Source organism: Sorex araneus, chromosome 2 (assembly GCF_027595985.1).
Source record: "Sorex araneus isolate mSorAra2 chromosome 2, mSorAra2.pri, whole genome shotgun sequence".
Taxonomy (NCBI): Eukaryota; Metazoa; Chordata; class Mammalia; order Eulipotyphla; family Soricidae; genus Sorex; species Sorex araneus.
The window spans coordinates 31,028,034-31,092,046 of NC_073303.1; the positions used below are offsets into that span (position 1 = coordinate 31,028,034).

General features: G+C 58.0%; 2 protein-coding genes across 2 annotated transcripts; one reads left to right on the top strand and one right to left on the bottom strand.

Moving 5' to 3' along the window:
* Positions 1 to 3,801: 3,801 nt before the first annotated feature.
* Positions 3,802 to 56,029, top strand: TNXB (tenascin XB). Its single transcript, XM_055129087.1, has 41 exons — positions 3,802 to 4,207; positions 4,527 to 6,359; positions 8,172 to 8,287; positions 14,098 to 14,254; positions 14,450 to 14,713; positions 17,592 to 17,960; positions 18,848 to 19,141; positions 21,335 to 21,625; positions 21,973 to 22,272; positions 23,755 to 24,078; positions 28,398 to 28,691; positions 29,726 to 30,025; positions 31,862 to 32,161; positions 33,281 to 33,586; positions 33,700 to 34,023; positions 34,311 to 34,640; positions 35,477 to 35,782; positions 35,896 to 36,219; positions 36,502 to 36,837; positions 39,344 to 39,631; positions 40,733 to 41,050; positions 41,343 to 41,678; positions 44,855 to 45,175; positions 46,386 to 46,703; positions 47,001 to 47,336; positions 48,499 to 48,786; positions 49,522 to 49,800; positions 51,145 to 51,429; positions 52,236 to 52,538; positions 52,688 to 53,023; positions 53,227 to 53,349; positions 53,443 to 53,586; positions 53,706 to 53,840; positions 53,923 to 54,066; positions 54,141 to 54,271; positions 54,391 to 54,523; positions 54,613 to 54,764; positions 54,875 to 54,971; positions 55,069 to 55,230; positions 55,329 to 55,492; positions 55,793 to 56,029. The coding sequence occupies exons 1-41, from the start codon at positions 3,802 to 3,804 to the stop codon at positions 55,892 to 55,894; spliced, it is 12,069 nt and encodes a 4,022-aa protein (XP_054985062.1). The 3' UTR covers positions 55,895 to 56,029.
* A 26-nt stretch (positions 56,030 to 56,055) lies between these two features.
* Positions 56,056 to 58,508, bottom strand: LOC101550385 (steroid 21-hydroxylase). Its single transcript, XM_004621326.2, has 10 exons — positions 58,307 to 58,508; positions 58,126 to 58,215; positions 57,860 to 58,014; positions 57,663 to 57,758; positions 57,482 to 57,583; positions 57,266 to 57,352; positions 56,962 to 57,159; positions 56,619 to 56,797; positions 56,439 to 56,542; positions 56,056 to 56,334 (listed from the first exon to the last, which is right to left on the bottom strand). The coding sequence occupies exons 1-10, from the start codon at positions 58,506 to 58,508 to the stop codon at positions 56,060 to 56,062; spliced, it is 1,488 nt and encodes a 495-aa protein (XP_004621383.2). The 3' UTR covers positions 56,056 to 56,059.
* Positions 58,509 to 64,013: the final 5,505 nt, after the last annotated feature.

Sequence of the window (64,013 nt, forward strand, 5' to 3'; positions counted from 1 at the left end):
GTCAGGAGTAACCTCTGAGCACTGCCTGGTATGGCCCAAAAACACAAACAAAAAATATATATCATTTCTGTATGTAGATATAGTTATAGTAGACATTTTCCCCCATGCACCTTCAATTGACAGCACCATTTAGCCAAGAGAATATACATTTGTCTTCTTTTTCTGTTTGTCTTTGTTTTGGGGCCATACCTGCTCAGTGCAGTGCTCAGAAGTTACTCCTAGCTCTACGATCAGGAATTACTCCTGGTAGTGCTCAGAGGACCAAAGGGATGCTGGGGAGTGAACCTGGGTGGACCATGTGCAAGGCAAGCACCTTACTTGCTATACTATGGTCCTGGCTCCCATCCATTTGTCTCTTAATTGCAGTAGCACCTTTGTCATTAATCAGGTGACCACATGTGTATGGGGCTGTTTTTCTCTGGATCCTCTTCAGTTCTAACTCTACCTGAACATTTATTTATTTATTTATTTATTTAATTTACTCCACGGGAGAACCTTGCAAGCTCCCTGTGGCGTATTCGATATGCCATAAACAGTAACAATAACAGCTCTCATTCCCCTGACCCTGAAAGAGCCTCCAATCGTTGGGAAATATGAGTAAGGAGAAGCTGCTAAAATCTCAGGGCTGGGGCTGGAGCGATAGCACAGCAGATAAGGCGTTTGCCTTGCACGCGGCAGACCCGGGTTCAATCCCCAGCATCCTATATGGTTCCCCGAGCACTGCCAGGAGTAATTCCTGAGAGCATGAGCCAGAAGTAACCCCTGTGCATCGCCGGTGTGACCCAAAAAGCAAAAAAAAAAAAATCTCCGGCTTGGACGAATGGAGACGTTACTGGCACCCACTCAAATAAATCAATGAACAACAGGATGACAGTGATACAATGATTTTATTTACTCAGGGGTTACTCCTGGTTTTATTCTCAGAATTACTCCTGGTAGTGCTTGGGGGACCATATGGGATGCTTGGGATCAAACCCAGGTGGGCCGCATGCAAGGCAAATATCCTAGTTGCTGTATTATCACTCTGGTCCCTGAACATTTACAACAAAATTTGATATTTGGTATAAATACTGAGAAAAAAGGAATTATTCTTTATCTAATAGGAGATAAGTGAGCTTTATGGAATGGGTTTACTTGATAGTGAACAGATAAGTAAGGAAGAGAGAGGGGGTGGGGTGGGGGAATATATACTTTAAAGTTTCTGAGAAGAGGGGCCAGGGCCCAGAGAGATAGATCAATAGACTGAGCACATGCTTTGTATGTAGGAGGCCTATGTTTAATCCCCAGCATCTCATGGTCCCCTGAGCACCATCAGGAATGATTCCTGAGCCCAGAGCTGGGAGTAGCCCCAAGCATCACTGGGTATAGCCCAGAAACTGAAAATAAAAGGGGAACAGAATTTCTGAGAAGATGTGTGCTAGAATCCAGGTGTGCAGGGGAAGGATCAGCCTTAGGTACTTCACTCTAGTCCACGCCACAGAAATGCGCTGGGGAGCCCCTGAGTGCCAGGTGCAGCCGTTAGAGCAGTGCCAGGGCAGACAGGGTCCCTGTTCTCGTGGGACTCCCATTCTAGCTGTGGGAGAAGGGAATGAACAGATGGTGCATCTGTTTGGGAACAAACAGGGATGATCCAGGCAGCAGTAAATACTGCGACGACACGAGCAGGGGGCTTTGTAGTGGAAGGGTGCTCTGACTGTGCATCAAGGAGGATGTCTAGGTGTCAATGACAAAGACATTTAGGTTTGAACAGGACTGATCCAGCCTAAAGAGTCCTGTGAAGGGCAGCCCCGGCAGGGGGCCAGGGCTCAAGTGACCTCGCCAAGTCTGATGGGTGGGTCGGGCAGTAAATGTAACTGCAGACATCAGGAAGTGGGGGTGGACACCAAATCTGCCCCAGGGTTGTGCTTAATGTGAATTTTTCATTTGTTTGTTTTAGGCTACATCCTGCAGTGCACACAAGCTATGCGCATTTCAGGGCTCAGGGACCATGTGGTGGTGGGAGTTGATCCCAGGCTTCCTGCCTGCAAAGCACGTGGTCCTGCCCTGTTACTATCTCTCTGCTCCCCTGAATGTTAGTTAACTTTCTTAAGTGAAGCAAGATAATCTTTATTTTTTATTTTTATTTATTGTCATTATAATTATTATTGCTTTTTGGGTCACACCTGGCGATGCACAGGGGTTACTCCTGGCTCTGCACTCAGGAATTACTCCTGGTGGTGCTCAGGGGACCTTATGGGATGCTGGGAATTAAACCCGGGTTGGCCGTGTGCAAGGCAAATGCCCTACCCGCTGTGCTATTGCTCAAGCCCCGCAAGATAGTTTTTATTGAAACTTACTTAGAATTAACTTAATTTGTCACGTTCGGAGGAGCCTCACGCATGAAGGGACTGCAAAGGAACCCAGGTGTGCAGGACCCGGGGCTGAGATCTCCAAGCCTGCTTGGATTGGGACTGGGTCTTCTCCACCCAGACCCCCCATTTTCCAGTAGCTTGGCAGCCACAACCACAAACTGTCCCTGGTGCCCTGTAATCCCACCAATGGCCAACATCCAGAGACTATAAGACCAAGCTCCCGGACATCTAATAGCCTTCTCCCTCTGGGAGAACCTGACAAGCTACCAAGAGTCTATTACCAACATGGGATAGCCTTGCAAGCTCCCCATTGTATATTCATATCCCAAATACAGTAAAAGATATATACATACCTCTCAGAGAGCCTGGCAAGCTACCGAGAGTATCCTGCCCGCATGGCAGAGCCTGGCAAGCTACCTGTGGCGTATTCGATATGCCAAAAACAGTAACGATAGGTCTCATTCCCCTGACTCTGAAAGAGCCTCCAATCACTGGGAAATATGAGTAAGGAGAGGCTGCTAAAATCTCAGGGCTGAGTGTAATAGAGACATTACTGGTGCCCACTTGAGTAAATCAACGGACAATGGGATGACAATGATACTTAGACATAAGGAGAGAGAAAGAGAGGAAGTACGTGTAGAACACGGGTTTCTCCAGAATGGAAAAAGCAAGAAGACAGAGAGAAGAGAGTGAGATATATGTCCAAGGGAAGCTTGGGCTTGGCGAGTGAGCTGAACTGGATTTTCCTTTTCCTTTCTCTTTCTTGCTACACCTGGCAGTGCTCAGGTGATCACTCCTAGCAGGATTTGGGGACCATATGGGAATCCAACCCTGGTCAGCTGTGTGCAAGGCGAGTGCCCTACCGCTGTACTATCTCTCTGGCCCTAAATGTTGATTTTTATTTTATAGTATTTTATTTTTTGGCTTTTTGGGTTACTGCGACGATGCACAGGGGTTACTCCTGGCGCATGCACTCAGGAATTACTCCTTGTGATGCTTGGGGGACCATATGGGATGCTGGGAATCGAACCCAGGTTGACTGCATGCAAGGCAAATGCCCTACCCAGCCCCAGAATGTTAATTTTTAAAGTGTATTTTTTTTTATCTTGGCTTGTTTGTTTTGGGTTTTGGATCACACCCAGAGGTACTCAGGAGTTACTCCTGGCTCTGCACTCATGAATTACTCCTGGCGGTGCTGGAAGGACCATATGGGATGCTGGGAATTGAACCCGGGTCAACTGTGTGCAAGACAAATGCCCTACCCCCTGTACCACCTCTCTGGCCCAGCACAGGTGTATTGGGCAGATGAAGTGTAGTTAGTGGACCTGTGAGTGTGTTGGGGAAGTGGTGGTGGGGGGGGGGGGTTCTCTGTGTGTGTGTGGGGTGCCTCTGTCTTATCTCCTCTGGGAAGGCGCTCACCTCATGCTCTCTCCCTGCAGCTTCCTGAGCCATGGCAGCCCGGTGTTCCCCCATCTCCAGCCTGGCCCTCCTGGTTCTGCTGAGCACAGTCAGGGCAGGCCCCTTTGCTCCTCGGACCAGGACCAACGGGACACGGTCGGCCCTCCGGCCCCCTCCTCAGCCAGGGGGCCTCGTGGTGGAGCCGGGAGGACGGAGCCCCTCTTCCCAGCTTTATGAGCATACCGTGGAAGGAGGGGAGAAGCAAGTGGTGTTCACCCACCGCATCAACCTGCCGCCTTCAGCGGGCTGCGGCTGTCCCCCTGGCACCGAGCCCCCCGCGCCTGCCTCAGACGTGCAGGCCCTGAAGGTCCGACTGGAGATGCTGGAGGAGCTGGTGCGGGGTCTCAAGGAGCAGTGCTCTGGGGGATGCTGTCCTGCTACTGCCCAGGCGGGCACAGGTGAGCAGCTGACCCTTGGAGTGAGGGTACAGAAAAAGAGAATTGGCAGAAGAGTGGGTGGACACTGTCGGTCCATAGAAAAAGGCTCCCCTTCCTGGCCCTCCGCGGGGATGAGGGCAGCCCAGGGCACATGCAGATGGGAGCCAGCTGCTGGCCTGCCCCCATGCAGCTGCTAAGCCCAAGGAGGTCCCTAGAGTGACAGGCCCAGCTGGAGGCTAGGGTGATCTTGCAGGAAAGATGCTCAGCAGCTGGGCAGCTCTGAGAGTGCCTGTCTCTCCTGGAGAGTCTGAGTCCCCCTTCCCTCTCCCTCACCCCCCAGGTCAAACCGACATCCGCAGCCTCTGCAGCCTCCATGGCGTCTTCGACCTTAGCCGCTGCGCCTGCTCATGCGAGCCAGGCTGGGGCGGCGCCACCTGCTCGGACCCCACGGATGCCGAGGTGTCGCCCTCATCCCCACCCTCAGACTCCTGCCCAGATGACTGCAACGATCAGGGGCGCTGCGTGGACGGCCGCTGCGTGTGTTTCCCCGGCTACGCGGGCCCCAGCTGCGGCTGGCCCTCCTGCCCCGGGGACTGCCAGGGCCGCGGGCGCTGCGTGCAGGGCGTGTGCGTGTGCCGGCCCGGATTCTCCGGCGACGACTGCAGCCAGCGCGCCTGCCCCCGGGGCTGCAGCCAGAGGGGGCGCTGCGAGGACGGGCGCTGCGTGTGCGACCCGGGCTACAGTGGCGAGGACTGTCGAGTGCGGAGCTGTCCCCGCGGTTGCAGCCAGAGGGGACGCTGCGAGAACGGGCGCTGCGTGTGCAATCCGGGCTACAGCGGCGAGGACTGCAGCGTGAGGAGCTGCCCCCGGGGCTGCAGCCAGAAGGGACGGTGCGAGGACGGACGCTGCGTCTGTGACCCGGGCTACACGGGCGAGGACTGCGGCACGCGCACCTGCCCGTGGGACTGCGGCGAGGGGGGGCGCTGCGTGGACGGCCGCTGCGTGTGCTGGCCGGGCTACGCGGGCGACGACTGCAGCGCGCGCACCTGCCCACAGGACTGCCACGGCCGCGGGCGCTGCGAGGACGGAGAATGCATCTGTGACGCGGGCTACAGCGGAGACGACTGCAGCGTGCGCAGCTGCCCCGGCGACTGCAACCAGCGCGGCCACTGCGAGGACGGCCGCTGCGTGTGCTGGCCGGGGTACACCGGGCCCGACTGCAGCGCGCGCGCCTGCCCGCGGGACTGTCGCGGTCGCGGGCGGTGCGAGAACGGCGTGTGCGTGTGCAACGCGGGCTACAGCGGCGAGGACTGCGGCGTGCGCAGCTGCCCCGGCGACTGTCGCGGCCGCGGGCGGTGCGAGAACGGCCGCTGCGTGTGCTGGCCCGGGTACACGGGCCGGGACTGCGGCACGCGCGCCTGCCCCGGGGACTGTCGCGGGCGCGGCCGCTGCGTGGACGGCCGCTGCGTGTGCAATCCCGGCTTCGCCGGCGACGACTGCGGGAGCCGTCGGTGTCCCGGGGACTGTCGCGGGCGCGGCCGCTGCGACGATGGCGTGTGCGTGTGCGACGCCGGCTACGAGGGCGAGGACTGCGGCATGCGCAGCTGCCCCGCGGGCTGCCGAGGCCGCGGCCAATGCCTGGACGGCCGCTGCGTGTGCGACGACGGCTACGAGGGCGAGGACTGCGGCGTGCAGCGGTGCCCCCGGGACTGCCACCAGCGCGGCGTGTGCCAGGACGGCGTGTGCGCCTGCTGGGAGGGCTACGCGGGCGAGGACTGCGGTGTCCGGACCTGCCCCTCCAACTGCCACGGGCGCGGCCGCTGTGTAGACGGGCGCTGCGTGTGTGATCCAGGCTACACCGGTCCCGCCTGCGCCACCCGCACCTGCCCGTCCGACTGCCGGGGCCGCGGGCGCTGCGTGCAGGGAGTGTGCGTGTGCCATGCGGGATACAGCGGCGAGGACTGCGGCCAGGACGCGCCTCCGTCCAGCGCCTGCCCCGGGGGCTGCGGGCCCCGGGAGCTGTGCCGCAACGGCCAGTGTGTGTGCGTGGAGGGCTTCCGAGGCCCAGACTGCGCCATCCAGACGTGCCCGGGAGACTGCCTGGGCCGCGGGGAGTGTCGCGAGGGCAGCTGCGTCTGCCGGGACGGCTACGCCGGGGAGGACTGCGGGGAAGGTGAGAGGCGGGGCTCTGCCACCCGGCGCGGGGACGGGGAGGAGGAGGAGGCGGGCTCGGAGCTCCCGGAACCGCTGGAGGGCGAGGGAGGTCACACCGGGAGGGAGCTGGCAGCCCCAGTTTTCCCCGATCTCTGGCTGAGCAGGCCCCTTCAGCGGCCTTTAGGAGATGGGAGAGGTGAAGGACAGGCCAATGCATCTCCACAGCAGGAGAGGCAATTGGTTTTGTTTATTTTAAAGTTGTTTCTTTTAATTCTTTTTAAAATCGATTTTATTTTATTTAATTTTGGCTTTTTGGGTCGTACCTGGTGATGCTCAGTAGTTACTCCTGGCTCTGCACTCAGAAATTACTCCTGTGCTCTGGGGACCATATGGGACTCCAGGGATCCACTCCCTGGGTCCAAGGGAGTGTACTGCAAACACCCTACCTGCTGTACTTTTTTCTTTCCTTTTATTTTTATTGGAGGGGCCAGCAAGATAGCAAGATAGTACAGGGTTTAAGGTGCTTGCCTTGTACCCCACTGACCCTTTTCCAACCCCCTCCCTCCAAATATTATGCCCTGAGCCCCATGACCCCTGAACACAGGACCAGGAGTAAGTCCTGGACACTGCTGGGTGTGGTTCCCAAACAGAACAAACCCATTCAATGGGGTCCGGAATGGAACCCAGGGGCACGTAAATCCAGCACTCTACTGCTGAATCCCAGGCCCAAGGGTTGTACAAATTCTATAGATTCCTATTTTATTTCCTTTTTTAATTTTCTTTTTGGATATCACACCCAGAGATGCTCAGGGGTTACTCCTGGCTCTGCACTCAGGAATCACTCCTGGTGATGCTTGGGGAACCATGTGGGATGCTGGGGATCAAACCTGGGTCAGGCTGCATACGAGGCAAATGCCCTACCCACTGTACTATCCCTCCAACCCCTCCTATTTTATTTCTTAAAAAATTGAGGGGCGGTGGAGCGATAGTACAGTGGGTGTGACCCAAATCTCTCCAAATCAAAAACTTTAATTCTTCACTGACTAATTTCAAGTTGGAGAGATAGTGCAGCAGCTAGGGCACTTGCCTTGCACATGGCCATCCAGGGTTCAATCCCCGACATCCCATGTGGAAGTCCTGAGCCTCACCAGGTGTGGCCCCAAAACTGAAAAGGGGGGAGGAGCCTAGTTATTTATTTATTGAGGTATTACAGCTTAAAATACTATTGAACTAATTTTTCAGTGCACAGCTGCTTCACCAATCCCTCCACCAGTGTTTCAGTATCCTTCCACCATTATCCCATGGGTCTTTCCCCCACCCCCTCTTCCTAATTATGGGTTTTTTTTTGCTTTTTTGGGTCACACCTGGCAATGTACAGGGGTCACTCTGGGCTCTGCACTCAGGAATTACACCTGGTGGTGCTCAGGGGACCATATGGGATGCTGGGAATCAAACCTGGGTCGGCCGCATGCAAGGCAAATGCCCTACCCGATGTGCTATCACTCCAGCCCCTCTTCCTAATTATGGATCTCTCTTTTGGGGGGATGGCACACCCAGTGATGCTTAGAGTTACTCCTGGCTCTGCTCAGGAATCATTCCTGGTGGTGCTCAGGGGGACCTCATGAGGTGCCAGGGATCCAGTCCAGGTTGGTTGCATGAAAAGCCAAACTTACCCACTTTTACTAACTCTCTGGCTCCATCTCTATGGGTCTCTTAATGCAGTCCTGGAGAGGAGTGCAGGGGGAAGCAGCGATGGTAGGAGGCGGGGGGTGGGGGTGGGGGAAGACTGCCTTGGTCTAACAAATTTCCCATACCCCATTCTCCTGGGCAGAGATACCAGCCATTGACAGCATGCGATTGCAGCTGGTAGAAGAGACCACGGTTCGGACAGAGTGGACCCGGGGACCTGGCACCGTGGATGCCTATGAGATTCAGTTCATCCCCACGGTGAGAGTCAAGCTGAAACTGGAGTGTATGTGTGTGTGTGTGTGTGTGTGTGTGTGTGTGTGTGTGTGTGTGTGTGTAGGACTACGGGTGGGAGTGTACTCACCTCACACAGGAAGTTCCAGATAATGTGTTCAAGTCCAGAAGGTCAAGTCCCAAAGCTGCTTTCAAAGCCTCTCCTGCTGCCCCCCACGGGCACAGAAGGCCTGGCAGCATCTCGGCAGGAGTGACCCGCTGCTGCTGGAATGCTTTGGTGACCGCAGCGCAGCTCTTCCCGCCGTTGCCCTATGCGTGGGTCATCACCATTAGTTCTTTTTGTTGTTGCTGAGCGTCCAGCAGCAGTGAGAATGGGGTTTGTTTGCTTTACTTTCCCTGCATCTGGCACCACACGCTTCAGTCATCAAACCACCCTTCATTCTTTGGCTTTTTTTTTTTTTTTTTTTTTTGCTTTTTGGGTCACACCCAGCGATGCTCAGGGGTTACTCCTGGCTTTGCACTCAGGAACTACTCCTGGCGGTGCTTGGGGGACCATATGGGATGCCGGGGATCGAACCCAGGTCGGCCGCGTGCAAGGCAAACGCCCTACCCGCTGTGCTATCGCTCCGGCCCCACATTCTTTGGCTTTTTTTCCCTTCTTGTGGGACACACCCAGTGGTGCTCAGCTGAGTTCCGGGAGCACTCCCAGGGATGCTCAGGGGGATTGAACCCAGGGCTTCTGCATATGAAGCACATGGTCCTGTCCCCTGCGCCGGTTTCCCAACCCCTCACCTTTCATTATACTCACTTTTCAAGAACCCCAGGGCTTCTTCAATCCTTTTTAAGACTTCATCATTGAATCCTCCCTTTCTGGGCTCCCTATTATGCCTGTGCCGTCTGCATGTAGCTTCCAAATGCGAGGTGGAGAGAATGCAGCCGTTCCTGAGCATACACTGGCACTTTGCCCAGAGTTGACAGGCATTACTTGTGGCCATACTATTTGGTGGCTTGACCCTATTTGTGTTTTTAAACACCTTTTTGCAACAAAAGTCATGAGCTCACTATAGGCACTTTAGGTAAGATAGACCAAGAGGAAGAGAATGGAATAAGGGAGAAAAGGAAGGAAAGAAAAAAGATGCCATTTTACCATGTACACTTTCTAACCTAAATATAGGCCTTTGTATTTGGCTCTGTTCAGTGTTATCTTTGTTGGTTTGGGCCAAACTGTCTAGGCTGTTGCAATAATTTTGAGTCTATGAACTGCTTCTCTCGCCTCTTTGTCATCAGTGCAAAGCGTTATTTTTCTCCTTCCAACTTGCTTTTAAAATATTTGGGGGCACCGTAAGGACAGAGCCTGGGGCCTCGCTTTTGAGACCTTTCTTGATTCAGAGTGAGTTTTTATGATGTGTTTGGTCTCCCGACTGCATATCATCAACCTTTATGCTATAATGACATAGCTCACAATATCACTGAGGTGGGCCATGTCTCCCTTGTCTCTGCCCCAGCTAGGTAGGACTCTGGAAAAATACATGATTTCCTGAGGCCTAGGAAGGTCAGAGGTGTTGAATGTCATCTCTATCTCCATCCAATTCACTTTTTTTTTTTGCTTTTGGATCACACCTGGCGATGCTCAGGGGTTACTCCTGGCTCTCTACTCATGAATTACTCCTGGAGGTGCTTGGGGGACCATATGGGATGCTGGGAATCGAACCTGGGTCAGCTGCATGCAAGGCTAATGTTTGCCCTACCCTCTGTGCTATCACTCCAGCTCCGCAATTCACTTTTAAAATATTTTTAGGGCACCATCAGGATGCTTAAAGTAACCCTAAGGACATCTCACTTGGCCTGGTCATTTTAAGACTTATACCCCAAGGGCCAGACCCCTCCCATGTCTGTCTGTCTGGCAGAAGCAGAGACAGAAATCCCCACTTTGCTGCGCAATCAAGATCACCAGAACCTTTTCTTCTGTTTTAAAGAGGGCTGTTTTTTTTTTTTTTGCTATAAAAATAATTTAATCACAAGACAAGAATTTGGCAACCAGAGAAAAGAAAAACAAATAATTCTTGGCTGCTTCACACTGAAACCAGCACTGTTAATATTTCAAAGTGTTTCTCCCACTCTTCTCTTCTCTGTGTATATTATTTACATAATTGTAATCTTGAGACATGGGATTTTAAAAAGAAACTTTTCTAAGAACTTCAAGGCTCCCGCCTCTGAAGAAACTTCAGGGAAAGAAGAACAAAAATAAACACAAGATGGGAAGAGCTTACAGGGCACCATTTTCTCCATTTTGGGGTAAATACAAGCTCATCCTTCGGTGCCCCCAGGAGCTGCAGCTTCCTTGGAATCCTCAGCTCCCTCCGACCGGGGGCATGCCCCGAGCTGGCCTGTCCTGGTCCAGCTGTGGCCTCCCTGTGCATCTGCTCTGGGTCTGGGCTGATCTCACATTCTGGATTCTCCCTGAGCCGGGCATGGAAACTTCTCTAAGACTGATCCCCAGACACTCCTCCTGGACTCTGCTGCTGGCCCTCAGACCACGCTTTCCCACGCTCGGTGGCTGGCCCCTGGATAGGGGCTCTGGCCTCTGTCCCCCATTGCTGGCGCCATGTCAGTTCAGTAGCTGCTGTCCTCCTGATGGGTCGGCCATCTTCCTAGAAGCTTATCTGCTCCACCTGTCTTCTCCCCTTTTCCAGAATTGCTCTCTTCCACCAAGTCCAAACTCTTCCATTCCTGGCCAAAGGACATACCTAGTTCTTGGAAGGAATGTCCCGAGAGGGGCGTGGCTCCTCTGCCTGCAGATGTGGGTTTCGGTTTCCTGGCAGCCTTGGAGCCACCTGGGAGCTCCTTAGGCCCCACCCCAGAGCCACTGAATCAGAACCTCTGGGGGTGAGGCCCAATAGTAGGTCTCCCCGGTGAGTGTGATGCACCCCAAGTCTGATGAACACTAACTGAAGGAATGTAGCTATTTTACAAAATGTTGGCTCCGCTCTAAATATGACAGAAAAGGTGAGGAAACTGAGGAAGATGCATGCCTGAACGCTGAGTTCCTCCTTGTCTGGGAGCCCAGGGCTGCCTTGTTTTCAGTGGGATCCAAGACCTCACAGTCACAGGGATATTTGTATTTGGACCTGGGCTAAGGATGAGGGGAACTCCAGGGAGCGGCCAAGGTGGAACCATCACCCAAGAGGTTGGTATCAGGAAAAGACAGGGACTCACCACCACCCCCCACAGCAAGAAACTGTAAATAAGGGGTAGATAAGTGCCTGTGTCTGGCTAAAGAACCTGCCTCAGGCCAGTCAGATCACATTAAGGGGCCTAGGTTCAACCCCCAATGTGACTTTTGGGGGAATGTTTCCCGATGGACATCAGGAGGGTCTAGGAGGGAAATGAAGGGCCAGAGTGGTAGTGCAGAGGGTTGGATGCTGTCTTGCATTCAGCTGAACTGGCTTCTATATCCAATACTACATATGGTCTCCCACTCAGGGATCCTGAGTGATCCCTGAGCACAGAACCAGGAGTAAGCCCTGAGCACCACCGGATGCGATCCAAAACCAAAAAAATAAATAAGAACAAAAACATAGAAGGTAATAAAAAGTGATCTTAGGGGCTGGAGTGATAGCACAGCGGGTAGGGCATTTTCCTTGCATGCGGCTGACCCAGGTTCGATTCCCAGCATCCCATATGATCCCCCAAGCACCACCAGAAGTAATCCTTGAGTGCAGAGCCAGGAGTAACCCCTGTGCATCGCCAGGTATGACCCACAAAAGCAAAAAAAAAAAAAGTGATTTTAATAGAGAAGGAGAACCCTGCAGATCTAGGGAGAAGCTTGTCATAGTGAAAGGTCCAGGTGTCACCAGGGAGCACCCACAAAGCGGGGTGTGAGTGCGAGGTGGAATAAGAGGACGGGGAGAGAGGAGAGCGAGTGTTCTGGGAGAATGAGGCTTCACATAAAGCTTTACTTGAAGCCAACCCCGACTTCCCAGGCTGGGGTATCCTAGGACAGGGTGAGTAAGAGGGAGATGAGTCCAGTGTGCCTAGGAAACCTCCTTAGCCAAGACAATTCTGGCAAAGCTTTCATTCTTCCTCAACCCAGAAATCTCTACGTGGCCTCTCATCTGGTTTTATACTTCTGTCTTTACTATGTTGGTCCCCGCACAACTCTCCTAGTTTGGGAGAGTACCTCCCGAAATTTCCAGTCCCGCTTGGCTGACTGGAGGTGTCACCATCAAAGCCAAAAGCGCTCAGCGGAACAGAGTGTCCTTGTTAGCTCTCCACGCTAGACAGCCCGGGAAGTGGGGGCCGCGAGACTGCTCACAGAGTTCTCGGGGTCCCTCCGTGTGCCCCCCATGGCTGATGTTGCAGGGTGCCTGTCTGGAGCAGGGGCTGGCAGAGTTCCTGGGGGTCACCCCAGGATAGTGCCTTTCCTATGCTCTCAGAGGAGGCTGTTTTCTGGCAGCGTGGACCTGCCCAGGGGATCCAGGTGGGGGTCTCAGCAGCCTGGCCAGACATTAGCTACTAGCTCAGGCGCTCCCAGATGGCAGGGATCAAGGCTTTCGTGTTTGTGCCTCCTCTGCTGCGTGTGACGCCAGACACAAAATCAGGGAGGATGTTGGTGGAAGTTTGAACACGTGTGCCTTGTTTCTGAGAGGCTTACGACCCTGCTGAGGGGACAGGAAAGTGCCTAGACAGAAGGCGGTATCATGGGTCACATCCAGCCAGAATGTCTGCAGGGAAGCTCGGGCCTCGGCAGATGCTTTTAGAAGGAAGTGAGCTCCGAGGGGCAGCCGGCACGGCTTCACCCACTACGACAGAAAAGGGCTTCGGAGAAGCTTCCCATAGGGTGCGGGGATGCTGGGAGGCCAGATGGAGGCCCTGCCCTTGTGTGCGGTGCAATTCTGTCAGTCGGATGATGAGCAGGAGAAAAAGGTAGCACACACGAGAGGGGACTGTGAGGGTCCCAGAGCCAGGGTGTCAATCCATGTCAGTTTCTTAGTATTGATGATTCAGGGCACTCAGCCTTTTTTTCTTTTTTTTTCCCCCTTTATTTTTTATTGTTTGTTTTTTGGGCCACACCCGGTCATGCTCAGAGCTTACTTTTTTTTTTTTTGCTTTTTGGGTCACACCCAGTGATGCTCAGGGGTTACTCCTGGCTTTGCACTCAGGAATTACTCCTGGCAGTGCTTGGGGGACCATATGAGATGCCGGGGATCGAACTCGGGTTGGCCGTGTGCAAGGCAAACGCCCCTACCCGCTGTGCTATCGCTCCGGCCCCCAGAGCTTACTTTTGGCTCTGCACTCAGGAATTACTCTTGGCAGGGCACAGGGCCACATGGGGTGCTGGGGATCAAACCCGGCTTGCCCACGAGCAAGGCAAGTGCCTACCTGCTGTACTATCACTCCAGGTTACAGCACTAATCCGTTTTTACTTCAATTTCCGCAGCTGTTCAGTGGAGATAACTTATCTCAGAACCGTTTCGTTTGTTTGTTTGTTTGGGTTTGGGGCCACACCTGGTGATGGTTAGGGCTCACTCCTGACTCTGTGCCCCGTGCTCAGTCTGTGTCAGTCACACTCACTCCTGGCAGAGCTTTGGGGATCAAATGGGGTGCCAGGGATTATCCTCAGGTTGGCAAGGCAAGTGCCCTATCCACTGTGCTGTTATCAGGGCCCAGAAAGTTTTTATTAAGATTAAATGAGACCATGTGTGTGAATTGTCTGGAACATAATACTTGCCCAGCAAGAGTGCTTGGGGTGTTTGCTGGACTCCCTTTCCCTGGCGTGGGATTGGAACAGCAGCGTGAGAATGCCTGCCCTCACTCCCGGGGACTCTCTCCTGCAGACGGAGGGCGTGAGTCCGCCCTTCACGGCACGGGTACCCAGCTCTGCCTCCGCCTATGACCAGAGAGGACTGGCCCCGGGTCAGGAGTACCAGGTCATCGTTCGTGCCCTTCGAGGGACCAGTTGGGGCCCTCCTGTCTCTAAGACCATCACCACCAGTAAGAGCGGGGCCTTGTGTGTGTGTGTGTGTGTGTGTGTGTGTGTGTGCTGGCGGGGGGGAGTTTGGAGATCCTGATTGGAGGGGGGGGGGCGGCTGGGAACTGCACCCCCGGGGGCAGAAGGCAGGTCTCTGGGAGGGGCACAGGTGACCAGAGTGACGCTGCCATGGTCCCTCCTCTCTCCTACCTGGCTAGTGATCGATGGTCCCCAGGACCTCCGTGTGGTGGCTGTCACCCCAACCACTCTGGACCTTAGCTGGCTGCGCCCCCAGGCTGAGGTGGACAGGTTTGTGGTATCCTACGTCAGTGCCGGGAACCAGAGGGTGCGTCTGGAAGTACCTTCTGAGGCCGATGGGACGCAGCTGACAGGCCTGATGCCCGGCGTGGAGTATGTGGTGACTGTCACCGCGGAACGGGGCCCAGCCGTAAGCTACCCGTCTTCCGTCCGGGCCAACACAGGTATGAGGGCCGCAGGGGATCCGAGGCTCTGCCTCTGGATGCTGGAGCCACCTCTGGGTGCCCTGGGCAGAGTGTGGCGGAGCCAAAGCACCTGTGGGGGCTGGGTCCCTCTGTCCCAGGGGCTTTGGGAAGCTTCTGTTTGAAGGGGTGAGGGAGTAAATAGAATATGCCTCCCCCCTCTCCCCCACCCCCACTTAGGATGGTTCTGATCCAAGGGGAGGCCTTGGGGCCCCCATCAGAGCATCCTGGAGCTGGGGAATAAGGCCCACCAGCGACCACATTTCAGGACCTGGGGATCAGGCTTTGGGGTGGGCGTGGGCGTGGGGGCTCACAGCAGCGCTCAATTTCAAAGTCTCTTCACAGATGCTGGATGCTCGGATGCTGCTTTCTCCCTGCACCGAGGGAGGACCCCGCCCCCACCCCGGGGTTGCTCCCGGTCTCTCCTCCCCCACCCCTTTCTCTCCGCCAGACACAGCACCCCGAGCTGGCCCCTGGCTTCCCGGGGCCACCAGCTGCTGGCGTGGGCCCAGGGGACACTGACCCCTTCTCTTTCCCTTCTCTTTCCAGATGGGGCTGGGCGCTGGCTGCCGGGGCGGGCGGGACGCGGGGCCGGAGGGCGGGGGGGCTGCCCCTGACCGGCTCTCTCCTCCCCCCTTTCGTCCCCGGCAGCACCAGACCACTACACTTACCCGGAGGCGCGGCCCCCCGCCCTGGGCCCGGCGCCCAGGCCCTCGAGGCCCGCGCGGCCGCCGGCGGAGGGGGAGGCGCCGGCGCCGCGGCCCCGGCCCGACGTGCTGCGGGAGCTGGGGCGCTTCCGCGGCACCGTGCGGGACCTGGAGCGGCACCTGCGGGCGCAGCGCTACCCGCTGCCCGCCAACCAGACCTACGCGTCCCTGGCGCGCCACATCCACGAGTACCTGCAGCGCCGGCTGCCGGCCGCCCCGCCCGCCGGCTCCCCGGCGCCCCCGGCCCGGCGCCCCCCGCCCACCCGCAGCCCCGGCTCCAACCTGGGCATCTTCGGCCTGTCGCCCGAAGGCATCGACAGGGTGACCGCGACCCGCCACCCCAAGCCCGAGGTGCTGGGCAGTTTGGCCGACGGCGCCCTCCTCGTGTCCCTCGACGGGCTCCGGGGCCACTACGATGAGGTGGTGCTGCGCTGGCGGCCGCAGCCGCCCGCCGAGGGCCCCGAAGGGGAGCTGACCGTGCCGGGCACCACGCGCACCGTCAGCCTGCCCGACCTCAGGCCCGGCACCACCTACCACGTGGAGGTCCACGGGGTGCGGGCAGGGCAGACCTCCAAGTCCTACGCCTTCATCACCACCACAGGTAGTGTGGCCCGGGGCCGCGGGACCGCCCAGCCTGCCCAGCCTCCGCCCTGGCTCCTTCACTGCCTCACCGCTCCAGCTGCCACCCCAGCTGCCACCTGCGGGCAGGCACCGGGGAGCCTGCGACCAGCAGGCGCCCAGGCCCCGCCCTGGACACAACCTCCACCCAGGCTTCTGGTGGATGCCCAAGAACCAGGCGGCCTGGCCTGGGGGTGGGTTCACTGGTCTTCCGTGGGGTCCCAGTGCTCCTGCCTGGCCGCCGTTCCTGGCGAGAGCGGGGCTCTCTGCAGACACGCGCATGTGGGTGCGGTGGGTGTGAAACCAGCGGCTGCTCGCTGACTCACTGTGGTGACGGTGGCCCAACACTGTGGTCAGCGGTTACTGTTTTCCACTATTTGGCCTTGACCTCAAAGGGACACATGGGATCTGCCTTGAAGCCATCGGCAGCGTGGGTGGGTGAGCGTGAAACAACTGCTGCTCCTTTTTTGCATTAAGGGGACCGAACCCAGCTCCTCACGCATGTCAGGCAGGTGACCTGCTGCTGAGCGCCCCCCCTCACCCCCCAGACCACTGCCGCTTGGTGGCCCTCCAGCCCCGGCTGCTTTACACTCGTCTCTCCCACAGGAACTGTGTCCAGCCTCAGGAAGGGGCACTGGCTGCCAGGGGAGGGCTGTGGGTCTCCTCTTCACCCTTAGGGCCAGACGCCACTTGAGCTGGACGTGTCCCCTCCCTGCCCTCCCCCCCCCACTCTCCTCTCACAGCCTCCTCCCCTGAGAGCACGTTTCCTTCCTTCCAGGCTTACACTGCAGCACTAATGGAAAGCCGGACCCCCACTCAGTGGGGAGGGGACACTTATGGGGAGGTCATGGAAGTCTGGGGCTGGAGGGAGGGAGGCAGTGTGGGCAGAGGTGGTGTGGGAGGAGGTGATGGAGGTGGTGCGGGCAGGGCGGTGCAGGAGGAGGTGATGGAGGTGGCATAGGAGGAGGTGATGGAAGTGTATGTGGACAGAGGTGGTGCAGGAGGAGGTGGTGGAGGTGGTATAGGCAGGGTGCTACACGAGGAGGTCATGGAGGTGGTGCAGGAGGAAGCGTTGGAGGTGGTGCGGGCAGAGGCGGTGCAGAAGGAGGTAATGGAGGTGGTGTGGGCAGAGGCAGTTCAGGAGGAGGTGCTGGAGGTGGTGCAGAAGGAGGCGATAGAGGTGGTATAGGAGGAGGCGATGGAGGTGGTACTGGAGGAGGTGATGGGGAGGTGACGGAGGTGGTGCAGGAGGAGATGTGTGAGAGGCTTCATTTCTTTCATTCCTTGTAGGCTGCTCTGTGAGAATTCTCTCTCTCTCTCTCTCTCTCTCTCTCTCTGTGTGTGTGTGTGTGTGTGTGTGTGTGTAGGGGGATGTTTGGAGGGTGTGGCTGACGTTGGGGAGGATGAGATGGCCCAGCTAGTGGAGTCGGGAACCCAGAGAGGGAGGGAGGGCCTATAGGTTTGGAGACTGGAGGCCAGACCTGGATGCTGGTTTCCTTTCCGATGCTTATATGATACTTACCTGTCTTCCCTAGGTTCCTCCCCCCTGGATGTTTTGGAGACCACCGATGAACCTCCTCCCTCGGGCCCCCCAACAACTCAAGGGGTCCGGGCCCCAGACTTGCAGCAGCGCCCCCAGGAACTGGGAGAGTTGAAGGTGTTGGGCAAAGACAAGACAGGCCACCTCCATGTGGTGTGGACGGCTCAGTCTGACATCTTCACCCACTTCCAGCTGAACTTGAGGGTGCCGGGGAGTCCAGATGTGTATGAAGAGCTGCTCCCGGGGGATGTCCGCCAGGCTCTGATACCCTCCCCTCGTCCTGGAGACGCCTATGAGCTGACACTACGTGGGGTTCTCCCCAGTGGGGAACCCTCAGCCCCCCTCACCTACTACGGCAATATGGGTACATCCTGGGTTTTGCTCAGTATCCCGGGGTTGCTGGGGAGGGCCGAGTAAGACTGGGAAGTGGGGAGACTGAAGGGCGGGTCTGGGGAGTCGGACAGAAGGAGAGTAAAGGAGCCGAGGGTAGCGAAGAAAGGCGGGAGGGGACCTTGAAGTGGTGACAGAGGAGGGCCTGGGAGGGGAAGACGCCAAGACAAGGTAGGAGAGAAAAGTGAGAGGTGGGGCAGGGCTTCAAGGACCGCGACAGGGCGGCCTGTAGCCCCTGGCTCTGCCCTGCAGTTTCTCTGCCCCGTGCCCTGCCCTTGCTTCCTGTCACTCTTCCCCTAATCCAGTGGGTGTGGGAAGACCCTGCCCTAAGAACCAGCCCTTGGCACTGCCACCCCTTCACTGGCCAGGCTGGCGTGTCCCTTCATTGTCCCCCACCCTCTGAGCCTGGCTCACTGTGGAGAGTTCCTGCGGAGATCAGGCCCCTGGATACAGGGACAGCCCAGACATGGGATTTTAGAGGCTGGCGGGACCATCGAAAGACAGGACCTGCGGTGTCTGGTGCCCGCAAATGGTGCCAGGGTCACTGTCCTCCCTGCACTGGGGGAGGGCGGCCAGGGGAGAGATGCCCATGGCCACTGGCTCATTTTCAGCTAACGCAGCCCCAGAAGGCTCAGACTCTGGGGGGAACCCCAAGGGTCTTGGGGTGGAGAGGGACTGGGACATTCATCAAAGGGAGGGCCAGAGCTTTCACTCCAGGCTGGCCAGGGAGGGGGTGCTCCTTCCCGGGAAGGCTGTCGGAGACTCCCAGCTGTCCAGGACGGCGGGAGCCTGGGTGAGAGGAGGGGAGGGAGGCGGAGATGAGGCCTTGAGTCTTAGCTTTTGCATCCCCCCTCGCCCCAGATCCTAGTGAGGAGAAACCTGGGAGGCCCCAGGCCCCGCCACGCCTCGGCGAGCTGACAGTGAGCGATGTGACGTCCGACTCCCTGCTCCTGCACTGGACGGTCCCCGAAGGCGAGTTCGACTCCTTCCTGATCCAGTACAAAGACAGGAGCGGGCCCCAGCTGGTGCCCATGAAGGGGTCTCAGCGCGAGACTCGCATCACGAACCTAGACCTGGGCCGCAAGTACAAGTTCACCTTGTATGGACTCGTGGGCAAGAAGAAGCAGGACTCCCTGGTAGCTGAAGTCAAGATCGGTGAGTGAGAGCCGTAGCGCCCCCTGGGCCCTGTCCTCTGGAGACCTCCAGGAGGGCTCCCCCGGGCTGTGGGAATTTCAGGGAGGCTTCCTGGAGGCAGTGGTGCCTGAAAATGAACCCTTAGAGATAAAGAGTGGTATAGAGAGGTTGAGGCAGGCAGACAGAGAGAGCCCTGGGGAGTGAGGCAGGAGGAGAGGCGCCGAGAGAGTGCACAGACTCCGTTTTCTCTACCTGGAGACCACCCAGGGAGCCCCGGGAACTGGTCCCCTGTGACTGAGAAGCGTGGACCTCATTTGTAGGCCGTCAGGGGCCGCGGAAGGGTTTTAAGTGGAGGAGTGATATCATTAGAGTTCTCTTAAGTAACGCTGAGGCCGGGCTAGGAGCTAGCTCGACTGTTAGTCCTTGTGTTTTGCATGCAGGAGGCCCTGGTTTGAGCCCTTGTACTGCAACTGGGCTCCACCAGGAACAACGCCCAACCACTGAGGCAGGAGGTGCTCCTGAGCACTGCCAGGTGTGGCCCCCAAACTAACAAGGGTGATGATGATAATAATCATAGCACTGTAGCACTGTCGTCCCGTTGTTCATCGATTTGTTCAAGCAGGCACCAGTCTCCATTGTGAGACTTGTTGTTACTGTTTTTGGTATATCGGATATGCCACGGGGAGCTTGCCAGGCTCTGCTGTGCGGGCGGGATACTTTCGGTAGCTTGCCGGGCTCTCCAAGAAGGGCAGAGGAATTGAACCCAGTTCGGCCACATGCAAGGCAAATGCCCTACCTGCTGCGCTATCACTCCAAGCTAATAATAATAATAATAATAACAACAACAACAACAACAATGAGATTGATGCAAGGACGGCTGGAGAAGCATTAAGATCTGAAAAGACCTCACGGAGGCGGGTGGAGTGATAATGCAGCAGGTAGGGCATTTACCTTGCACGCGGCTGACCCGTGTTCAATTCCTAGCCCCACATCTGGTCCCTGAGCCCTGCCAGGATTATTCCTGAGCACTGCACGGTGTGGCCCCAAAATAAAATAAAATGAAAAGGCCCGATGGAGGCCTGCTGGTGGCAGTGAGGTCGGTGAGGGAAGGGAAGGGAGCAAAGAAGCCCAGGGACCTCCACGTTTCTGGATCAAAGTCCCATCTGCCAAGACCAGGAGCGACACGGCGTCAGACATTTAGATGAATATTTTGGGGGGCAGGTGCTGGGCACACCCAGTGATGCTTGGAGTTCATGTGGCTCCATGCAGCAAGGCCAGGGCTCTCGCGTGGAAGTGCTCACACACCCCAGCCCTGGAGCAACCTCCCTGGCCCTGGGATGAATATCTTTGGAGCACTCTTAATTTTTTTTGGGGGGTGGGGAGAATACTTCTAGTGATGCTCAGGGCTTATTCTTTGACTCTACATGCAGGGATTACTTCTGGCAGGGCTTGGGGCCCCTATGGGATGCTGGGGATCGAACCCAGGCCGGCCATATGCAAGGCAAGCACCTGCCCTGTGCCGTCACTTTGGTGGCCTCCTTTTGAGTACTTGTTAAGTGTCATTGTTGAAGGGTTTGGGGTGTATCATGGCACATCTGGGGAGAGCGGCAGAGCCAGGGCGAGCAGCACACAAGGGCGTGGTCGGACATGTCAGACTCCGGGTGAGCGTGATTCAGGCTTACAGAGTGTCCCCAGGACACTGGCCGGTCACTGGAGGGTGCGGCAGGGCTGGATGGCTGGAGGTGAAGCTTGGGCCCACAGCCAGTGGAACAGAGCCAAGGAGGGCGGGAGGTGACAGTGAGCGGCCTCTCCCCCCCGCAAGGGCTCTGGCATGGGTGCAGGGGGGCCGGAGACCCTGAATCTGGGAGGGTCTCCCCACACGAACACCTCCCGGGACAGAGCAGCCGGCAGGCAGAGCCGGAAGCAGAGGAGGTTGACCAGGAGGACACCCCTGGGCACGGAGATGTGGAAAGTCTGGCGGGTCCTCATGCAGAAGCCCCCCACTCCGACTATGGAGGTGGTCCAGGCCACACCACTTAGCAGAGAGCATTCCTTCCTCTCAGTGGGCAGACCTGGAGTCGGGGGGCGCAGCTCGAACGGCAGAGACCTGGCTGGTCAGCGCCTGCACATCCTCACACAGCATCCCTGAGGGGGACCGCAGTGCACACCATGACCGGTGTCCCCCTCCCCCACCCCGTCTGCTTCTCTTTCTAGTGCCGCAGACTGATTCCAGCCCAGCGACGCCCCCGCGCCTGGGTCAGCTGTGGGTGACAGACCCCAGCCCAGACTCCCTCCGCCTATCCTGGACGGTTCCCGAGGGCCAGTTCGACTCCTTCCTGGTCCAGTACAAGGACAGGGCCGGGCGGCCTCAGGTGGTACCCGTGGAAGGGCCCGAGCGCTCGGTGATCATCTCCCCACTGGACCCGGACCACAAGTACAGATTTAGTCTCTTCGGGATCGCCAACAAGAAACGGCACGGCCCCCTCATGGCTGATGGCACCACGGGTGAGTTGCCACCTCCTCGGCGTCCACGGGACCCTTCTGGCCCTGTGCGCTCGCCAGGAAGCAGCGGGACCTCCCAGTGTGACGGCCGATGCCGAATCCTGGCCTCGCTCCCGGGCTGAGGGGCCGCCAGCCTCCCCCGCACTGCTGGGCCCCTTCCAGCCCATCAGCTGCGCCCCGAGGCCCAGGCGGTGTGTCATGTCCTGGCTGTGCCGTGAGCGTGGCGCTCATGCTGGTGGCGCAGCGACCACCCCCTCACCCGTCCCCCGTCCCACATGTGATAGCCCGTCCGAGCTCCTGGCCCCGGTCTCAGGCAGGTGCTGGCCCTGGCTAGATCCTCTTCTTTACAGCCCCAGAGACGGCGCCCCAACGCCCAGGGACCCTGGAGCGGCCCGTGCTGGGACAGCTGACCGTGGTAGAGACCACCCCGGACTCCGCGCGCCTGTACTGGACAGTGGCCAAAGGCCCCTTCGACTCCTTCCTGGTCCAGTATAAGGACGCGCAGGGGCGGCTCCGGGAAGTACCTGTCAGGGGTGATGAGAACGAGGTCACTATCCCTGACCTGGAGGCCGGCCGGAAGTATAAGATGGACCTGTACGGGCTTCGTGGTGGACAGCGAATGGGGCCCGTGTCTGTGGTTGCCGCCATAGGTGAGCGGGAGGCAGCCCCGTCCCTCTGAGCGGGGCTACCGGGGGCTCTTCCCCCTGCCTGCTTGCTCGGCTCTGCCAGCCCTTCCCCCAGCTGCTGCCAGGACTCTCCCGGCCCTGCGCCTGACTCCGTCCTCTGCCCTGCATCTCCATCACCAAGATAGGCCTCCTTTTCCCCGTTTCTCTTACCCGGGATTCTCCATCCCCCCTGCACTGTCCTCACAGATGCCTTCAACCCCTGGTCCTGAGCGGCCGTGGTCTGCATCCTCTCCTCCCAGCATCGCTGCTCTGTCTGGGGACAGCTCCAGGGACTAGAACATTCCCAGTGTCCATCAGCATGAGGCAGCCTGCCAGCCCCCGACCCCTCACCCCCTGACTCCAGACCCCGGGGGCAAGGCTGAGAGTTCACGTTAACTTTGTCTCCATCCCACTGTCCCCCCAGCCTCCCTACCCCCCCATACCCCACTCGCATACCCGGTCCAGCACTAGTTCTGTGGCTCAGGTGGGCACTTGGGCTCCGGAAGCCACAGCTGGACCTGCTCCCTACAAGCCCCTATGAGCTACCTCGGTTTTGCCATTGTCACAGAACTGCTAGGAGGCAGGACACACGGCACTCGGGACAGCGGGCACAGGGGAGTCCCCCCCTCAAACGCCCCTTCCCTGTCCCGGCCTGATCCCTCCTTCCTGTGCCTGGGGAGTGGGTCCTGGAAGTGTGGTGCCTCAGTTTCCCCACTCTGTGGTATTCTGGCAAAGACCAGCTGCAAGAGAGGGAGGGTAGGTGCCCTTGGGGCTAAGCCCTGGTTGGGGGGGGGGGAGAGCAGAAGCCGAGCTGTCGTGACCCCCCACCCTTCATTCCTTAGGCTTAACAGGAAGGGAGGGAGGGAGGGAGGGAGGGGCAGGGCAGCCTGGGATGCCTGAGCCAAGCTCGTGCATCTGCAGCCCCCATAAGCAACCCCCCACGGGGGAGCTAGGAGCTGGCAGGAAGAGCAGGGGTGGAGGCCTGTGGTCAGTGACCAGTCTGGCGTCCCCCCAACTTTCCTCTCTTCCCATCTCTGCTCCTTTCTCAGACGCAAAGGGAGGCCCCCTGCTGCCCCCAGGGCCTCGCCAGGAACCCCAGGGCAATCCTGCCTGCAAACGGGGGGGGGGGGGGGGGGGCAGGGCAGCTCAGCTTTTTCCATCTTTCATTTCCTTTGTCTTTGGGCCACACCCAGTGGTGCTCAGGGCTTAGTCCTGGCTCTGTGCTCAGGGATCAAGACTGGGGAGGGGGCATACGGGGTGCTGGGGGCTGAGGCCGGGTGGGCTGTGTGCGCTGCCCTGTCACTTGCACCCTTGTCTCTTCCTCGGTCGAGTTACTGAATGGCTGAGGCCAAGGTTCCAGCCTCCTGAGGCTGCGCTTGATGGATAGATTTGCCGGGTCCTCTCTATTGATTAAAGTCACAAGCAAAGCAGGTGACCCTTTAACCTGTCTCCCGTCTCTTCTCTCAGCCCCCCCGGAGACTGGGGTCAAGACTCCCAGCACCACAGAAGCCAGCATGGAGCCCCCTGAGGAGCCCGTCCTGGGGGCGCTGACAGTGTCAGGATCGTCCCCAGACTCGCTGAGCCTCTCCTGGACCGTCCCCCAGGGCCGCTTCGACACCTTCACCGTCCAGTACAAGGACAGGGACGGGCGGCCCCAGCTGGTGCGTGTCGGGGGCGAGGAGCGTGAGGTGACCGTGCAGGGCCTGGAGCCGGGCCGCAAGTACAAGATGAACCTGTACGGGGTGCACGAGGGCCGGCGAGTGGGCCCCGTGTCCACCGTGGGCGTGACCGGTGAGTGAGGGGCAGTTTCTCCTACTGGTGGCCCAGTCTCCCGCTGTCCAGAGCTCTTCCTTGCCAGGGTGGAGGCTTCTTGCTGGGAAAGACCTAGAAAGAACAGTTCACAGCGGGTGGGCCACAGCCAGCTGCAAGGCCCCGAGACCGTTTTGTTTTGTTTTGTTTTGTTTTGTTTTGTTTTGGGGCTACACCCAGCAATGCTCAGGGGTTACTCTTGGCTTTGCAGTCAGGAATCATTCCTGGTGGTACTCAGGAGACCATATGGGATGCCAGGGATTAAAGCATTGCAAGGCAAACGTTCTAACCACTGGACTATCTCTCTCCTGCCCCTACTGAGACCATTTTAGACTCCCTGCATTCTCCTCATCTGTGGAACTGAGGTACCCTGATCTCTTGGGAGCAGGGATGAACTACGAAGCATTAAGCAGGGGGTGGGGCGGAGAAGGGAGATAGTGCAGGGGCTAAAGCTCTTGCCTTGCATGCAGCTGACCCCAGTTTGATTCCCTGTACCATATGTGGCCTCCAGAGTGACCTCTGTGCCCTGAGTAATCCCATCACCATGCTGGCTTTGCCATCCTCCTCAGAAAAAAAAAAAAAAACACCAAAGCACTAAACGGCTGGAAAGAGCTCAATGGTCTGAGCACATGGTGTGTGTGTGCTGGAAAACTTGGGTTCAATCCCTGGCACCTCCTGTTCCCCTGAGCACCGCCAGGAGTAGCCTCCCAGCCCCACTAGGCGTGGCCTCAAAACCAAAGGGGAAAAAATCCGAAAGAAATTACAGCACGAAAGATGGGGCTGGCAAGGAGCAAAGTAGCTGTCAGTGTTTACTGCCCGATTAGTATAATGGTCCTTCCTGTGGGGGCTGGCCTGTCCCCTTTGGCAGGTGTGACTTCTTTAAAGGTCAGAAATCAGTGAGACCAGCTTCATCCGAGCTTGGCAATGCTGGATTCCACACTCTGGCTGGGAGGGTGACCCTTGCGGCCCCTCCTGACTTCCTGGGCACCAGCCGGGTACTTCCTCTCCAGGGCCTCCTAGCGAGGCCCCCGGCGGGGCTGCTGCCCGTACGTGGGAGAGCGCACAGAATAGGGACCCTTCTGTGAACTTAGAGGAGGAAAAACGGATTCGTTTCCAAGTCATGGTTTCTGAACCTCCACGCAGCCCAACCTCACGGAGACTTGGTTGGCTCTAGTTCTAGAATCTTCCACTCCCAGTTTTATTTGCCTCGGTCAGCCCTAAGAGGAGGGTGCACCCCTGCCCCCCCCCAGCCCGTGTCAGGACGAGGCTTGTCAACCAGAACCAGCTGTCTCTGGTTGTCTCTGGCGGTGACCTGGGGCTTTTGTCTGTCCTGGGCAGTCACCCTGGGCCATGTGGGTCCCCGTCCCGAGGACAGGCTGAGTCTGACACTGATGGGGCAGGGCGGGATGGGGTTTGGGAATCTGGTAGAGATTCCCAAACGTCCAACCAGATTCCCAAACGTCCATTCCCAGCGTCCCCATTCCTAGCTGTGTTATCTTGAAAAAATTACGTTCCCTCCAGAACCTCAGATTCCTCGTCCTCCAGATCAAGCAAGCAGCACCCACCGTCTGGTAGAGTGCTCGAGGGAGTACCATAGCAGACACGGGCTTGGCTTAGTCTCTCTCACTTTGAGCCTCCTGCAGAAAAAAAATCACTCTGGAGCTGATCAGATACTACAGTTTTGTCTTTTGCTGCAGTGCTGGTGACGGGCCCTCGGGCACGGTACAAGCATGGCTCACATTTCACCACTGAGCAACATGCGCGACCCGGAAATACTGGATATTGGGGGGTGTGCGTGGGGGGATGAGGGTGGGCTCCAAGTAGAACTTGAGAGAGCCAGTGCTCTGCTCCTGGCAACAGTCTGCCAGTTGGACTGGAGAGTAATGCTGGGGCCCGGTCATGCACTGCCACGGAGACCCAGCAGTGCTTGGGGTCAGCGGGGCTTCACCTAGCAGTGTTGGGTAGGGGTGCAGAGGGCATGAGGTTTTAAGGGATCGAACTCAGGTTCTTAGGTATGCAAGATATGTGTCCCTGAGCCGGCCCTCCGGCTCTGGATATGTTAAAGCCTATATTGTCCTCGGGAAGACACAAGAGCCTTTAAGGAGAGGAGGCGTGTGCTTGTTCCTTACTAGAGCGTGACAGGGCGTGACAGGAGCAAGGACCCAGAAGGGCCGTACTGGCCCTTGCTAGAAAGGCTGCTGCTAGCTCGAAGGTTACTAAGCCGAAGGATCTTCCTCTTCATGCAGCACAGACAGTCGTACCCCTGGTTCTCTGCTCACCTCCCCCAGTTAAGCCGCCAGCTAAAAGGACGACTGTGAGGGACGGTGTGGAAAGGGAAAGCCCAGCAGGAAACGGATGCGGCAGAGCTGATAAAGCTGGCCAGCGGCCCTGGGCCAGGAGCCCCACCACGCTCTCACCCCGCAGGCTGCCCGCCCGCCCCACTCATGTCCGTCTTCCTGAAACCTTTGTTGCCGGCCTGTTTTATTTTTTTCTTTTTGCATCACACCCGGCAATGCACAGGGGTTATTCCTGGCTTTACACTCAGGAATTACTCCTGGCGGTGCTCGGGGGACCAGATGGGATGCTGGGAATCGAACCCAGGTCGGCCGCTTGCAAGGCAAACGCCCTCCCCGCTGTGCTATCGCTCCAGCCCCTCTTATTTTGTTTTTATTTTGCGCACCATGATTTGCAATACTCTGAATGATGGGGTTTCTTGGGAATACACGACATTCTAACACCACAGCCTGTTTCCCTTCAGTACGTCCCATCCAGTCCCATCCTCCCACAGGAGCCAGAGAAATCAGGTCTTGAGAACCCCACCCGCCAATCACCACCCCGTGGGGGCCCCTTCCCCTTCCGTGGGTCACTTCTGATGCGTCTCTCACAGACTCCTCAGGGGCCATGAGACTCCAGATTTGCAGCTTCTGAGCATGGGGCTCGCCCAGCCAGCCGGGCAGAGCAGCCCGTCACCTGACACTCTTGAATACTCAGGCGCCCCAGATGCTGCAGCCACTGCGGGGCAAAGCTCCTCCCCACGGAGCTCAGGTCCAAGGTCACCACAGGCACCCAATGACCCCCACAGTTGCTCCCACCGGGATGGGAATTGTGGCACAAAGCCAAGCCCAGTGTGTGAGGTGGGGATTGGCGCAGGGGTTTTCGGGCCACAGGGGAGGTGAGCGTGTGGGGCCATGTGGCTGCACAACTTCACTTTGGCTGTGGCTAAGATGGGCGCCTCTGTGAGTCAGCTCCGACTAAGGTGTAGCATGAGCCACAGAGAGAAGGGGTGAGGGGAGAGGGGAGGAGACTTGCCCCTAGTGCTGTGAGAGCTGGGGGCCGGTAGGCAGGGCCGGTGAGAGGGAGGCTCCCAGGACTTCCTCGGGGGCTGGATGTGGGCTGTGAGAATACTTGGTGCCTCTGAGCCTGCAGTGGGGAGGCTGGGGGGATCAGGTATATGGGAGCCCCTGAGAGGCTGGGGGGGAGCAGGTGTGTGTGGGGACCCCAGAGACTGGGGGGAGCAGGTGTGTGTGGGGACCCCCGAGGTTATGGGGGAGCAGGTTTGTGGGAACCCCAGTGGCTGGGGGGGAGCAGGTGTATGTGGGGACCCCAGAGGCTGGGGGGGAGCAGGTATGTGGGGACCCCAGAGGCTGAGGGGGAGCAGGTGTGTGGGAACCCTAGAGGCTGGGGGAGCAGGTGTGTGGGAGCCCCCAGGCTCTCTTTAAACATTTTTTGTTTGATTTTTGATTTTTGGGCCACATCTGGCAGTGTTCAGGGCTGACTGCTGGCTCAACACTCAGGGACAACGCTGACTTGGAAGCTTGGGGGACCTCAAGATCACACGGTCACCCCATTTTTGTGCCATGAGCTCCCTCTCACAGTGACGCTTTAGGATCTTTAGAGTAAAAGTAATATTTTAATAGTTTAATATGGGATGCTGGGGACTGAACCCTGGTTGGCCACAGGCAAGGCGAGCACTATCTCTCCAGCCCCTCTCTTTTCAACTTGCTGGGTTTGAGACCCCCGTTTAGCACCCAGGGGAGGTGCCGAGTGACTGAGAGCTGAGATCAGGACAGGGGTGGGAGACATGAGGCCGGGGACGCGGGCACAGAAGCCCAGGTGCTGTCCCGGCTCTTCACAACCCGGCCGGGATGTCGTGAGGGGCCCTTGGTCAGACAGAGGTGGCCAGTCTGTGTGGTTTCGTACCGAGAACACCTCCCGGGGCTCCCCACAAACAGGGCCACTCACTACCGGGACCGAGGCTGCTCCTCATAGCCCACCCCCTCTGTCTCTCCTGTCACAACCAGAAGAGAGTCCTCCAGCCACAGAGTCCCCCCTGGAGCCGCAACTGGGGGAGCTGATCGTGACCGACGTGACCCCCAACTCTGTGGACCTTGCGTGGACGGTTGCTGAGGGTCAGTTCGACTCCTTCGTGGTCCAATACAAGGACAAGGATGGGCTGCCCCAGATGGTTCCGGTGGCCCAGGACCAGCTCGAGGTCACTGTCCCTGGCCTGGAGCCTGGGCGCAAATACAGGATGAACTTGTACGGGCTGAGTGACGGGCAGCGCGTGGGCCCCCTCTCGGTGGTGGCCGTGACGGGTGAGTGATGGGGGACCGCCCTGCCTCTGCTTTCCCAGAGTCTCTCGCCCCACAGTCTCTCTGTCTCAGGTCCTGCCTAAGTGGCCCCACAGGTTCTTCCTGGGGTCACAGACATTGTCCCTTGGCCCCTTGGCTGATCTCCTAACTGGAACCTTCCTTACCCTCCCTTCCCTTACCCCCTTCCCTTTTCCCCTTCCTCCCGTCTGACTCACCGACTGAGACATCTCCCCCCCGCTCTCGCCTGCAGATGTTTCCCCCCCTTCCCTTCATAGCTCTGCTGTGACTTGGCTATGACTGTCACTCCCCCAGGACCCTTTTCAATTGGGGTTAAATGACACATATCCCTTGAATCCCAGCCTTCTGGCCCTCCCTCCAGGAGCTGACCCTGCTCTGGTCTCCCTGCTCCTGCCCTCCCCACTTTGTGGCGTGAGCGCCTCTCAGGGCAGTGCTTTCGAATCAATAGAGTAAAAGCTTGTTTCCAGGGGAAACGGTCTAGCTCTACAATAACCATTTTTGTTTGGTTTGGGGCTGCACCCCCGTGCTCAAGTCTTACTCCTGCCTTTGTGCTCAGGGATCACTCCTACTGAGGTTCAGGGGACCGTATGTGGTGCCAGGGAGGGGACCCTGTTGGCCACTTACTTGCCTGGCCCATCAAAATACTTCAAATTCAAGTGTGTTGCTTGGATCAGGGATTCCTTGGGTAGTGTATTACGGAGTGGCATGTGTGAAAACCTACCTATACTTGGGAGTGAGGGAATAAACAGTGTTTTCAGGTTTCAGCAGAACTCTTTAAGCCTCAGGAACACATCTGTGATTCCTGTCGGCGACAAAGTCACAAGTACCACGGGTTCCTCTGTGCTTGGTTTCCTGAGTTCACCATCAAAGGAAATGCCACATTCCACTCAGAGATCGGGCAGGGGTGTGTGGGGCGTGTAACTGCTTCTCATCGCAGCATAGCCGCCCTCTTTCGGGGGTCTGGAGGGCCCTGGGAAGCCCCCACCACTAGTCTCAGCTATGTTTCTTGGTCTCCCCAGCTCCCCTCCCCCCAACAGCAGCTGCCGAATCCCCCCAGCAGCCCCTCCTGGGGGAGCTGACAGTGACCAGCGTGACCCCAGACTCCGTGGGCCTCTCGTGGACGGTCCCCCAGGGCGAATTCGACTCCTTCGTGGTGCAGTACAAGGACAGGGCCGGGCAGCTCCAGCTGGTGCCCGTGGATGCAGACCAGCGCGAGGTCATCGTCCCCGGCCTGGAGCCCGGCAAGAAATACAAGTTCCTGCTCTTTGGCATCCAGGAAGGGAAGCGAAGCAGCCCTGTCTCTGTGGAGGCCAAGACAGGTGAGGGGACCCTGTCCCTGGGGTCTGGCTCCTTCCCTTGTGTATCCTGCCTGATGGCTCCCTCTGTGGCTTCCGGTCACCCACTAATGGTCACCCACGATGGCTGTCCCATTCGAAAGCTGCAAAGTGCTCCACAGAGGCACATAAGAGCCGGAGAATGGGGCCAGCGCCTGGGTGTCTCCATCCACTTACCTTTCCTCCTTTCTTTCTTTTTTTTTTTTTTTTTTTGCTTTTTCTTGGGGGTGCATCACACCCAGCGATGCACAGGGGTTACTCCTGGCTCTGCACTCAGGAATTACTCCTCGTGGTGCTTGGGGGACCATAAGGGATGCTGGGAATCGAACCCGGGTTGGCTGTGTGCATAGCAAATGCCCTACCCTACCTTTCCTCCTGTCTAATCACTTCTCCCCCTGGTGAATGGGGGAGCCCTCTTGGTCCCCGTTGGAGGCGGTGCCAGGAGAGGAGGTGCGGGAGCAGGAGCTGTCCTACCACCCTTAGCATGCGGGCCTTCGGCCTGCGTGACCATCACCTCCTGAGAGTTCGTAATCTCTGCTCTTACTCTGCTGGCTCAGGCTGGTTGCGCCCTATATCGCCTCCCCCGCAGAGCCCCTTCCCTCCTCTGTCCCCCTCCCGGAGTCTGGAAACTGGGAGTCGGAGGAGCCCAGGGCTGGCTGCCCAAACAGGCCCAATTTGGCCTAGCCCCGCTGTACCTCTTTCCTGGGGTCCAGTCCAGGCCCTCCCCTGCCCCTGGGGGCTCCCTATTGCCAGAAGTTTCTTGCAATAACAATGCCGTCAGCATCCTGGCTGTCCAGACAGGCAGCAGGCCAGCTCCTTCCCGCCTCGAGAGGGCTCCTGGGCAGACGCCACATCCTTGCCCTTTTGGAGAACCCCTACTTCATCCCTCTGCACCCCACAGCCAACATCCACTCCTGGTCACCTCTGTCTCACACCCTGTCCCATCTGCAAATGGACCCTCTGTTTCCCGTGTTCCGGGGGTGCTCCCCAGGGCTCAGTCGCCACAAGCAGGCTTCTCAGTAAAAGGGACCCACAAACTATGCATGTGGGGGATCCAGTGCAGCCCGTAGGGCAGAAGTGAGTATCTAGCAGATGGACAGTGGGGACAGCAGGAGGGGTGAGGAGCAGGAAGCCGGGGTTGGGAGAAGAGCCCTGTTTGTGGGCTCAGTGGGACGAGGCCCAGACAAGTGAAGGGTGGTGGCAGCAGGAAGGGTGATGGATGTGTCCGAGGAAAACTTTTTTCATTTGGTCACTTTTGGATTTTTCCATCGCCAGCGGGAGGCAGGCAAGGAGTCATCTGGAAAGAAATAAACACCGGAGTCTCGCCTCTGGTCAGCACCGCCAGGTGACGCCAGCCTGGAGGAACTGGGGGTGACAGACCCCCGCCCTGGACAGTCCCTGAGGGCCACTTCAACCTCTGTGGTTTAGCTCAAGGACAGGGATGGGCCTTGGGTGCTCAGTCACCATCATGCCCCGGAAAGTGGCCGCCAGGACAGAGTCCCTCCCTAGCCCCGTGGCCCCAGGTCTGCTGACAGTGCCACAGTGGGGTCACTCAGAGAGCTGGGTACTGCTCAGGGAGATCCTCCAGGGAAGGCGTTCCATGGCCTGCGAGGCCAGGGAAACAGGTGGTCACTGGTGATGGCTGCCATTGTTTGTCCTTTGTTTGTCCTTTGGCCCATCCCCTTGGGCTGGGGTCCCTTCTCCATGTGCCAGCTCACAGCACTAACATCCCTGAGCTCTGAGAACAGAGCCTCCTTTCAGACCTCCGAGTCCTGCCCTGTGCACACGCCCAACCACTTCCCGTCCCTGTCTCCCTCTCAGAGCCCCAGAGTGACGCCACAGGCAAGCCTCCCCGAAAACCACGCCTGGGGGAGGAACTGAAGGTGACCAGCGTGACGCCGGACACTGTGGGCCTCTCCTGGACAGTCCCTGAGGGCCAGTTCGACTCCTTCGTGGTCCAGTACAAGGACAGGAACGGACAGCCCCAGGCGGTGCCCGTGGAGGGTGACCTGCGGGAGGTGACCATTCCTGGCCTGGACCCTGCCCGTCGCTACAAGATGCTTCTCTACGGGCTGTACCAGGGCAAACGTGTGGGACCCCTGTCCACCACCGTAGTGACCGGTGAGTGCTCCAGGGCCAGAATTCCCTGCCAGAATGCCCACTGCTGCTGTCACATAGTCACAGGACACAATTTCTTAGCTTCCTGATTTCCCTTTACTATGGGAAGGGGTTTGCTTTATCAGACAAAATTTCTATAAAATAAGATGTACCCATTGTTAAGGGAATAATTCTGAGATTTGGCAAGTATGTAAGTCGTGAAAACATGCCACAATCGAGATACAAGATGCTTCCCTTGGGGGGCTGGAGTGAGGAGGGCACTTGCCTTGTATGTAGCCGATTTGGGTTTGTTTTCTGGCATCGCATATGGTCCCCCGAGCCCAACAGGGATGATCCCTGAGTCCAAATTCAGGAGTAACCCCTGAACACCGCTAGGTGTGGCCCAAGACCCCCCCACTAAATATACTTCCCTTGCCACAAGAGTTCTCCAGTGACTGACAGTCCTTTCACACCAGCCTCTCCCACCACCGATAGTTTTCTATCATTAAAAGTTTTCTCTCAGGGCTGGAGCAATGGCACAGTGGGTAGGGCATTTGCCTTGTACACAGCCTACCCGGGTTCGATTCCCAGCATCCCATATGGTCCCCTGAGCACCACCAGGAGTAATTCCTGAGTGCATGAGCCAGGAGTAACCTCTGGCAACGCTGGGTGTGCCCCCCCAAAAAAATTTTTTTCTAAAGTTTTCTCTTTTTGTTTGATTGTTTTGGGGCCATACACAACTGTGCTTAGGGGTCACTCCTAGCAGGGCTCAGAGAATCATATGGGGTGCTGGGACTTAACTACAGTCAGCCAGACAAGTGGTATACCTCTGTACTATCTCTTCTGCCCTATAATTTTGCCATCCTAAAGCATTTCACTTAGTAGAATCAATCGCGCAATCTATAGCTTGCACTCAGCATGAGTCTTAAAGTTTGTTATTGTTGGCCAGGACGTAGTACAGCAGTGAGGGCAGCAGCCTAGCAGGTGCCAATCCGGGTTCATTGCCTGGCACCAAAAGATCGCTCAAGCATCACTGGGTGCAACTGTGGAGGACCCCGAGAACTACTGGGTGACGCAGAACCCCCCGTCTTGCTGTGGTGACACACTTGACCCCCTCCACCCATCTCTCTAACTCCTCCACAGCAGAAACCGAAGCTGAGCCCTTGACCCAGAGCCCAGCAGCACCCGAGCCCCAGCTGGGGGAACTGACCGTGGAGGAGGTCACTCCACACTCCGTGCACCTCTCCTGGACCGAGGCCGAGGGCCCATTTGACTCCTACGTGGTCCAGTACACAGACCAGGATGGGCAGCAGCGAACGATCCATGTGGAGGGTGACCGCAGGGACCTCCTTGTCCCCCACCTGGAGCCGGACCACAGATACCTGATGGAGCTGTATGGGATCCAGGGCCGGAAGCACGTGGGTCCTGCCCAGGTGGAGGCCCTGACAGGTGGGTGGGCGCTGTAGCCGTGCTGCTGCCCTCCAGCTGGCGGGAGCCTGGGGGAGACTCAGGCCTGCGGACACACCGCTCCTCGCTTAGTCCTTCTCCCTCTGCCTGACCAGCCCCCCGGGAGGAGGAGCCCTCAGAGCCAGGACCACCCACTGCCATCGCTGAGCCGCCCAGCAAGCCTCGCCTGGGGGAGCTGATGGTCACCGACGCCACCCCAGAGTCCCTGAGCCTCTCCTGGACCGTCCCCGAGGGCCGCTTTGACCACTTCCTGGTCCAGTACAAGAACGGGGATGGGCAGCCCAAGGCACTGAGGGTGCCGGGCCACCAGAACAGGGTCACCATCTCGGGCCTGGAGCCAGACCACAAGTACAAGATGAACCTGTTTGGCTTCCACAGCGGCCAGCGGGTGGGCCCTGTGTCTGCCATCGGGGCCACAGGTGAGTGGGCAGGGACACCCTGGGCTGGGCGTCCGAGGGAGGGTACCCGTGTGGCTGAGTGATGAAGTTCAGGAGCCCCTCTGGTTATGGCTTCTATCTGGGGTCCCCTGAGGACCGAGAGAAGGGCCTATGGGAGTTCCCCGCTCACCCTAGCACCCTGATCGTGTATGACCTGCACCAAGGATGGGCTTCCCCGCATCCACCTCAGAGCCCCGCGAGGCTTTGGCTCCTGCACCCCCTCCCCAGGCCTCTGGGGCCCTCATGCACTCTGTCCTTCTCAATTTCAGAGGAAGAGAACCCCACAGAGACGGAAAGCACCCCCAGCCCCGCAGAAGCTATCAAGGAGCCCCCTGAGGAGCCCGTCCTGGGGGCGCTGACAGTGACAGGATCATCCCCAGACTCGCTGAGACTCTCCTGGACCGTCCCCCAGGGCCGCTTCAACACCTTCACCGTCCAGTACAAGGACAGGGACGGGCGGCCCCAGCTGGTGCGTGTCGGGGGCGAGGAGCGTGAGGTGACCGTGCAGGGCCTGGAGCCAGGCCGCAAGTACAAGATGAACCTGTACGGGGTGCACGAGGGCCGGCGAGTGGGCCCCGTGTCCACCGTGGGCGTGACCGGTGAGTGATGGGTGATGGGCTCCCTGGCTTGGGTCTTGGGAAACGTCTCCTTGGTGGAGACTTTGGAGTGTCCTCCCCTGGACACTCAGGTCCTTTCACCCCAAATCTAGCCATAATTTGTACTTACACTTCAGGACCCCGTGATTCGGGAGCCAGGCCCATCTGACAGTGGACCTTGGGGACCGAGGTGCAAGGCAGTAATGAGAGCCCTTCGTGGCTCTCTTCTTTGCCTGGGAATTATAAAAAGACTATTCTCTGGACCAGGGGGAAATGCCAAAAATTATGAACCCACTCAACAAGTATTTATTATATGGAACTAAAAGGTGTGAACAAGGAAAAAGAAGAGTATGATCTGGTGCTGGGGCTTGAACTCTGGGCCTCACACACCAAGGTTGGTGCTGTGCTTCTCAGCCACATCCTGGTCAGGAGAGTTTCTGGCCTGGGGCTGGAGGTACTGTGGGTAGTGCTGCCTTGCATGCAGACAACAGGGGTGGGTCCCCGGTACCTCCAGGAATGATTCTTGAATGAAGATCCAGGAGTAACCCCTGAGGACCAGAGGGTATGCACAAATAAAGGAGTAGTTTAACGATGTCTTGTGCATCATCGCCCTGATTCAAGGTGCTGCCAGCCAGGGTTCAATTCCTCATGCCGTAAGATCCCTCAAGCATCACTGGGTACAACCTTGGAAGTCCCAACTCTGCTGGGTGTTACACCAACCCTCCGCATGGCTGGGTGTTACCAAGAACCCAGGCATAGCTGGGTGTGACCAAGAACCCCCCGTCTTGCTGTGGTGACACACTTGACCCCCTCCACCCATCTCTCTAACTCCTCCACAGCAGAAACCGAAGCTGAGCCCTTGACCCAGAGCCCAGCAGCACCCGAGCCCCAGCTGGGGGAACTGACCGTGGAGGAGGTCACTCCACACTCCGTGCACCTCTCCTGGACCGAGGCCGAGGGCCCATTTGACTCCTACGTGGTCCAGTACACAGACCAGGATGGGCAGCAGCGAACGATCCATGTGGAGGGTGACCGCAGGGACCTCCTTGTCCCCCACCTGGAGCCGGACCACAGATACCTGATGGAGCTGTATGGGATCCAGGGCCGGAAGCACGTGGGTCCTGCCCAGGTGGAGGCCCTGACAGGTGGGTGGGCGCTGTAGCCGCGCTGCTGCCCTCCAGCTGGCGGGAGCCCGGGGGAGACTCGGGCCTGCGGACACACCGCTCCTCGCTTAGTCCTTCTCCCTCTGCCTGACCAGCCCCCCGGGAGGAGGAGCCCTCAGAGCCAGGACCACCCACTGCCATCGCTGAGCCACCCAGCAAGCCTCGCCTGGGGGAGCTGATGGTCACCGACGCCACCCCAGAGTCCCTGAGCCTCTCCTGGACCGTCCCCGAGGGCCGCTTTGACCACTTCCTGGTCCAGTACAAGAACGGGGATGGGCAGCCCAAGGCACTGAGGGTGCCGGGCCACCAGAACAGGGTTACCATCTCGGGCCTGGAGCCGGACCACAAGTACAAGATGAACCTGTTTGGCTTCCACAGCGGCCAGCGGGTGGGTCCTGTGTCTGCCATCGGGGCCACAGGTGAGTGGGCAGGGACACCCTGGGCTGGGCGTCCGAGGGAGGGTACCCGTGTGGCTGAGTGATGAAGTTCAGGAGCCCCTCTGGTTATGGCTTCTATCTGGGGCCCTCTGAGGTCTGAGGGAAGGGCTCTGGGAGTCCCCCGCTAACCACAGCACCCTGATCGTGCATGGCCTGCACCAAGGATGGGCTTCTCTGCACCCACCTCAGAGCCCCGCGGGGCTTTGGCTCCTGCACCCCCTCCCCAGGCCTCTGGGGCCCTCATGCACTCTGTGTCCTTCTCAGTTTCAGAGGAAGAGCCCCCCACAGAGACGGAAAGCACCCCCAGCCCCGAAGAAGCTATCAAGGAGCCCCCTGAGGAGCCCGTCCTGGGGGCGCTGACAGTGATAGGATCATCCCCAGACTCGCTGAGCCTCTCCTGGACCATCCCCCAGGGCCGCTTCGACACCTTCACCGTCCAGTATAAGGACAGGGACGGGCGGCCCCAGCTGGTGCGTGTCGGGGGCGAGGAGCGTGAGGTGACCGTGCAGGGTCTGGAGCCGGGCCGCAAGTACAAGATGAACCTGTACGGGGTGCATGAGGGCCGGCGAATGGGCCCCATGTCCACCGTGGGTGTGACCGGTGAGTGGTGGGTGATGGGCTCCCTGGCTTGGGTCTTGGGAAACGTCTCCTTGGTGGAGACTTCAGAGTGTCCTCCCCTGGACACTCAGGTCCTTTCACCCCAAATCTAGCCATAATTTGTACTTACACTTCAGGACCCCGTGATGCGGGAGCCAGGCCTTTCTGACAGTGGTCCTTGGGGATCGAGATACAAGGCAGTAATGTCCCGACCCTTCGTAGCTTTCTCCTTTGCCTGGGAATTCTGGAAAGACTGTGGGGACAAGGGGAAAATGCCAAAATTTATGAACCCACTCAACAAATATTTATTATATAGATAGAACTAAAGAATAGTTAATGGCCTGGGGCTCTCGTGTAGTGGGTAATGCAATGCTCTGAGTTGGATCTCTGGAACTGCATACGCCAGACACAATACACATACACACATGTGCGTGCTCTCACTCACACACACAGCTGGGTGTAGTCCTGTTGGGCTCTGAGCGCCACCAGAATTGCTCTAGTGGCCCCAGCACCACTGAGCAGCACTGCATGGCAAATCCTAGCATTGAAACTTCTGTGCCGGCTGAGTAGGAGCACCTCTGATTGCTTGGGAGCCCACTCCAAAGGAAGAAGACTATTTTGAAACAACCACAGTACAATTATTGTGGCTTTAAAAATAAATAATCCGGGGCTGGAGTGATAGCACAGTGGGTAGGGCGTTTGCCTTGCATGTGGCCGACCCGGGTTCGATTCCCAGCATCCCATATGGTTCCCCAAGCATCGCCAGGAGTTCTTCTTGAGTGCATGAGCCAGGAGTAACCCCTGAGCATCCCGGGGTGTGACCCAAAGAGCAAAAATTAATTAATTAATTAATTAAAAATAAAAATAAATAATCATCAGGGCCAGAGAGTTAGCTCAAAGGGCTGTAGAATTTTTAAAAATTATTATTTTATTTATTTTTAAAATGTTTTAGTTTTTATAGAGTTCATAACATTTGATTACCTTTAATATTCGAACACCAATCCCACCACCATTACACCTCCCCACCACCATATTTCGGATGTTTCCATCCTGAACCCCAACCCTTGCCCCAGAGCAGAACCGAAACAATTTATTTTGTATTGTTTGTTATGAAAAACTGCTGAAAGTGCTACACAAAAAAGTTCCCTTAGAGGAAAGAGTGTGAAGATTGTTGTACTTCACCCAGGGGCCATTAAGCCCTCCTATAAGAGATCACGAACAAGTTGTTAAAGGTTGAGCCTGTGTGTTTACATTTATATATCTGTAAAAAAAAATATTTCCCTCTAAGATTGGTTGCCTCCTTTAAACCCCACCAAATGTGATGCAGTACTCCTGGAGTATGAGTGGTATGAGGAATGAGTTGTTGTGCGGCTGCACATGTGACTACACGGTCCAGAAATAAGTTCACTCATGGGTAAGGCTCGGCCCGAGTGTGAGGAGAGCAGCCATGAGCCCGGCGGTGGTAGAGTTCTGGAGATTTTCAGCAGCTGGGGCTGGGGCGCTTGGGGTGGGAGGGGTCTTACCCACCTCCCTCTGGGGCGCCCCAAATGAGACAGCCTGGCCCAGGGTCTGGCGACATGGTTATGGCGTGTGTCATGTTATGTTCCCTTCTGGGAGAGAACAATGTGACTCTGGATTGTGGCTGAGGACGAGATTATGTGGCACCAGCCAGAGGTGGCTTAGGGGCGTGACTGCGGAGTTGCAGGTGTAGAACATGCTGTGCATGCAGGAGTTTCCAGCCTCGGTTACATGGTCCCCTGAGTATTGCCAGGAGACGCTCCCAAGTACTAGGCCAGGGGTAGCTCCTAGTCAGTGCCACGTGTAGCCCCCAGAACCAAACAATATGAAAAATAAAGAATGAGCAATCCTTCATTACTATCATCATCTATCAATACTCACTACCCTTAGTATGTGTCCATCATGTATCCATATAGACACATGTACTACAAAATCCTGATTGTTGTTGCAGAAATAGTGTAGGTTGCAGTTGGGAGAACTCAGATTTAAATAGGTTGGTGAGGGGCTGGAGCGATAGCACAGCAAGTAGTGCACTTGCCTTGTACGTGGCCAACCCGGGTTCGATTCCCAGCATCCCATATGGTCCCCCGAGCACCGCCAGGAGTAATTCCTGAGTGCAGAGCCAGGAGTAACCCCTAAAAATCACTGAATGAGACCCAAAAAGCAAAATAATAAAAGAAAATAAATAATAGGTTGGTGAGAGAGGGTCCCTGAGGGAAGGTGACATTTGAAGGGGGACTGAAGGGAAGTGTGGACATAGCCATGCAGACATCCTGGGAGAGCACATGGCGGGTCGCCAGCGCAGGTCCTGAGGCAGGAAGGGTTTGGTGAACCATGAAGCGTTGACAAGGATTCAGCGACCATAGTCTTAAGCTGGGTCTTAACTTAGGCAGCTGGCCCTTCTGGGTGGCGTTTGGGAGAGCTGGGGTCCAAGAGCTGGGTCCCCAGTTTCTCTCAGTGACAGGGGCGGTTCTGCTTGTGTCTTTTCCAGCCTCTGAAGAGGACTCTGACTCTCTGAAGCCTCGCCTGGGGGAGGTGACAGTCACGGACGCCACCCCCGAGTCTCTGAGCCTCGCCTGGACCGTGCCCGAGGGCCGCTTTGACCACTTCTTGGTTCAATACAAGAACGGGGACGGGCAGCCCAAGGTGGTGCGGGTGCCGGGTGACCAGGACAAGGTCACCATCTCGGGCCTGGAGCCAGACCACAAGTACAAGATGAACCTTTACGGTTTCCATGGTGACCAGCGAGAGGGCCCCATCTCCACTGTTGGTTCCACAAGTAAGTGTGACAGAGGACATGTCTTGAAACAGGACTTAGTTTTCATGTCATGTCAAAATTCATGGGTCTTTGAGTGTGTGGGGAGAGTGGGGGGCAAGAGGGGCCATGCCTGGCAGTGCTCAGGACTTACTCCTGGCTCTGCGCTCAGGGATCACCCTTGGTCACGTGGGGGGAGCAGGTCTATCATATGTGGTTCCAGGCATGGAGCCAGGATTGACTGTGCAAGGCAGCTGTGGTGACCTCTGTACTGTCTGTCTCTGGGCTAATTGCTTAAGTGTTTGGTTTTTTTTTTTTCTTTTTGGGTCACACCCGGCAATGCACAGGGGTTACTCCTGGTTCTACACTCAGGAATTACTCCTGGCGGTGCTCAGGGGACCATATGGGATGCTGGGATTCAAACCCGGGTCGGCCGCGTGCAAGGCAAATGCCCTACCCGCTGTGCTATCGCTCCAGCCCCTGTTTAAGTGTTTTTATCCCCCTGTCCTTGAGGTGGAACCTCCCAAACACACTTAGAAGAGGGTCTGCTACCCTATCCTACCTTTTGTCTGACAATAGCCTCGGCCCCTTTGAGCTGTGTGACCTCAGCAGAGCACCCCCAAGCCTCCCTCGGCTCCTGTGAGCAGATGCTCCCTCCGCTGCCTCTTTGGCAGGGACCCTGGCTTAATCGGCTCCGCTCACACACAGGCTGACAGCTCCAGGCTCCCCTCTGAGGAAGGCAGCGGGTTCCTGAAAATCCCGAGGTCGAATTCCTGACACGATCACGTATTTCAGTGATCACAGATTCCAGTGAAAAAATCAGACGGGTACCTCGGCTCCCAAATTTTACACACCTAATCATTGACACCCAGGACCAAATTGATACCCATCCATAACACTGAGTCATGCCCGCCTTCAGAGAGAGGCGGGGGCTGAGGGAGGAAGGGTCAGGGCTACACTGGAAGGCGGGGAGAGAGGGCAGGAGCATAGGAGGGAGAGAGGAGGCCAGCCTGGAGACAGGGGGTGGGGGGGGAGCTTCTCTCTGCTCCTCATTGTCTCACTGTTCCCGCCACCATCCCTGCCGACCAGAGGACTGAGGAGGCCTCTTTGTATGTCTCCGTCCAGCTCCAGACCATGAAGTGAAGACGACCACAGCCGCAACCACCACCCCGCCGCCCAGCAAGCCTCGCCTGGGGGAGCTGACGGTCACTGACGCCACCCCAGAGTCCCTGAGCCTCTCCTGGACCGTCCCTGAGGGTGACTTTGACCACTTCCTGGTCCAGTACAAGAACGGGGACGGGCAGCCCAAGGCACTGAGGGTGCCAGGCCACCAGAACAGGGTCACCATCTCGGGCCTGGAGCCAGACCACAAGTACAAGATGAACCTGTTTGGCTTCCACAGCGGCCAGCGGGTGGGCCCTGTGTCTGTCATCGGGGCCACAAGTAAGTGGGCAGGAGACCCAGGCTGGGCCCCCGAGGGAGGGTACCCCTGTGTCTGGGGGGCGGGTGATGGGGGTGCAGGAATCCCTCTGGTCGCAGCCTCTCTCTGGGGCCCCCTGAGGACCCAGGGAAGGGCCTCTGGGAGCCCCCCCAGCTCACCCCGAGGCCCCGGCACCCTGACCCCACGTGGCCTGCACCAAGGATGGGCTTCCCCGCCCAGAGCCCCGAGGGGCTTTGGCTCCTGCACCCCCTCTCCAGGCCTCTGGGGCCCTCATGCACTCTGTGTCCTTCTCAGTTTCAGAGGAAGAGACCCCCACAGAGACGGAAAGCACCCCCAGCCCCGCAGAAGTCAACACGGAGGCCCCTGAGGAGCCCGTCCTGGGGGCGCTGACAGTGTCAGGATCGTCCCCAGACTCTCTGAGCCTCTCCTGGACTGTCCCCCAGGGCCGCTTTGACACCTTCACCGTCCAGTACAAGGACAGGGACGGGCGGCCCCAGCTGGTGCGTGTCGGGGGCGAGGAGCGTGAGGTGACCGTGCAGGGCCTGGAGCCGGGCCGCAAGTACAAGATGAACCTGTACGGGGTGCACGAGGGCCGGCGAGTGGGCCCCGTGTCCACCGTGGGCATGACCGGTGAGTGGGGGGGTCAGGGCTCTGAGGCAGCTCCTTTGGCTCATGGATCATTTGGTGGCTCCTGGTGGTTCGGCACTTAGCCAGCCCCGGAGTGCCCAGGCCTGTCACAGCCCTGGCCTGGGGGCTATTTGCGGTGTTTGGTCACTACCTGCTGCGGTCTCTCTGCATACATGCAGACCTGACCCTATTGTGACTGGGTAAAGGCCAAGCCTAACTTTACCAGAACTTTCTTTTCTTTCTATCTTAATCACAGCATTCTTAGTTACAACAACAATTTTTTTTTTTTTTTTTTTTTTTTTTTTTTTTTTTTTTTTTTTTTTTTTTTTTAATTTATTTATTTTTAATTAGAGAATCACCGTGAGGGTACAGTTACAGATTTATACACTTCTGTGCTCACACTTCCCTCATACAAAGTTTGGGAACCCATCCCTTCACCAGTGCCCATTCTCCACCACCCGTAAACCCAGTGTCCCTCCCACCCTCCCCAATCCCATCTCCCCCCCACCCCACCCTGCCACTGTGGCAAGGCATTCCCTTCTGCTTTCTCTCTCTAATTAGCTGTTGTGGTTTGCAACAAAGGTGTTGAGTGGCCGCTGTGCTCAGTCTCTAGCCCTCATTCAGCCCGCAACTCCCTTCCCCCACATGGCCTTCGACTGCAATGTAGTTGGTGATCGCTTCTCTGAGTTGACCTTTCCCCGGAACGTGAGGCCAGCCTCGAAGCCATGGAGTCAACCTCCTGGTACTTATTTCTACAGTTCTTGGGTGTTAGTCTCCCACTCTGTTATTCTATATACCATAGATGAGTGCAATCTTTCTATGTCTGTCTCTCTCTTTCTGACTCATTTCACTCAGCATGAAACTTTTCATGCCCATCCACTTAACTACAAAATTCTTGACCTCCTTTTTTCTAACAGCTGCATAGTATTCCATTGTATAGATGTACCAAAGTTTCCTCAACCAGTCATCCGTTCTGGGGCATTCGGGTTTTTTCCAGATTCTGGCTATTGTAAACAGTGCTGCGATGAACATACATGTGCAGATGTACAACAACAATTTTTAAAGACAGAAACAACTGTGCCGACACATTAAGTTGAAATGATTAAGTTATTAATCATTTGAGATTGTGTGAGATAAGGATCCTTCCTTTCCCCTCTGTCCCCTTTCTTCCTTTCCTCCCATCCTTCCCTCCCTCCCACCTTCTCTCCTTTCCTTCCTTCCTTCCTTCCTTCCTTCCTTCCTTCCTTCCTTCCTTCCTTCCTTCCTTCCTTCCTTCCTTCCTTCCTTCCTTCCCTCTTTCCTTTTTCCTCCTTCCTTCCCTCCCTTCCTTCCTTTCTTCTTTCCTTCCTCTGTCCCTCCCTTCCTCCCTTCTTCCCTCCCTCCCTCTCTCCCTCCCTTCCTTCCTTCCTTCCTTTCCTTCCTCCCTCCTTCCCTCCCTCCCTCCTTCAATCCCTCCCTCCCTTTGGCTCTGCACTCAGGTATCACTCCTGGCAGTGCTCAAGGGACCATATGGCATGTTGGGAATAGAACCTGGGTTGGCTGCATGCACACTGAAATGATTAAGTTATTAGCAACATCCAAAAGATGATTGTCTCATTAAGTCATCAGGAAACATTTCAACATAAGGCACTTTATAATATTACATTGAAATATTATATGCCTAAAACTCATCTTTTTAATAACTTTGTAAATAACAGTTCTTTAATTAAAAATTCAAAAAATATATATTACATTGAAATAGAAACCCAAATTTTTGTAGGGACACTAATCACAACCACTTGAAAATAACATGTTTGGTAAGAAAACTGGAGGGGAACTCATCCCAAGAGATGCATAGTTTCGAGGAGAAAATGTGTTCCAGCATATTTTTTGGTTTGTTTTATTCTATTCTATGCTTTCCAAATTTTCTTTATGGCTAGAATTTCTTATATAATTAGTGAAAGACTTTTAACTGTTTAAAACTTTTTCTAATTAAAATATTTCAGTTGTATTTAGGTACATGGTTACAATAACGTCTATGGTTTTGATATACAGAGTTTCTGCTCCGCCACCATCACCAAAGTGCTCCCTCATCATCCTTATGTCAATTCCCAGCATCCCATATGGTCCCCTGAGCACCACCAGGAGTGATTCCTGAGTGCAGAGCCAGGAGTAACCCCTGAGCATTGCTGGGTGTGACCCAAAAAGCAAAAAAAAAAGAAAGAAAGAAAGAACCGGATGGAAAGTGTGAAAGAGACGACAGTCTCCTGTGTACCTTTGACCCAGAACTGCCCTGAGCACAAGCTCTTGTTCTGCGTTTTTCATTCATAGCATATTTTATTTTTATTTTTTGGTTTGGGGGCCACACCTGGAGGTGCTCAGGGGGTCATATGGGATGCTGGGGATCAAACCTCGGTCTGCCACATGCAAGGCAAACCACCCTATCCACTGTGCTATCACTCCAGCCCCACAGGGCATATTTTAAAGCTGTGAAGCGTTTGCAGAAGTCTTGACTTTTACTTTTCTTTTTTGCACATAAGTTAGACTGTGAACATCATCCTGCGGCTCGCCACCTGCATTAATCATCATTCCAGTGGTTATTGGATGCTTCCTGATGAAAGGGCCAGAGCAAAGCACCGTCCCCTCTGGTGGTGTCCACAGTCCTCCCCCAGAGAACTTCTGTGATGCAATTTTTCCCGCTTTTTAATAATTTTCTTAGGATTGCTGCCCAGAAATGTGAATATTGGGTCAACGGAAAGAGCATTATGTTGCTCCTGGCACACAACTCCGAACCGCCTGCTGAAGGTTGGTGGAGCCAGCCAGCCACTTAGTGCCTGGGCCCCAGCCCGTCTCCGGCCTTCGCATGGCCAAGAGTGACCAACCACAAACACAGAGACCTTTAATCCCCAGTGGGAGGAGTCTGCTGACCTGTGCACTTTGCTGTCCTTACTGATATCGCCTGCAGAAGTTCCTTCTCGGGGCTGGAGTGATAGCACAGTGGGTAGGGCATTTGTCTTGCATGCGGCTGACCCGGGTTCGATTCCCAGCATCCCATGTGGTCCCGCAAGCAATGCCAGGAGTAATTCCTGAGTGCAGAGCCAGGAGTAACCCCTGTGCATCGCCAGGTGTGACCCAAAAAGCAAAAACAAACAAAAAAAGAAGTTCCTTCTCAAATTGTATCCCCCCATATCTTCTCTCAGACTCTCAGAAGACCCCCGCCCCCACAGAAACCAGCACAGAGCCACCAGAGGTTCCTGAGGAGCCCGTCCTGGGGACGCTGACAGTGACAGGATCATCTCCAGACTCGTTGAGCCTCTCCTGGACCGTCCCCCAGGGCCGCTTCGACACCTTCATCATCCAGTACAAGGACACGGACGGGCGGCCCCAGGTGGTGCGTGTCGGGGGCGAGGAGCGTGAGGTGACCGTGCAGGGCCTGGAGCCGGGCCGCAAATACAAGATGAACCTGTACGGGGTGCACGAGGGCCGGCGAGTGGGCCCCGTGTCCACCGTGGGCGTGACCGGTGAGTAGGGGATGGACATAAGCCATAAAAGACATTTCCTGGACTCCTGTGTTATGAGAACAATATTCTTGGTGGCCCGTCCGCGGTGAGGTGGGCTGGGAGTGTGCTGAAGGTTCTGGTTCAGAGTCAGCTGATGTGGGCTGTAGCCGGAGAATCTGCATTTCTAGCAAGATCCTCAGCATGCTGATGGGGTCCATACTTTGAGTAGTGAAGCTCCTCCCTGCAAAGGAATCAGAGCCTCGGGGCTGGAGCGATAGCACAGCGGGTAGAGCATTTGCCTTGCACGCAGCTGAGCCAGGTTCGATAACCAGCATCCCATATAGTGCCCCGAGCATGCCGGGAGTAATTCCTGAGTGGAGAGCCAGGAATAACCCTGTGACCTCCCCCCCCACCACCACCAAAAAAAAAGGAACCAGAGCCTCTCCGATCTTGTCTTAGCTCCCGCACAGAGGAAGCTGTGGAAGAAGCCAGAGGGTCTCAGTCTTCACGCCCTGAGCCTCTCCTTTGGTTATATTAGACTTTAGACTCCAACAGATCAACCAAGCAAGGCTGCCCAAGGATACACATGGGAAAGTGAGGACTGGTGACAGATCAGTGCTCCTGCTGGTGGACCGAGAATATCAGGGCATGTCTAGCAAGCTCCTTGTGGCGTATTTATATTCCCAAAACAGTAACAATGATGGGTCTCATTCTCCTGACCCTCAAAGAGCCTCTAATGCGGCACCGTTGGGAAGGACGAGTAAGAGAGGCTGCTAAAATCTCAGGGCTAGGATGAATGGAGACATCACTGGGTGGGGGGAGGAGGGATGGGGGGGACGAGGTTGGGGGAGGTGGGACGGGGGCAAGGAAACGGGGCAGCTCACCGCTAGGGGTCTCTGGAGACATACAGAGCACTGCAGAGTTCTGTGGCAGCTGGGCAGGAACGGGCTAGGAAGACTCTGGCAGGAGCTCTGGGCTTGGACATGAGTCCAGGGGAGTGAAACTCCAACGAGTGCTGTGGACGGAGACCCAGGGCTCCCAGAGAGAGGCGGGGGCTGAGGGAGGAAGGGTCAGGGCTATGCTGGCAGGCGGCAGAGAGGGCAGGGGTGCAGGAGGGAGAGAGGAACCAGCAGGGGTGGAGCTTCTCTCTGCTCCTCATTGTCTCACTGTTCCCACCACCATCCCTGCCGACCAGAGGACTGAGGAGGCCTCTTTGTATGTCTCCGTCCAGCTCCAGACCATGAAGTGAAGACGACCACAGCCGCAACCACCACCCCGCCGCCCAGCAAGCCTCGCCTGGGGGAGCTGACGGTCACTGACGCCACCCCAGAGTCCCTGAGCCTCTCCTGGACCGTCCCTGAGGGTGACTTTGACCACTTCCTGGTCCAGTACAAGAACGGGGACGGGCAGCCCAAGGCACTGAGGGTGCCAGGCCACCAGAACAGGGTCACCATCTCGGGCCTGGAGCCAGACCACAAATACAAGATGAACCTGTTTGGCTTCCACAGCGGCCAGCGGGTGGGTCCTGTGTCTGCCATCGGGGCCACAAGTAAGTGGGCAGGGAGACCCCAGGCTGGGCCCCTGAGGGAGGGTACCCCTGTGTCTGGGGGGCGGGTGATGGGGGTGCAGGAATCCCTCTGGTCGCAGCCTCTCTCTGGGGCCCCCTGAGGACCCAGGGAAGGGCCTCTGGGAGCCCCCCCAGCTCACCCCAGGCCCCGGCACCCTGACCCCACGTGGCCTGCACCAAGGATGGGCTTCCCCACACCCGCCCCAGAGCCCCGAGGGCCTTTGGCTCCTGCACCCCCTCCCCAGGCCTCTGGGGCCCTCATGTACTCTGTGTCCTCAGTTTCAGAGGAAGAGACCCCCACAGAGACGGAAAGCACCCCCAGCCCCGCAGAAGTCAGCACGGAGCCCCCTGAGGAGCCCGTCCTGGGGGCGCTGACAGTGACAGGATCGTCCCCAGACTCGCTGAGCCTCTCCTGGACCGTCCCTCAGGGCCACTTCGACACCTTCACCGTCCAGTACAAGGACAGGGACGGGCGGCCCCAGCTGGTGCGTGTCGGGGGCGAGGAGCGTGAGGTGACCGTGCAGGGCCTGGAGCCGGGCCGCAAGTACAAGATGAACCTGTACGGGGTGCACGAGGGCCGGCGAGTGGGCCCCATGTCCACTGTGGGCGTGACTGGTGAGTGAGAGCAGTCCTGTCCCCTCATTTCCTTCTGCTCCTGGCCCAACCCCCCCACCCCCAGAGTTTCATGCTCCTTGCGAAGGCTCTGTGTTTTGTGTTCGGGTGGTCCTGCCTCCCCCCTGAGCGAGAGTGAGGGCAGACACTCAGGTCTGTGCTGCCTCCACTTCACGCTCCCTCTTCTCCCGTCTGGCTCCCCGTGGCCCCTGTGAACAGCGGTGCAGGCTCCCGGGCTGGCTCGTGTGGGAGGCGCTGCCCGGTGATTCCTTTTCTGGGGGGACACCCTTGTCGGAGCTCCGGGAGCTGCTCCAAGCGTGATGCCTGGGGAATGCTGAGGTGTCAGAGGTGGAATCTGTGTCTCCTGCCTGCCATCCTGTGTGCCAGCCCTTCGGGCCAGCTCCTAGGCCCCTGCTGGATTGTAGAAATGTTTCCCGGACCTGGGGACTGGAGCAATAGCACAGCGGGTAGGGCGTTTGCCTTGCAAGCGGCCGACCCGGGTTCGATTCCCAGCATCCCATATGGTCCCCTGAGCACCGCCAGGGGTAATTCCCGAGTGCAGAGCCAGGAGTAACCCCTGTGCATCGCCAGGTGTGACCCAAAAAGCAAGAAAAAGGAAATGTTTCCCGGACCAGAGCAATAGTACGGAGGGGAGGGCACTTGTCTGCACACCCCAAAAAGGTTCTCTCCCCCAAGTCCCCTGAGTCCCACCAGGACTGATTCCTGAGTGCAGAGTGGCGTGTGACCCTTCATGAAAGAAATGTTTCCTGACCTCTCTGTGCCATAGGCTGCCAAGTGGGGTGGGTGATCATGGCACCTGCTTCCTGTGTGGAGTTAGGATTGAGGGCTCTCTGGGAACTGCTTGTACAGGGGAAGCACAGGCCCATAGAGGAAACACAGTTCAGGGTGCTTGCCGTGCATGGGGCAGACCCAAATCCAATCCCCAGTGCCCCGTAGGGCCCCCCAGTGCACCAGCAGTGATCCCTAAGCTCAGAGCCTGCAGTAAGCCCTGAGCAGCACAGGGCGTGGCCCCAAAACACAATAAAAGATCCAACATGCGGAGACGGTACGTTTTCTCCCAGATTCTTGTCTCCCAGCTGGGAAAGCAGCTTTCCCAGGGAGGAGGGCTCTGTGTTGAACCCCGACTGTCTCTACTCCATTCCAGCGCCCCTGCCCACCGAGCCTCCCGTGACCCCGCGCCTGGGGGAGCTGGCTGTGGCAGCTGTGACCTCAGACACAGTGCGTCTGTCCTGGACGGTGGCCCAGGACCCCTTCGACTCCTTCCTGGTGCAGTACAGGGGGGCGCAGGGGCAGCTGCAGACCCTGCCCGTGCGCGGGGACCTCCGCGAGCTCACCGTCTCCGGTCTGGACCCGGCCCGCAAGTACAAGTTCCTCCTCTTCGGGCTCCAGGATGAGAGAAAGCATGGCCCGGTGTCTGCAGAGGCCAAGACCCGTGAGTCGGGCTGGTGCCCGCAGGTGCCCTGGGAGCCCCCAGTGGCCCTGTGCCCTGTGTGGTGACAGTCGGGGGTTCCTGTGTCTCTGGACCCATCTGGGGTTCAGTGGCCTCATTCCCTTCCTTCTCCCCACGCCTGTATCCCAGGGACATGCAGTTTCTTCCCAGGGTTCTCTGTCACCCCGACTCCCCTCTCTCCTTTCTCCTCACACACAGGGACTTCCTGGTCCCTGCCCCCAACTCCTCCCTTACCAGTCTGTCGTCAGCCTGTCCCTGTCATCAGTCTGTTTCTCTCATCAGTCTGCCTCCCTCATCAGCCTGCCTCCCTCGTCAGTCTGTCTCTCTCATCAGCCTGCCTCCCTCGTCAGTCTGTCTCTCTCATCAGCCTGCCTCCCCATCAGTCTGTCTCTCTCATCAGCCTGCCTCCCCCGTCAGTCTGTCTCCCTCATCAGCCTGCCTCCCTCGTCAGTCTGTCTCTCTCATCAGCCTGCCTCCCTCATCAGCCTGCCTCCCCATCAGTCTGCCTCCCTCATCAGCCTGCCTCCCTCGTCAGTCTGTCTCTCTCATCAGCCTGCCTCCCTCATCAGCCTGCCTCCCCATCAGTCTGTCTCTCTCAGCCTGCCTCCCCATCAGTCTGTCTCTCTCATCAGCCTGCCTCCCTCATCACTCTGTCTTTCTCATCAGCCTGCTTCCCTCATCAGTCTGTCTCTCTTCATGCACCTCTCTCTTTTCTAGTTCCCGCCAGGAAACCTTCACCTGTCCTGGGGGAGCTGACAGTGACCAGCGTGACCCCAGACTCCGTGGGCCTCTCGTGGACGGTCCCCCAGGGCGAATTCGACTCCTTTGTGGTGCAGTACAAGGACAGGGCCGGGCAGCCCCAGCTGGTGCCCGTGGCTGCAGACCAGCGCGAGGTCATCGTTCCCGGCCTGGAGCCCGGCAAGAAATACAAGTTCCTGCTCTACGGGCAGGCGGGCAGGAAGCGGCTAGGCCCTGTCTCTGCTGAGGGCACCACGGGTGAGCTGCCTCTTCTCCTCCCCCTCAGTCTTCTCCCCTGAGCCCCCCTGAGCAGCCCCCCAGCTCCCCACACCGTCTGCACTCCTAGCTTTGGCCTGGGCTTATGCAACGATATAACACAGAACACCTTTCCCCCTCCGGTTTGGGGGCCATACCCAGCAGTGCTCAGGGCTTGCTTCTGGTTCTGCACTCAGGGATGACTCCTGGCAGGGCTGGGGACTCTATGGGGTGCGGGGAAGAGGATCTGGGTCGGCCGTGTGCAAGGCAAGCACACGACCTGCTATACTGTCACTCTGGGCCCCCAAACACGTTTCTTTTTTTTTGTTTGTTTTTGGGTTACATCCGGTGATGCGCAGGGGTTACTCCTGGCTTTGCACTCAGGAATCACTCCTGGCAGTGCTCGGGGGGCCATATGGGATGCCAGGGATCGAACCCGGGTCAGCCATGTGCAAGGCAAACGCTCCATCTGCTGTACTATCGCTCCGGCCCCCAAACACATTTCTTGAGCGTCTGGTGCATGCTTGACACTGCCCTGAGCACTGTTCCCTTTCTTCACTGACTTCCTCTGGAGCCACACAGACCCGTGTTCAGATCCCGCTGGTCAGAGCTGTGTCCAGGGACATGCCACTTCTTCCTCTTGGACCTGTTTCTGCACCTGCGTAATGGTTATGAATAATATCTAGAGGCTCTCAGTGAACGTCCGCATTCTCCCCCCTCCATCCAAGTCTGACACCAGAGGCGGAAAATATGGGAATGTTTGGCAGTAAAATGACTATGGAAAAATCTGGAATCACTGTGGCCATGACTCAGCACCCCCGCCCCGGGCCCCCCTAGGGAGGGGTGGAGGGAGGTCAGGGACTCTCAGACCCCACTCCCAGGACTCTGAGTCACTGGCCAGGCCGGGATGGGCCCAGGCCCAGCTGGGGCTCCGGCCCTCGGGCTTCATCTCTCTCTTCCGCAGCTCCCACCCCCCTGGCCTCTCCCCTGCCCTCTCCCCTCTTCTCCCTGCAGCTGTCCATGGTGGCCACTGAAGTACAGCAAGGGGAGGGCTCAGGCGAGCTCCTGCTGGCCTGGGGCTCACAGTTTGGGGGCGTCTCCCTGACAACCCCCTGGCAGCCCTCAGCTCTACTGCAGGAAAGGGAGTAGGGGGTGAAGGCAGGACCGAGGCCCCCTGGGCACCCCTCTCTCCCAAGGGATCACGGCAGGGAGGGAGGGTCAGTGAGCCCAAGACGAGACGAGGCTGGTTACCCCGCCTGCCCAGCACTTCTGTCTCCCTGGAGCCGGTCCCAACTCCCCGCTTCCCCAAGGTGAAGGCAATTCATGACTCAGTTTCTCCCCTTATAGCTGCCCTGGAGGAACCCCCGCCTCCACCCCGCCTCGGGGAGCTGACGGTGAGCGGCGAGACCCCAGACTCCGTGCTCCTCTCCTGGACAGTTCCCCAGGGCCCTTTCGACTCCTTCCTGGTCCAGTTCCCTGACGCAAGTGGGCGCCCCCGGACGGTGCCCGCAGCCGCAGACCAGCGGGAAATCACCATCGCGGGCCTGGAGCCTGGCAGGAGATACACGTTTATGCTATACGGGCTCCTCGGGGGACAGCACCTGGGCCCCATCTCCGCCCAGGGAGTGACCGGTGAGCCGCTCCGACGGGCTGTCCCGTGCCTGGGCTGGAGAGGGAAGGGGCTGGCAGCCTCAGGGACCCCACCCAGGCCCAGGGGAGGAGTGTAGCCGCACCAGGCCTGAGGGGGACAGAGGCTTTTGGTCAACAGCAGGGCCCCGGACAGGCGACAGGAAAAGGAACCGGCGTGGTGGCCGCTGCCTGCCTCTCGCGGGACAGCTTTCCCGCAGAGAGGGGCAAACTCGCTTCCTCGGGGGAGTCAGGAGTGGGTCCACAAAAACAGGGGCCTGGAGCCCACCAGCGGAGGCTGCATCGGTGGAGGGGTGCCCCTGCTTTCCAAGTTCCACACGGGTCCAGATCTGCCTGGAGGGACAGGCCCCCCCACCCGGCTGGTGGGATGCACCCGGGGGTCTCTGCGGGCGGGTCCTCAGCCTTCTCAGAAGGGAGGACCATGCGTCTGGGTTCAGGAAGCGGCCGCATTCTCCCTGCTTCAGGGGGGGGAGGGCAGCCGAGCAGGGGTGCCACAGACACGGGCAGGGGAGAGGGAGCGCCTGACCGAGACGCAGCAGAGCACCCCTGGAAGTACACGGCCCTGCAGAGGGGCGCAGAGGCGCCGGGCCAGGCCATACCAGGGCCCTGGCAGAGGGAGCGAGGGCGGATGTTGGACAGGAAGCAGCAGCCCCGGGCTTCTCTGCACCCCTGGCTGTGATCAGGGCCCAGACCCCACCCCCACCCCGGGACACCCCCTCTCTGAAGCCTGAGATGAAATGGAGACCCACAGTCTCTGGCGCTCAGCTGTGTCCTGGCTTCTTCCCCCACAGCCCCGAGAGAAGCCAGGCCAGAGACTCCTGAGCCCGCGGAAGGACCCCGGCTCGGGGAGCTAGTGGTGGGCGACGTGGCCCCGCACTCGCTGCGCCTCTCCTGGACCGTGGCCCAGGGCCCCTTTGACTCCTTCGTGGTCCAGTACCCGGGAGCCAACGGGAAGCCGCAGGCCTTGCTCGTAGCCGGCAACCAGAACAAGGTGCTGGTGTCGAACCTGGAGCCCAGCACGTCCTACAGGTTCCTGCTCTACGGCCTGCGCGACGGGAAGCGCCTGGGGCCCATCTCTGCGGAGGGCACCACGGGTGAGGCCAGGGAGGGGCACACATGTCCCCCGGGGCCACCCGTGGATACCACCCCTCCACGGCCCCATTTTACAGATGGGGATAGAGAGGCCGGCTGGGCCACCGGGACCTGCCCAGCTGAGTGCCTCTGTCTCCCACCCGGCCTGCAGGGCCAGCGCCACCGGGCCAGACCCCAGAGGAGCTGGGCCCACGCCTGTCCCAGCTCTCCGTGACCGATGTCACCACCAGCTCCTTGCGGCTCAACTGGGAGGCCCCACCTGGGGCTTTTGACTCCTTCCTGCTCCGCTACGGGGTGCCGGCGTCGAGCCCCCTGGACCCGTACCCTCGCCCCCTGCTGCAGCGGGAGCTGAAGGTGGGCGGCGGGCAGCGCTCAGCCGTGCTGCGCGACCTGAACCCCGGGACCCTGTACAGCGTCACTCTGTACGGGCTGCGCGGGCCCCACAAGGCCGACAGCGTCCAGGGCACTGCCCGGACCCTCAGTCCAGGTAAGGCCCCCTGGGAGCCATCCCCGTGGGCTGCCCCGAGGAGGGGGCATTTGTCCTTCTGGGTGGGACCAGGGTGCCATCCGGCAGGGAGGGGGGGCGGCGGCGAGAGCTGGGGGATCACCAGCCTGTCTGAGGGCAGGGCCAGGAGGGGGCGCTCCTGGCTGAAGTCTCCCTGCCTTGCCCTCACCACCCCTTCCCTGCAGTTCTGGAGAGTCCCCGTGACCTGCAGGTCAGCGAAATCAGGGAGACCTCCGCCAACGTCAGCTGGACACCGCCACTGTCCCAAGTGGACAGCTTCAAAGTTTCCTACCAGCTGGCAGATGGAGGTGACGCCCCATCTCCTCCGCTCCCTTCCCTCTGCCCACTCTGGTGACGCCGCCTCGCGTCCCGGCTGACCCCCTGAATCACTGTGTCTTCAGGGGAGCCACAGAGCATACAGGTGGATGGCAGGACCCAGAGCCAGGTGCTGCAGGGGCTGACCCCGGGGGCCACCTACCAGGTGACTGTGGTCTCTGTCCGTGGCTTTGAGGAGAGTGAGCCTCTCACTGGCACCTTCAACACGGGTGAGACAGGGCATGTGAAGGCGAGAGGGGTTGCGGAAGGGGAGGTTAGGGGCACCCCCCCGACGGCAGCATAGGGGGTGGGGGCATGTGGGCCACTGTGAGCACCCTCTCTCCCCCAGTTTCCGACGGCCCTACCAATCTCCACGTGGTGAACCTGACGGACGATTCTGCCATTCTGGTTTGGAACAAGCCCAGCACCCCCGTGGACAAGTTTGACGTCCAGGTCACAGCCTCAGAGAACGAGGACAGCCAAGGTGAGAGCACTGAAGGGGGTTCGGGCCCAGCCCGGGGGAGCAGGCGCTGACCCCTCGCTCCCCCCTGCTCCCTCCCATGCAGTGCCCACGCTGAAGGACTCGGCACCGGGCAGCGCTGCCAACTACTCGCTGAGTGGCCTGGAGCGTCACACCAACTACACGGCCACCGTGTGGGGCCTGCGCGGGGACAACATCACCTCCCCAGCCAGCGTCAACTTCACCACAGGTACGGCCCGCGCGCCCGAGGCCCGGGGCCCGGCGTGTGCCTCGTCTGCGTCTTCTCTCACGTTTGTCCCACAGGGTTGGAGGCCGCCCGGGATTTGAAGGCCAAGGAAGTGACCCCCCGCACGGCCCTGCTCACGTGGGCCGAGCCCCAGGACCCACCCACCGGCTACCTGCTCAGCTTTGACACCCCTGGTGGAGAAACCCAGGTGCCCTCAGCCGCGCTCCTCTGGGCCGACCCTCTGTCCATCCCACCTCCCCACCCCCGACCCCGTTCTCTGCCAGAGGCGCGAGTCTGCCTCTGTCCTGACCCCTCTCTGTGCCACAGGAGATCCTGCTTCCGGGAAGCGTCACGTCCTACCAGCTGCAGGGGCTCTTTCCCTCCACCCTCTACAACGCCTGGCTCCGGGCCGTGTGGGGCGAGAGCTTCACGCCCCCCGTGACCACCTCCTTCACCACCGGTACTGGAGCCTAGTGGGGGGGTGCGGGCACAGCCGGGGCGGAGAGGGCAGCAGGGGTCCGAGGCTCGCCCTCACTCTGCTCTCCCCAGGCGGCCTGCGTGTCCCCTTCCCCCGGGACTGCGGGGAAGAGATGCAGAACGGGCCCGGCGCCTCCCGAGCCACCACCATCTTCCTCAACGGCAACCGCGAGCGCCCCCTGAACGTGTTTTGTGACATGGAGACGGACGGGGGTGGCTGGCTGGTGGGTGCTGCCGCCCGAGGCCCCGGCGGGGGGGATGCGGGGGAGGGCTGGGTGTCAGGGAGGTGGAGGCCGGGAGCCCCGGGCTGAGGGTGCTGTCGCCCGATTGGCAGGTGTTCCAGCGCCGCATGGACGGAAAGACAGACTTCTGGCGGGACTGGGAGGAGTACGCCCACGGCTTCGGGAACGTCTCCAGGGAGTTCTGGCTGGGTGGGTGCCCGCCCCCCATCCCCGGGACTGGAAGCCAGGGAGGGAGGGGGCGCCTCGGAGCCCAGCACCCTGATGGAACCCGTGCTCCCTGCTCCAGGCAATGAGGCCCTGCACAGCCTGACAAAAGCCGGCGACTACTCGCTGCGCGTGGACCTGCGGGCTGGGGACGAGGCCGTGTTCGCCCAGTACGACTCCTTCCGCGTGGACTCGGCCGCCCAGTACTACCGCCTCCACGTGGAGGGCTACCACGGCACTGCAGGTGCGGCCGGCCGGACCCCGGGGTGCGGGCGCGGGCACAGGGGGGCTGGGATGGGCGTGAGACGCAAGACCTCACCGCACCTCTTGCGCCCTGCCCAGGGGACTCCCTGAGCTACCACAGCGGCAGCGTCTTTTCCGCCCGGGACCGAGACCCCAATAACTTGCTCATCTCCTGCGCCGTGTCTTACCGCGGGGCCTGGTGGTACCGGAACTGCCACTACGCCAACCTCAACGGGCTCTACGGGAGCACAGTGGACCATCAGGTGAGGGGCTGGGGCGCAGGGCAGAGCTGAAGGTGGAGGCGGGGGTCGGCCCAGCCCGCCTGCACTGGGTTCAGGTATCCCTGGTCCCGGTCTGAGCACACAGTCATGCCAACCCCCCGGGTTATGTTGAGGAGACGCTTTATTATTATGGAAAGGGTTGGCGCAGGGTGGAGCCCTGATCCTTGGCAGCAGAACACTTGGAGGGGAGCAGGGACGGGAGGCCACTGGTGTGCAGGCCCCTGAGGGCCAGGGTGGGCATTCGGCAGGGCTGGCTCTGACTCCCCGTAACCTGCTTCCCAGGGAGTGAGCTGGTACTACTGGAAGGGCTTCGAGTTCTCGGTGCCCTTCACGGAAATGAAGCTGAGGCCGAGAAACTACCAGCCCCCGGCGCAGGGAGACTGACCCCGGGGCGTGACCGCCGCCAAGCACTGAGGGAGGGTCGCGCCCACACAAGAGCCGGCGCACCCTCACCTGCGATCTCACAGCACTGTGTTTACAGGGGGGAGGGGAGGGGTTGTACGGGAGCAATAAAAGGAGAAATGGAGAGGCATGCGCGTGTCGGCCTGGTCACTGGCGTTGGACCGGCGCGGGGCTGGTGCCCGGCCCGCGAGGCTGCAGCCGCACCTGGAAAGGCTGGACCCTGAGGGAGAGGGAGGAGTAGGGCTGGGGCTCCAGCGAGGGCAGGGCGCCCTCTGGCGGCAGCAGCGTGAAGGCCTGCAGCAGATGCACCAGCACCAGGAAGACCTCCAGGCGCGCCAGCGGCTCTCCCGGGCAGGAGCGGGGCCCGTAGCCAAAGGGCAGTGAGCCGATGCTGGTGCTGCTGGCTGTGTCCAAGAAGCGGTCTGCGGGCAGCAGAACAAATCCAGGTTCCCTGATGGCCGCGACCGGCCTCTTCCACCTCCCCCCCGGCCCCCATGCCACCGCAGCACACCCACCCTGTGCCTACCCGGCCGGAACTCGCGCGGCTGCTCCCAGAAGGTGGGATCCAGCAGGGCGCCTTGCAGGTTGGGGATGACCACCGTGTCCTGGGGGATGTCGTAGCCCAGGATGCTGCGGGGAGGGTGGCGTTAGAGGTCCGCCAGGGGTCCACCTGGACGGCCCGCTCAGCCCTGCCCCGGGACGTCACCTGGTGGGCCGCTTGGTGTAGTGAGGCAGGGCCAGGGGCACCACCGGCCGCAGGCGCATCACCTCCGAGATGGTGGCGTTGAGCAAGGGCAGCCGCCAGCGGTCTCTGTACTGGACTGGGCAATCGGAGACTCCGGGGCCCAGCTGTACATCCAGCTCCTCCTGCAGTCGCTCCTGGAGCTGGGAAATGGGGAACGAGCCTGGCCTCAGCCTGACAGGGCCCGGCGCACCCCCTATCCAGGAGGAGCCACCTGCGGAAGGTGGAGAAGCGGCACCCCGGGCTGTGAGGGGAGGCTGTCGGCTGTCGGGAGGGGGTTAGACCTTCGCGTGGCCCCAAGGCACACCTCAGGGTGGTGAAGCAAGAACAGGACAGCCCAGGACAGGGTGTTCGCCGTGGTCTCGGTGCCCCCGATCATCAGGTCCAGCACCGCCGTCGCCACGTGCCTTTCATGGAGCTCCAGGCGCCTTTCCCCCGGCTGCCTGCTGACTTCCTGGAGCATGTAGTCGGTCATGTCCCTCGGCTGGCCTGCCACCATGCTCTCCTGCCGGGGGAGAGGACCCAGCCTGAGGGCCTGGCTTGGTGGAGGCCAAGGGAGCCACCCAGCCCCGGGCAGGCACAGCAGCCATGCGGACTCGCCGGGTCCCCACCTTATGCTGCTGCAGCTGCTTCTCTATCAGGAAGCCCCTCTTCTCCAGAGCCCGCTTCAGCCTCCTGTGGCCCGGCAAGGGGAGGAACTGGGCAGGGGCAGGAAAAGGAGCTCCTGGATGCAGGTTTGCATCCCAGAAGCAGGCCGGGGGGCAGGGGTGATGAGGGCACCCCCATTCCTCCAGGCTCCAGGTAGGGACATGGGGGGACCTCCTCACCCTGAGAAAAGGAAAGATGTCCAAAATCTGGGTGGACCAGTGTTCCCAGGCGGACTGCAAGTCTTGGATATTGCTGTGAAAGACTGGGACTAATGTGTCCTCCTGCCAGAACAAGAGGAGCAAGGAAGGTCAGGGAAGGGGCGGCGGTGGCCCCGCGGGGGGTGCAGGTGGGACCCCTGACCTTGTCTGTGAAGCTGAGGTAATAGATGATGGAGCAGGTGAGCAGAGAGAATTCCTTCTGGATGTTCACGGGGGTACCGGCCTGGGCTCTCATGCCCTGTGGGGTCGGAGCGGGAGCAGCAGCAGGTCGGGGTGAGGGGCAGGAGGGAGAGGCCGGCCCCCACCGGCACCCCCTGTGACGATGGCACCTCGTCTCACCTCACAGAACTCCTGGGTCGCCTTCTCCATCCAAGGCTCCAGGAAGTTGTGCAGGCCGTGCAGCAGGGCGGAGCGCGCGAGCCGTTTGTGGGCCTTCCAGAGGCGGGTGTAGTCTCCCAGGGAGATGTCTGGATGGTCCCCGAAGAGCATCCTGTCTGCACAAGGCGAGGGGGCCGGCTGACGTGACCCTTGGCCGGGGAAGCAGGAACCTGCCTCTCCCTGCCTCACCAGCAGCCCCCAGCGGTCCCCTGGGGAAAAGCCCTCACAGACTGCTCCCTGGGGTCTGCCGGCAAAGTCCACCGCCTTGGTGACCATGGCCTCCTCGATGGTCCTCTTCGAGTTCAGCACCACCACCTCTGGGGGGGTTTGGGGGGAGGGAAACGCCCAGCGTCAGCAGGGAGAGGAGCCTGCAGCTCGACTTGGGGGCCACAGGGGCCAGGCGCTCACCCTGTTGCCCCAAGCGGAGTCTGTAGATAGGCCCGAGCCTCTGCGCCAGGCCCAGGAGGTAGATGGGGAGGTTGGGCTGCAGCAGATGCAAGAAGCCGGGGGCCAGTGGTGGGAGGTGCAGCTTGCAGGGCTCCCTGCGGCCCCATAGCAGGTGGACGCTGGTGACGAGGAGCAGCAGCAGGAGCAGCCCCAGGAGCAGCATGGTGGGACCCACCCCTGGGCCTGGTGCCGGCCTCTTATAGGCCCCGAGACCCCCATTTATCTCGCTGCCTAGGGGCCTCTCTGCACTTCCTCCCTCCAGCCTTGCCCACAACCTCACACTTGAAATAGTGTGTTCTGGGAACGAGTCCAGTTGCCTTGACCTTGGGCGGGGGCGGGGGGGGGCATACTTCAAAAGACGTTGTCTTTTTTTGACAACCAAAATCAGAAACTACAAACTGTGACCTTTCCCCATAGCCAACTTGGCTTGCTGAATCCGAGTCAACCTTGGTAGACATGTGCCCAGCTGGAATCCTTTCCTACCCCCAACCTTGGACCAATATATTACTACAGAGCTTATCTCAGAGCACATGGCATCATTACCCTGTCCTGAAGAATAATTGCCTGAAGAACAAAAGGAGATCAGGGCCAGAGAAGAAGACCAGCAGGAAAAGCACTTGTCTTCATGCAGCCAGGCTGGGTTCCATCCCCGGCAGGAGCCCTGAGCCAGGAGCTCAACTGAGCGTTGCTGGATGTGCCTCCTCCTCCTCCTCCTCCTCAGAGAGAGAGAGAGAGAGAGAGAGAGAGAGAGAGAGAGAGAGAGAGAGAGAGAGAGAGAATAAAGGGAGACTTTGAGAGATAGAGAAGCAAAGGCAGAGCCATACCAGGCTCATAAAGAAGCTAGAAGAAGGTAGACCTAAGTTTTGGGTCCAGAATTCCTGGAATTGAGAAGAGATGCCTGGAATTGAGTCATGATTCGCCAGAAGCGAGATAACCATGGTGAGGTCAACTAAGGGTTATCAATCAGATGCAGGTAGGGAAGCTCCCACACCCCCATATAGCCCTTATGTAACTTTTTTTTTTCCTTTTGGGTCACACCCAGTGATGCACAGGGGTTACTCCTGGCTTTTTGCACTCAGGAATTACTCCTGGTGGGGCTCAGGGGACCATATGGGATGCTGGGAATCGAACCCAGGTTGGCTGTGTGCAAAGCAAATGCCCTACCGGCTGTGCTTTTGCTCCAGCCCCCCTTATGTAACTCTTCTACAACTCTTATGTAACTCCAATTTATAACCAATCAGCTAAATACAAGTAGTGAAAAGCCCCTCAGACAGTGGCAAAAAAGGTGGGCCGTTGAAAGTCCCTGTTATATAATGTTATGGTATGAAAGTCCTTCACTTTTGAGACTTGGGGCCACTTGTTCCAAGAAGGCCACCACTGTTTCGGTGAGCTGGACAAAGGCTAGCCAATAAAGACCCTTTGCTTATTGCATCACACCTTGTCTTTGGGTAATTCCTCTGGGGAGATCTCGTCCTGGGTTAACAACCTGAAAGATTTCAGGGCTTACTCCTCGCTCCGTGCTGAGGGATCCTTTTTAGTGGGACTTGGGACACTGGACATGGTTCAGGGAATGGAACCAAGGCCAGCAATATAGGGCCGGACCCCCCTACCTTCTGGCCCTGATTCTATCTGGGCCTATTCCACTTTATACCTGTAGTTTCAATGTAATTCTAACACTCACAGTGCCCAATTTCACTCCCTAGAGTTGGAGAGCTCCCGTTTGGAGCTCCACAGTGACCCTGAACAGTTGTTGGTTACAATGCCTGGGACTCCCACAGGCAAGACACACACTGGACCATGAAGCTACATCCTCAGCCCCAAAGTTTTTGCTTGCAACCTGAGCTGGCTTGAATCCCAAATAAGACGATACGAAGATCTCAGAGACCTCTGAAGATCACAGGAAAGCAGGAGAAACGGCAAAGTGCCCTGGACATCCTCTCAGTTCTTTCTCTCTCCGTGTCTGCCAGCACCCCCACTCTGAAGTGGCTTGCACCAGGCTCAGGCACAGCAGGACCGCTTCTGGGTCAGAACCCAGAGATTGTAGCACTGCTCCAGTGCAAGTGGGGATTCCTGAACATGCTCCCTTGTCTTCCCAAAGTCTAAGGGGGGACTCAATAGCCACAGTTTGGATCAGGAAAGTAGATTTAGGGGCTGTAGCTGAAAGGGGTGGGATTCCACTGGATGCAGGAGTTCTGTCCACTTTTCCAGGGTGGAGCGGGGGAGGGTGCTTTGAAAGACTGGGGAGGGGCTCGAGGTCCTGCCAAAGCTGGGGTCAGGGCTCTGTGAGCGAGGCCCCTGCTTTTTTGCACTCTCAGGATATATCCCCAGAAGTGGTATCACAGGGTCATATGGAAGCTCAATTTCTACTGTTCGGAGGAACGCCCATATTGTTTTCCAGAAAGGCTGGACCAGTCGGCATTCCCACCAACAATGAAAGAGCGTCCCTTTCTCCCCACATTCACGCCAACACTGGTTGCTTTTGTTCTTTTGAATGTGTGCCGGTCTCTCTGGTGTAAGATGGTATCTCATTGTTTTATTTGTATTTCCCTGATGACTAGCGATGTGGAGCATATTTTTATATGCCTCTTGGCCATTTGTATTTCTTTTTCAAGGAAGCTTCTGTTCATTTCTTCTCCCTATTTTTTGATGAGGTTGGCGGTTTTTTTTCTTGTACATTTCTACTAGTGTCTTGTATTTCCTGGATATTAATCCCTTATCAGAGGGTTATTGGGTAAATATTCTTTCCCATTCCATGGGCTCTCTCTGTATTTTGGTCACTGTTTCTTTTGAGGGGCAGAAGCTTCTTAGTTTAATGTAGAAATGACATTTGTACCTGTATGTTCATTGCAGCACTGTTCACAATAGCCAGAATCTGGAAACAACCTGAGTGCCCGTGAACAGACGACTAAAGAAACTTTGGTACACCTACACAATAGAATACTATGCAGCTGTTAGGAAAGTCATGAAATTGGCTATAAATGGATGGTCATGGAGAGTGTCATTCTAAGTAAAGTGAGTCAGAAAGAGAGGGACAGGGCTGAAGCGATAGCACAGCGGGTAGGGCATTTGCCTTGCAGGCGGCTGACCCGGGTTCGATCCCCGGCATCCCATATGGTCCCCCAGCACCACCAGGTGTAATTCCTGAGTGTATAGGCTAGGAGTAACTGTGCATCATTGGGTGTGACCCAAAAAGCAAAAGAGAGAGAGAGAGAGAGAGAGAGAGAGAGAGAGAGAGAGAGAGAGAGAGAGAGAGGGACAGAGATAGAATGACTGCATTTATTTGTGGAATATAAAATAACATGAGACTGACACCCAAGGACAGTAGACACAAGGTCCAGGAATATTCCACCACAATTGGAAATCTGCCTCATGAGCTGGGGGGAGAAGGCAGCTGGAATAGAGAAGGGATCACTAAGTCAATGATGGTTGGAGGGATTGTTCAGGATAGGAGATGTGTGCTGAAAGTAGATAAAGGACCAAACATGATGGCCTCTCAGTATCTATATTGCAAACCATAATGCCCAAAAGTGCAGCTGGAGCAATAGCACAGAGGTTGGGCATTCGCCTTTCACGCAGACGACCCGTGTTCAATTCCTCCGCCCCTTTCAGAGAGCCTGAAAGCTACTGAGAGTATCGAGCCCGCACGGCAGAGCCTGGCAAGCTACCCGTGGCGTATTGGATGTGCAAAAACAATAACAAGTAAGTCTCACAATCGAGAGACATTACTGGTGCCCGCTCAAACAAATCGATGAGCAATGGGATGACAGTGACAGTGACAATGCCCAAAAGTAGAGAGTATGGGGGAAATTGTCTGCCACAGAAGCAAGGGGAGGGTTGTGAAGGGGGGTGAGATACTGGGGACATTGGTGGTAGAAAATGTGCACTGGTGGAGGGATGGGTGTTTGATCATTGTATGACTGAAACCCAGACATAAAAGCTTTGTAACTGGGTCTCAAGGTGATTCAATTAAAAAAAAAAAAGAGAGAGAGAGAGGCCCAGGTGGCAGGGGGAAGGGAGCAAGTGGGGACACGACACCTCACCACCTTCAGATCCCATCCCCTGTTCTGGGAACTGACCTCAGCACCCACAGATGAAAGGGGTGTCCTTTGACCCCTGAACTTTGTCCAGAACATTTCTGTAGACACACAAGCTGAGATGGCAGCTGGACAACAGTCACTTGGAGTCAGCGGCAGACTGGAAAAGGTCAGGGGCCATCTAGGTCCAGGCCCAGGACTGGGAGGAAGTGGGCCAGGGGTGCTGGGAGGGGGCAGCCACAGCTGTCAGCTTCACCTGAGTGGCCTCCCTGACCTAGGCCATGGCCAGTGCCAGCCTTGAGGAGAGGGAGCAGGAGCATGAACCGACAGTACCCACAGGCTGTCAGCACCAATAGGTCCAGAGACCACAGTGGGGAGGGCAACATGGCCAAGCCGGGTTCAATCCCCAGAACCTCACACGGTTTCATAAGCACCACAGTGATAAGCCCTGAGCACCATGGAGTGTGGCCCAACTCCCACAAGCTAAAAAAAATGGGGAAAAAGAAGCTCCCCCGAAATCCCGAGGAAGGTCAGATCCGCTGTGGGGACAGGAGGGGCGTCTGCTTAAAAAGAGGTCCCCGGAGAAGCCAGATGCTGGAACACAGCCACTCTAAACTGTGCTGACCACACCGGCCCAATCGGAATATAATGAACGCAGGGCCCCCAAACGTGCTGTGCCTGTGACCTCTGGCCTTTCATACTCTGACCCCACACTGCCTGAGTCCCCAGCCTTCAGAATCCTACTTAGATGTCACCTCCCCCAAGAAGCCTTCCTTCTTCCCTCACTTGCCCAGACCAGACCAGATGCCAGCTGTGCTCCTCAGGACCACACAGCCGCCAGCATCGCACCTCTCACAGGTGCAGGGTTTCCACATGGGGCATGGCACGGGGAGCTGCGGGGTCCTGCTGTCTCCATTGCCATCAAAAGTGAGCCCAGACGGTGTCTCTAAAGGGGCTTCTAGGCCAGACAGGGGACAGCTGGGCAGGCAGGGAAGGCTGACCCCGGGAGAGTGGCAGTGGATTCGGAACCCCAGAGGATTCGGACACATGCAAGGCAGCCTTTTAGCCTGCGAAAACCAGGACTTGGGGGCTAGAGAGAGAGTGAAGCATCTGACCCGGGTTCAATCCCAGGCACCACATATGGTCCCCTGAGCCCCACCAGGAGTGATCCCTGAGCACAGAGCCATAAGTAAACAACAAAATACACACACACACACACACACACACACACACACACACACACACACACACCAGGGATTAGGGGCTGGAGGGCTGTTTCAACAGGTTGAGCCCATGCTCACATATGTGAGACTCCGATTCAATCCACAGCTCCACATGGCCCCCTGGGCACTGCTGGATGTGGCCCAAAAACAAAAAATGTAAAACCAATAACTCAGGATGTGGATGAAGAGATCAGATCTAAGGACGATAAGCATCTAAGCAAGTGGCCAATGCCACAGATAGCAGGATGGAGGTCAGAGGTTTTAACAGCCTGGGCTTGGCCCAAAGCCACACGTGTCAGAACTGACCCGTACCCATGACGGAGTCCTGACCCATAGCCAGGACGGAGAGGCCAGGACTGACACATAGCCAGAACGGCATGGCCGGGGCTGACCCGCACCCAGGACGGAGTG

Excerpts from the sequence above, each read along its gene's own strand:
- LOC101550385 (XM_004621326.2), bottom strand. The coding sequence starts at position 58,508 with ATGCTGCTCCTGGGGCTGCTCCTGCTGCTGCTCCTCGTCACCAGCGTC. Across the intron at positions 58,015-58,125 it reads CAGACCCCAGGGAGCAGTCT|ACAGGATGCTCTTCGGGGAC; the intron begins GTGAGGGCTTTT and ends CGCCTTGTGCAG. Across the intron at positions 56,335-56,438 it reads GCCGCGCGAGTTCCGGCCGG|ACCGCTTCTTGGACACAGCC; the intron begins GTAGGCACAGGG and ends TGCTGCCCGCAG.
- TNXB (XM_055129087.1), top strand. The coding sequence starts at position 3,802 with ATGGCAGCCCGGTGTTCCCCCATCTCCAGCCTGGCCCTCCTGGTTCTG. Across the intron at positions 4,208-4,526 it reads TACTGCCCAGGCGGGCACAG|GTCAAACCGACATCCGCAGC; the intron begins GTGAGCAGCTGA and ends CTCACCCCCCAG. Across the intron at positions 33,587-33,699 it reads CCAGGTGGAGGCCCTGACAG|CCCCCCGGGAGGAGGAGCCC; the intron begins GTGGGTGGGCGC and ends CTGCCTGACCAG.